General features: G+C 31.7%; 1 protein-coding gene and 1 long non-coding RNA gene across 3 annotated transcripts; both read left to right on the top strand.

The window, feature by feature from the left end:
* The first annotated feature begins 1713 nt into the window (after nt 1-1713).
* LOC127710484 (uncharacterized) lies at nt 1714-22980 on the top strand. Of its 2 annotated transcripts, none has more exons than XM_052216363.1 (3): nt 1714-1802; nt 19759-20193; nt 21615-22980. In XM_052216363.1, the coding sequence occupies exons 2-3, from the start codon at nt 19780-19782 to the stop codon at nt 22866-22868; spliced, it is 1668 nt and encodes a 555-aa protein (XP_052072323.1). In that variant the 5' UTR covers nt 1714-1802; nt 19759-19779; the 3' UTR covers nt 22869-22980. The 2 variants fall into 2 exon arrangements, with proteins under 2 accessions (XP_052072323.1, XP_052072324.1); XM_052216364.1 differs by lacking the exon at nt 1714-1802 and adding an exon at nt 14532-14624.
* Nucleotides 22981-38089: 15109 nt separating this feature from the next.
* On the top strand, nt 38090-43755 carry LOC127710492 (uncharacterized). Its single transcript, XR_007986207.1, has 2 exons — nt 38090-38873; nt 42551-43755. It is a non-coding gene; the product is annotated as an uncharacterized LOC127710492 (long non-coding RNA).
* Nucleotides 43756-60948: the final 17193 nt, after the last annotated feature.

The raw sequence follows: 60948 nt of genomic DNA, 5'->3' as shown, positions 1-60948 counted from the left end.
CAATTTAGATCCACTTTTATTTTGAGATGATACACGCTAACAACCGACAATTCTAATGCAATTATTGTGTATCAATGGTTCTGATTGGATGACAGTAAGCGTAAAATTCTTTATCTCTTTGTCTGTAACTAAGGAAGCCGACATTTTGAATTGCGGAATGTATTGACATGTAATTTCTACAATGATAAGCAAAAAACTCACATGTTGCACCTAGTCTGTCTAGAAATCTTCTTTTTATCAAATTTTATTACATTCTGAAGCGGTCAAGAAGCCAGAAAACGCCCGGTGTTTACGTTTAATGCCGGTAGCATACCTATGCCGTCACTTAGTTTTGGCGCCAAAAAAGATAACATCATTTCGCGGAATTTTCGTTTAATGAAATTTTACACTGAAATAATGACTGAAATTGAATGATTTATTTATTTTGCATTAGAATAGAGATAACTGTACTGTATTTGAAGCTTTGCGGACGTCCATCGGTAGTTTTACTGTCGCAAATATCCGTTTACCTGTCTCCGCTACGCGTCGCCAGGTAAACTAAATTTGCGACAGTAAAACTACCGATGGACGTCCGCAAATCTTCAAATACAATACAGTTATCTCTTAATTCTAATGCTATTATTTTGTATCAATATTTCTGATTGGATGACAATAAGCGTAAAATTCTCTATCTCCCTGTCTGTAACTAAGGAAGCCGACATTTTGAATATCGGAATGTATTGACATGTAATTTCTCCAATAATAAGAAAAAAACTCACATTTTGCACCAAAAAATCTTTTTTTTATCAAATTTTATTACTTTCTGAAGCGGACAAGAAGCCAGAAAACGCCCGGTGTTTACGTTTGACGCCGGAAGCATACCTATGACGTCACCTAGTTTAGGGGCCAAAGAAGATAACTACTTTATATAATTTCATGTGTCCGAAGTACTTTTTTGGATTAATCATAAAATAAAATAATTAAGAACAAATGTTAAATTATACAAGAAAAACAATCGTTTGCAACGCACATCCATTTGATTGAAAACTCTGACATAAACTCGTCAAAGATACAAGGCTTATAATTTGTGTACGCCATACACGCGTTTCGTCACTGCCCAAGTTATATGTTTCGGAAACGATATGCTTACACTTTTACATTATCATATGAATAAATTGCTAGTCTAAAAGTATATTGGTAGTATATTGACAGATAAGTCTTGTGTGTCAATGTGCTCTCAATCACTTAAAAATTAAACGACACAAACGTAATGAATGCTGGTATCAACATTACATCTTCATGTTTTTGGGTGTTCACAGAACAAAACATGTTTTCGTTTTTATATTTGCAACACGCAATGTATATATTAGAAGCTATAATTACCAATTTAAAATTATGCTAATTCAAATCCTAGTATTCATTTGGGTAAAATATATTTCAGCTATTGTTTTGTGAATTTCTTTTTAATTGTTTTCTTCAGTTGACTAGATATATATTTTTTTAAGAGGATACTTTTTATTGGAACTCCTGTTAAAAAGCTGTTTTATTTAAGAATATTCAAAGTTTGCATGTTTATTGACAGTTTATCATTCATCAAAGGTATAGTAAACATGCAAAAATATTTAATACTATGTTTATCGCTCAAATATTAGTAGTTAACCTTTACATGGGCCTCATTCAGTAGTTCTTCAATATTCATAATCCTCTGGGTATTTAAACATCTAATTTAAAAAATCCATTCAATATTCACCCGTTACACTCACCAGATAACGACTGCCTCGAACAAAACCACAAATTTGTCAAGGAAGTATATATGCTTAAAGGTAGGCATTTTAGTATACAAAACGGAGAGAGAGAGAGAGAACTATGATTCCCATAATATTCATTCATGATATGGTTCATTGATTTAATTACTTTTTAAAGTTCAATTCATGTAATAATCGTTATATACTATATCATTGTATTGATACATGTATTATTTCTAAAAAGGTTAATGACATATATAGTTGTAAGACATATTGGATCCGCCATATGATGTTTTCAGCAGTAATATAAAAAATGCAAATCAGACGACAGTGTAAACACTTTTGGTTTACAATGTGCCTGATGAAGTATGTTCCAGTATCACATGTCTTTTGCACTGAAATTGGTAGCAAACGATAATTTTACTTCTACCAATTGGCATTGCCTTCATTAAATTTTTTGATTCGAGCGTCCCTGATGTAGACGAAATGCGTGTCTGGTGTACAAAATTTTAATCCTGGTATTTATGATGAGTTTATTATTATGGACGATGGTTCGCGTAAGTGTCATCTTTCAAGCAGCAAGTGCTTCAGTAATAACAGAAAACTGTGATGCACTTTCCAGTTTATAAATTTTGTAATTGTAATAAAACCGTGGTTACAAATTCCTCAGTCAGACGATGATTATTAGACCGGTTTGGCTGATTGGTTATCTAATAGTTTCGATGTTCCTCAACGGTTTATGTATTTGACTTTCTAAAATTCAGGCCTGGAGCATGTCGGCCTAAAGGTGCTAAAGAGACTTTTAACGTGTACAATGGAACGATAACATAGTAGATTTACTTAGATTTACATTGAATAGGTTGTTCTATAGGTAAACTATTTGTTTTTGTTATTTTGTAATTGGACATTCTCACTAAACAATTATAACTCAAACTATATCACCAGATAATACATTTTTTTGGAGAAAAATGTTTGGAAGATTTCACAAATAAAATAATTTCAATTCTGACATTATCTGGTCGTACGAATAAAGACCATAGGATTTTCAAAAGGCCATGATACAATAACAAAAATGTGAACATATGGTTAAATTGTTATCATAGAACATTCAAATACTCCTACTATAAACATTAAAGGTTAGTGGGTTTTCCGGCATATTTTAGGAATTTTATGATAAAAGTATTTCTACGATTAGCATACAGTGATCTACATATATCCTTTATTTGCTATAAAAGGAAGAGGACACTGATCAAAGTTTGTAAAAAGGGAAACTTAAATAATAGAAAAAATATGAAAAGAAATATACGTGCAAAACATAATAAAACAGGTGTTAGAGTTAAGAAAAATAAAACAACAACAAGCTAATGCTATGATTTCAGTAAGAACAATACGTGCTTCTGGAATATACCTCACCTGGTAAGTTCGTGTCCAAAGGTTTGGAAAGACGATAATATGAAATGATTTAGATCATTAAACTAAAAAGCCCTAAATAGAAAAGCGAACACTGTATAAGATAAGTTTGGTAAGAGAGAGCAACACTAGTTTAGCTGAACTACATTACTTGACTAATTCCGAACAAGGCACCATCAACAAACGAATTCATTGAGGATTTAAACAAAAAAAAGCTCAGTTTCAACTGCAAGATAAAGAGATGACCTATAGCACCATTTTGTGTTAATTCTGTGTTTGATTAATGTGGATCAGGCTACCTGAAATGGTAGCAATCCTATAAGTTTGCGTTTGAAACAAATAAAATATTCGCATTCCTCCAAATAAGGAAAACATCAAGGTATGACACACAACTACTAACGACTTTTCTGACAGGCATATGAAAATGCTAAAATGTTTCATTGAATATTTGTTTATTAATTGAAAAAGTTTTTACACTTTTATATGAATTTTACAAATGTTAACTATTCATCTGTATTATTGTAAAGAAGTTATAAACTATTAAACTTTTGCATATCAATTTCGGATCTACTAAATTTAAATTTATTTACTTTTAAAGTCTTAATGTTGTTGTTTGGAATATTAAACACATTTATCGGTAGCTGAACAATGCTATCGCATATATATTAACTATAAACTATAAATATATACAATGAAACGCTACAAATATACCACAACATCAAACATATTTTGCTGATAGACTTATCATAATAATAACGTAAAGAAGGACAGATTAAATATATTTAATAAAATTATATACAGAACAACGAAAAAAGAGAGAAATAGAGTTATAACTACATCTGAATACTGAATTTTCCTTTTACTCGTTTTACAAGCCCTATATATATATATACATGTATATACTTTGAATCGAATATTTTCGTTGATAATTGGATGCAAGAAAATGAAGGAAAGCTAGGCATTTCACTAGCTCACAACAAGTAAATTATTATACGTTAATTAGTCTTATTCTGTTATTTCTCATAAACTAGAAAAAGAGGACGGGAGTTCCTCAATCAAAGTTGACTTAACATGATAATTGCTAATCTTTGTCTATGGTCAGTTTTTAAGGACTTCCCCTTTTTGAATTTCCTTTGGTACAGTATTTTTGTTATACTTTTTTCGGTCATATAGCTAGCTCCTCACATATTCAATTATTTTCTAAATCCTTGACTTTCATTTTGCCTTTAAGAGTACCCGATGAAAGCAATTCCAGAAAAACGGTTCGGACGCACCAAATTTATAAAGTCGTCATTTTGCCTTCTCTTTCACAATTTTAATGCCTATGTTAGTGGACTGTTAGTTCCGATGGTTGAATGTTATTTTTATTTTAAGAAACATGCTAAAAACCCGAAATTAAAACGACCGCCAATGCAATTACACAGGTACATGTAAATAAACCTAGTATCTCTATTTTCTATTTTGGTCATTAGCCAGATATTTACAATTGACATAATGTGTCAAAAATATTTCAGGTATTAATATGAAATATAAACATTCTCAGGTGGATTTAGATCGAATTAAAATTTAAACCATGTCGAAACATTTTTCACGTATTATTTATTTACTGACTGTGACCTTGATTCAAAATCTTTTTTTATTTTCATTTTTAAATGATTTTATTTGAACACAATGCACACATTTCTTTTACTATCAATTCATATCAAAACTAAGAATGAGGGTCAAATAACATTAACGGTAGTTAATAGTTAATAAAAGAATGAACGAATACCTTCCTGTGTTTAACCTTACGTTCTTCGGGTTGTTAATTTGAGATAATGCTGGGCCAAATGAAAATATTTTGAATATTTACAATCACCCCCAATTCATAATATATATTGCTAGAGTATTCCCAAGTTATACAACTTTCTAAAGGAACCTTCATTTAATAGTCTAGCTTTTGACTTATAATCACGACATGTATGTTGTCATCATAATACGATTAACATTGGAATTTAGTCAAGTTGTATCCCTGCTAGTCCTTGAATATGGAAATTAGTCTAGGCAAAGTAATATAAACCTAAAAGTTAAAACACAATTCAATTATTTTTTTTTTTTATTTTATTCTCTCAATAACATATAATACCACATAACATTTAGTGTATACTATAGATCTACAATAAAGAGCCATTATAGACAAAATTAGAAGAGACTATAACGTAAAATACATTACAGCAAATTCGTCTATTATAAAGTATATATTTATATGTACATTATCTACAGTATAAAATATGTCTACGTCTACATAAAATAAGATAACAGGAGTTATCACAGCTATAAATCATATTAGTATCTGTGAATAAAAACAATTATTTTTGTGTATGACTAAAAGACATAAAATCACTATTAAAATGCTTTGCCTCGTCAAACAAATTTGACTAAAATCGTCATATAATGAACATCTGAAAATTACATGGGGTAAATTATGCTTTCTATTACTGATTTGTATTTAATATTGTTATATGTACCCTATGTTGTTCAATTGAACTAGATTAAAAGCTAGTTTAACATCGCTACATGCTCACGAGCTTGACTCAAGTCAAAACATTAAAAGGATATAGTATACAAATTAAGATAAAGAGCAAAGTGTGCTGATTTTGAAAAAAACTGAATATGTAAATATAGAAAACAAACGAAAACAAAACATACGATGACAACACAGGACACTTAATGCGAATTCATAAAAAGGTCAATACGATAATCATGCTCCGTGTGACCCGTGTGCTATAGTTGGATCATACAGATAGAACCGACTTTCATTTAGGCTAATGGACAGTGTGACCCGTGTGCTATAGTTGGATCATACAAATAGAACCGACTTTCATTTAGGCTAATGGACAGTGTGACCCGTGTGCTATAGTTGGATCATACAAATAGAACCGACTTTCATTTAGGCTAATGGACAATTCTTACTGGATAAAGTCCTGAAAAGATATAGTTAAACGTTAAAATGTTTAAAAACATTCTTCGGATATATATTGAAACAAGGCATTGCATTCTAAGAAAACGACAGAAATGCAGAACAAGACAGTAAATGACCATTGATATAGCCATATTGATGATAATAAATGTTGAACTCTTTTCTCATGATGTTTTTTTGGTTAATTTGCTTTCCGATTGACAATTACTGACACATCAAATTAATTTAGACGTTCACTGATATAAACATTATAGTTTCGTTCAAATAGGTAAAACGTAAATGAAACAAGGTCCATTATTGTATGCACTAGTAAATGAGTTTTAGTCTTAAACGATCATTTTGATCTTAACATCATCTGAAAAGTCTGGACAATAAGTTATTAAGTCGTGTTCAGTCTTTCAGTCAATTTTCAGACTGCGCTAAAGTCAATCTGTTCAGACCTACGGTGTTACAGCAAACAAACATTAAAATAGCCTTTCTAAACGTCATAATTATTTGGACAAGTTCAGAACATGCGTTTGCTTTAAATTCAGTACTGTTCCGTAGCTTTCCTACAAATTCCGTTTGATTTTGATGTGAACAGATAAATAATAACTACTGAAAAGTCTGAACAGAGACTGAACAGATCTTAATTGACTGCAAGCGAAATGTCCAAACAGTACTGAATTCGGTGCTTTAACTTTTCGCTCAAGGGTTACACATCATTGTTCAGTCTTTTAAGAGCGGTTCAGATCAAAATTTGTTTACTAGTGATGTTATATGCTGTTATTGGAAGAACGGATGTAAGACATTTTATTTTTTTATGTTGGAGGCATGAAGCTATCTAAAAACAAAATCTAAAGGTCTGAACATTAATGATCTTTAAACATGTGAAGACCAGGAGATGTTTACATCCTTGTCTTTCGGTCTAGATGTTGTTCCATTGGCAATCATACCACTTATCCAGAATTGTGTATTTGTGCAAAATATCCCCACATGAATTTTTTGTAGAATGCAATACTATTGGTGTGAAGGGTGAACTCAATCGTTGATGTGCGAATGTAACCCTTGTTTCGCACCGAAATCGCAAAATAGAAAAAAAAAAAAACGCGAAAAAATCCATGTTGACATTAGTGACCCTTATTATTATTATTTCATTGGACTACTTATAGGTGTCTTTCCTATTTACAAGTTCAATAGGGTCTGCGGTGTAAAACGTAATACTAGTTAAGTTTCAATAATCTAAATGAATAGTTGGATGTATTCGTACTTCCAACTATATTTGTTGAACTTAACATGTCGTTGAATAAATGAGATTTGTGAATTATGTCCCTGTTGACATTGCATTTGATGTGTTCGAACCATGTCTACATTTTATATAGTTTTTAAATGCAAAATATTCTTTAAATTTTAAAATGTCAAATGTTAAAGGATGTAGAATGTCATTTAACTTTTTCTTTGATATTTATTTTCATTTGTGTACTAGACGGATATGTATGTTTAACATCAAAATGACCTCATTAAATTTTCAATGAAATGTTTGGTTGGTGATTTTATTGGGAAAAAATATTCGATTTTGTACGTTGTTACTATTCAAAATAAGAAAAAAATTATCTTTTCCTGAAGTACATTTCAATTAAAAATTGTTTATATTGAAAAACTGAAATACAATATGCAATGATAAATTATGGTGTTTGGGTTTTGTAAATGCGTGTAATGTGCATTTTAAAATTTGTATCGATGATGTTTTCTAAACCGTTTTATTTAACTTTTTACCGAAGTCAATCACAAGCAAGTTAAGGGTTTAGATTAACATTCATCAGGAGAGTTTGGAACACCATAAAATGCATTTTAAGTGCAATGTACAAAAATATGTAAATACATTCATTTATATCTATTCATATCAAGTCAGTACAAGTATATATCTAATAAAGGAAACCTTATAAACGGCACTGTAAATCAGTATAAGGGGGAATTTTAAAAGCATTTTTTCATAAATTGTTTTATTTTATATTTCAATCAATATCAAGCATACTAGATAGATATAGGAAGATGTGGTATGAGTGCCAATGAGACAACTCTCCATCCAAGTTACAATTTAGATGCTTGTTTTAAGATCTTTTCTAGTTTTGACCGTTTCGAAAGACATCAACAATGAACCGTTATTTTCAGTTTTACAAAAAATGTTTGAACAACGTACCTTTCATATAATTATTAGGGAAATGAATGCCAAACATTAATGTCAAACTTAGACTTTCTTTAAAAAAAATACCCGAAAATATCCATTCAGGTTGTAAATTTGATCACGAACAGAATTGAATTATAGGTCTTAGTCGGCACTTGATATTACCAGCTGTTTACCTTGGATAACCCTTTACTATGGTACTTATCGCTATTTTGATATATAAGTATAACCCTGTAATCTTTGATATATGTTGTAGTGTTAATATATAGCCCTTTAGTCTCCTATATAATTTAACAAACAACTTTTGATGCAAGAAACTACGCAACGACGAAGTATTCAAATCTAAACAATAAGCTTATCGTGTTGCTGTTTCTTTAGTTTATGTGAAGTGTTTTCTGGACTTTTGTGTGTCTTTTCATTCTTTTTTCTTTTGATCATGGTATAGACTGTCAATCTTCGATATGCATTGTCCCTTGTTATCTTCACAGTGTACTTGTTACATGGGAAAGTTTGTATTGGTATTGGATATTTTTTTAGACTGGAAAAGGGGATAATATAATCGTTGAAAAAGTTTTCCATTCGGCTAATATCTATAAAATCAAAATTCCATATAACATTTTATCAACTAAAATTAACATAAAAGCATTGCAGTAAACAGCTTAATTATGAAATTTGAATTAATGGGATTCATTCCTTCAAAAGAGACATTGCGACGAGTTGGTCGCTGGATAGGTATTGAATATCTAACGACAGAAGCTAAACGGAACAAATCAATCAAGAATAAATCTTAAAGAAACTTGTTTTAATCTGAAGACCAATGTCGGTGTTTTTCTATTGTTCGTTTTATTTTGTATGGTTGCTATCTTATTGAAATATACTGAAAATAGCCAATTACCAAATTAAGAAAAAGATTAAACGAAGAAGTAAAGCGTTTCGGAATAAAACAAAATAACAATTATACAAAGCTGACAGCAAAACTGCATAATAGCGACAGTTAAAGCCAATCCATGGACTAAATTCTGAATTGAAGGAAGTTATTTTCTGCCGTCAAATGTGACCGGGAAGACTTTTCTTTCATTGTAGGTGCAGAAAACTTAAACTTTTCTAAAAAAAAAAGGTTTAAAATTGAAAGAAAAGAAAGACAGACAGACAAAACGATGACAAAAAAGAAAACTAACATGCAAACAAAATTCCCAAAACTCTAAGCAAAAAAATTAAATAAATATAGGGTAACACAAGTCCCACCAAAAACCTGAAGTGAACCCATGTGCTCTAGAAGGGCTTTCTTCATGTTCTTGATGAGAGTGTTTCATTTAGTATAACGTACTGGCAATCACTATATGAACTAAAATTTCACAGAAGAAATATGGAACTGGAAATTTGGAGTATACATCAATAAGACGGCAATTCAACGCCAAAATATAAAGACACGTTGAGGTGAACTAAAGACAGGTAGCTATAGACAATAAGCTATTTCATTTAGACATTTAAACTCTATTCAGCATAAATCGAATATCTGGTGTGCGTTATGTCATACATTATTAGATAACAAATGTATAAGAAGTTTGATACAAAGGCTGCATTATCCGATTTTGCGTGGGGTGAAAGACAACTTTCATTCCCTTTCGTCGTTGTGTCCTCATTCACTACTTACATACAATCTATAATATGGCGCTTGTTTGTTTTTTCTATTTTGAGGTACTGGATTTTGTATGCATAACTTATTATCAATGGCTTTTTTAAATGTTTAGATATAAACGTTCGATGAGGGTAAATCTAGAAAATCGCTTCGGACGTACGAAATCCATGTCGGATAGAAATCGACCTTATGCAAGAACACGTATACATGTACATGTATATTTTTTAAGATTTTGATTGATTTTTGAACATTCAAATACGAAATAAAAGTAGAATTTTGGTCTGTTTTGTAGGGTTCTTATATCAACTAAATTCAAACAGTTACAGACATTGTATAGAGATTTTTTCAACCCGAAATAAGTTTACAGATGTATTGATATTCATTTGCATAAGGTCGATTTCTATCCGACGCAGCTCAAGTGTCATTTTAGATATGCTTTCTGCCTATGGTTTTAGATAGATTATATGTTGTTTGCTTTTAAATTGCATTATCAGTTATTTTCTACTTTATGATGAGTAAACAATAGATAACAAGAATAAGTACCAATGAAATTAAATACAGTAAACCTATTAATTGATTGTGCTTCAGTATATTGTGGATTGATTGTCTAACTATGTATGTTTTATCGCGTCGACGTTAAACTTGTAGACTACAGAAGCGTTTGGAAGCTTTTCTTACGATAATTTAAAAAATTGTGCTTATCGATAGTTTGATATAAATGAATAACATTGCTATCTTTGATGTATGTTTTAGTGTTAAGGTGAAACCCAACTGTCTCCTCTTTTTATCGCATATACAGACTGAGTGTTGCTTCAGAAATTTTGTGTATAAAGAGTACAAAGTAAAGGAAATATAGGACAATTGCTGCCTTTACGATTTTAAATGTGGTTTAAAATAAGTATAACCGATTTATTTGATAAATGAACATAAGACAATGATAAACTACTCTTTAGGATTTTTACTATAGTTGATTCGCAACCAGCATTTAGTTACAAGTTCTTTTAAACTTAGTGTAATTCGGCTTATTTCGGAAATAACATTTTAATATGGTACGGATATCTAACGTTTATTTTAAATATCATTAGTTCTACACGTAAAAAGTGAATATTATATGTTGAGGAAGGTTTAAAAAAGTTTGAAGATTTTAGATCTAAAATTCGTACATAATTTACGTAAAATTAGATTTATATTTTATCTATGGTGTCCGTACTGAGGGAAGACATGTCAATTGTTTAAAGGGGATTAAAAGATAAAATCATAACGAGGCACTTGATTGTCCAAAAGGCGAGGGCCCACACCTTTTTTTTGTACTTTTTTATGATTTCTAACTACCGGGTTTCCATATTTTCGGACCCCCTTCGGTCCCATTTGACATCTTCGATTCGTCTCTCTGTGCCGTGGACATGTGGTTTTGAATTAAGATTGTTTATTTTAATTCTTTGTCATCGACATTCCCCGACTGTCTAAAAACCTTTAAAAAGCTTATTGACATACTCAACATCTTAAGTCTCTAACATTGATCGTATATTACCTAATTATGACAATTTTGACTTCAAAATGAAAGATTGTTCCTAATCTCAGCTTTAAAAACTTCTAATAACAATGAGATGTTAGATTGCAAATGAACTATCAACCCCATAATGAAATGCATTGTCATCAAACAGTTTTAAAACATAATGGAACAATGAAATATGAAAACACGTGTATCCTTTAATTTGAACTACTGTTTCAGTCACGAATCCTGTTGTTTCGTTTCATACTTTGTCTAAATAAACTCATCTATGTATTACTCGTAAATTATTAAGTCAGCGATTTCGTTACCCGAATTAGTTAAAACTTTAACATGAGGTGTAAGATTTGGTTTGGAAATTTGGCTGCACCTGTAGAACACTTATTTCAAACGGAATAGCACATCCTAAATGTTACGGTGATGTTGTTAACCGAGCCCGGAAATTTAGATACGATTCGGGTAAACTTGTCAATCCTTTCAATTAACTTCTCCTAAAAGGTTACCAATTCAACACTGTAATTAGATTTTTGAATGTTATTTTCATTGGTATAAATATTTATTTTGTTATCAGTTAACTAAAACCATACTAAATATTGGCATTATACACATATGCACATTCAAGGTACTGTGATCTGTCGATGCCCATATTTTGGCATTGCACAAGGTCATGTTTTTCTCTGACTGTTAATGACGTCTTTAAACTAAATCAATTGGATGTTGGATGTGTACTGATTGATATTTTAGTTTTTAAAAAACACATGAACTTATTATTAGTTGTTATTGGCTTTGAACTAGCTGTCAGTAACTGGAAGTACTCTCAGATCTGTACTTTTGTCTTTTCTGTTTTCAGGGATGTATAAATATCCTGCCACGTCCGGTCTGTGTTTTTGTTAGATTTTTTTTCTGTTTTATAACGATGTAATGAGTTAAGCCATTTTCAACAGATTTTTATAGTTTGTTCTTATATTGTCCTGTTATAACAACTGTCCAATCTTAGGGGTTGGCGCCTTCAAATATTTTTATTTTTTGTAATAAATTTGGCCGTTGGTTTTCTTAGTTTAATCGTTTAATATTTTTCATGTAGATGCCTTTAATAGCCGACTATACCTTATGGTTTTTTCTCATTGTTGAAGGCCGTATGGTTGCCTATAATTGCTTACATCCACTTCATTTGAACTTTGGTGGATAGTTGTCTCATTGGCAACCATACCACATCTCCTTATTTTCAAATATATATCAGGATTAATATTTTGTACACGAGACGCGCGTTTCGTCTTAAATAGACTCATCAGTGACGTTCGAATCAAAATATTTAAAAAGGCCAAATGAAGTACGAAGTTGAAGATTATTGAGGATCCAAATTTTCGAAATATTAGTAAAATACAAGTAAGGTAATCTATTTCTGGGGTAGAAAGTTCTTAGTTGCTTTATGTAGATATGACCATGTCAATGATAATTTATATCAACACAAAAGTGGTGACGACTGGGCTGGTGATAAATTTGCCTCTTAACATACCTCCACCTTTACACCTCATGTTAAAAGAGCACAATATTTTCAAAATTTATAGTCTGTTTGCATGGAGAAGGTCAAACTGAGCATAATGAAGTTTGCTATAATAAAATTTATCTCTTACATTAAAATTGAGAATGGAAGCGGGGAATGCGTCAAAGAGACAAAAACCCGACTAAAGAGCAGAAAACAGCCCAAGGCCACCAACATGTTTGATGTTATTGCCCAAAACTCAAAACCAACCAATTAAGAACAAATGAGTTTGATGTGTTGATATATAATGAGGGTCTGGATGGGGGTCCTTCATTTCTGTATTCTTTCTTTAAGGTAGTTTTTCTCTATTTTTTGTATTTGTTCTTACTATTCTCTATTCTTTATTTTTTTATCCATTTTTCTCTACTCTTAACTTTTTTTGCCCATTTTTCTGTAGATTTGCCCCATTATTCTCTATTCTGTAAAAACCATTCAGGCCCTCAAATTATGAGAATTGAGGAGGGGCCCCTAAATAAAAATGTGTACTAGTTCAGAGAAAATGTACGTCACACTAATTTCCGAAACATATAGAAGAACCAAAATTAAAAAAACATACAAGACTAACGAAGGCCAGAGGTTCCTGACTTGGGACAGGCGCAAAAATAGGTCGGGGTTAAACATGTTTCGTGAGATCTCAACCCTCCATCTATACCTCTAGCCAAAATGACAATGATAACATAAATCAACAAAGGACTACTAGCAGTAACTGACATGCCAGCTCCAGACCTAAATTAAACTGATTGAAAGATTTTGTCTTCATCATGTACACATATTGTTTTTATCCTGCATTTTTTACCAGGCACTTTAAGGTTAAAGTTGTTAAAATCCAAATAGTATCTGATCGCCATAGTTTAAACGCACACCGCGAAGAGGACCCCAAAATGAACTGTCACGCAACAAGAAATACATGTATTCACATTACCGTTTTCTCAATATGAAGGGAAGTAACAGGAAACTAAACCCAAAAATTATTTCATACCTGTTATTTGTACAAAAGTTGGCTGATTGCATAATATCATACATTGTTATGCATTGTACCCTTTTCTCTTCCATAAAGATTACATTTTAAACATATTGGTAATATAATATTTCTATAAGCAGCTGCAATATTTATCCTTATCAGAAGGTGCCACTTTAAACTAGTCTCACCGCTTCGTAAGCTAATTATGATTTATGTACTTCACGGTGTTGATGCATGAGATCTTCATTTCTGAGTTTTGGGTCTTTTTTCTTTATTCTTTATATGCTTGACTCATTTATCTCTATTGTTTTTATTTATAGCGCCCATTATCTTCTATGCTTTATTTTTTTGACTCATTATTCCCGATTCTATTAACCCACCCAGACCCTCATACATATTTATTATTATTATGTTACAACATGTATAAATCATGATCACATTTTGCACTATTTGGTAAATTGTTCTATTACGCATTATAAGCACTTATAAGAATTGATCTCCATTGATTTGTCAGGAAATCAGACCATGAACTCCACTTGAAACTGTCAATTAGCACAATACTAAAATTACCTTTTTCAATAACAAGTTAAGCACAAGTTTTTCAATATCAAATGTTGTTATCGATATTATGCAATATTTACGTAACTTATTATAAAATACTCCACATACTCCCTGGTGTTATGTAGAATTATAATATTGAGAAACTTCTTCTTGGTAAGTTTAGTTAATATTTTGCTAATATATTATGAGTTTTATAAAGATAGTCATAAAATTGCATTGTCGGTAAGTGTTTTATTTAATTTTTATATAGAATGTGGTCTTCGATAGTTTGCAATACTCGTTAACTCAACACGACTGATTGAGTAATCATTTAGTGATATGTTTTTCTTTCTTGTTCCATTTTGTTCGAAAAGGGCGAGGGTGAGAGCGGAGCTCTTTCATTGATGACTTGCACATTAATAGCAGTCTAATTTAATGTATTAATTGGTATATTCATATAGAAAAAAGTGTATCGACTGTACATGAAATCGATATAAGAATGAGGTTAAAAAAAGGGCAAAATGCAAAACATTTTTAATCATTTTCTTCTTTTCGATCCAAATCCTTCTAACCTTCTGCATTTTCATTTCAATCCAATGCACTATTATTGTTTTAGTTCTACAGTCTATGATTCATTTTTATACCGTAGGTGTTAAAATGAAGGATTACATATTTTATGACTGCCATTGAAAGAACGTTTGTTCTCCACTTAAAAGCTTCCTACCTTCCGAGGAGGACAATAAAACGTACCAAAAAGTTATTTCTACGACGAAGTACTTGTTTGTATTTATTTGTATTGTGTTTTGTTACACTGTAAAAACAAGAAAGATACGTTTGGTCAAAAAAGAAATTGTCCAAAAAGGTAAACGTCTAGCATATGACGGTTTCTGCAAAACGTATATGAGATTGACAATGTAGACGGACAATCCTTTAGGATTTGTAATTTATGCCTAGACTTTACATTAATGCATGGTAATAGCTGTTAGAAGTGAATACTTCGTAAAATTTCTTTTATTCCTTCCAAATTGTAACAATGTAATATTTGAATTAAAGAATAAGATGATTGGTCACTTTAGAGCAGACATGTCACATCATAGTCATATTATAACTGACAATGTCCTTTTTGAAAACTAAAATGACCAATACATATACCGATTTTTTTAATATTAGATAAGCAACAACCTCACCCAAGAGATATATCATCACTGACATCAATATCCTGATAGTAAGACACTGTTGCAAAATACTTTTAAAGAAAGGCTTCTGATGATAACAAAATCTCAAAAAAATTGTTTTTACTTTTTCTATAGTAAGAAGTCTAAAGATTCTAACCAAATATGAAAGGGGAAAAATCAAGTGTGTTATTACTAATAACTGAGAGATTAATGACAATCATATTCATAAATGTCTTTTTGGTTTTTTTTTGTCGTTCGGTTGCTGTCTCTTTAAGGTGTACCCCACATTTCCTTTAATTCATACTGTCTCTTGAACCTATGAAGGACATTGAAATTTAATATATGAATAATACTGTATTTTTTTTTTCTAACTCAAAGGGCCGATCAGTGGCGTATCATACCTTTTCCTTTAAATAGTCAACGCTATTTACGGCTTAAATAGAGTGTGTATGGTGAAAACTCCGTTTTTCTTTATTATTCATAATATACTAGTTTTACCTGATTGATTGATTGATTGGTGTTTAACGCCACTTTCAACACTTTTGTGCTATTTCGTGGCGTCAGTTTTTATTGGTGGATAAAACCAGAGTGCACGGAGAAAACCATCGACCTTTTAAGGAAAACTAACAATCCTAGTCAATTAAGATTGGAGTCGAACGCACCTGCCACATGCCGTACTGACAGCGTCTGTGTTAACAGGATAGTGGTACAGTAAATTCAATACTTAGACCACTCGGCCATCGATGCCCTTAGTTTTACTTGACAAGATGATCATTTTCATTAAAGTACATGTACGTCGAGTGCTAAACAGTTAATATCAGAACTAATTAATCATTTATGCAAACATTGATACTGTTCAAAATCCATTATTTTATAAATAATAAATGAAATATAAAGATATTATCAACTTCTTATTGCTCTTAATATTATATGTTTACTAATGGACATATATTATATTGTCATTGTATTCACTTGCACTACAAGAAAGGTCTTGAGCTTTTGCACAAAAAACTAATGGCATTTTAATGATTGCTAATGAATTTGGCTTGCTATGATTTCATCGGTCAAATAATTTTGATGTCGAAGATTATACTGGTACAACATATGAAATATCTTAACTAATAACAGATTGTGAATATGATTGAGTATTTTATGCCAAACATGGTCACGTGTACAAAGTTGATTCAATACGCTTTACCTTGTGATGTAATTATATATAATATCAGAAGTCCATCTAACAATGTAGTAAGAACTTCTTACATATAGATAAGAAGATGTGGTATGAGTGCCAATGAGACAACTCTCCATCCAAGTCACAATGTATAAAAAGTAAACAATAATAGGTCAAAGTACGGTCTTCAGCACAGAGCCTTGGCTCACACCGAACAGCAAGCTATAAAGGGCCCCAAAATGCCTAGTGTAAAACAATTCAAACAGGAAAACCAACGGTCTAATCTATATAAAAAACGAGAAACGAGAAACAATTCTGAACCACATCAACAAACGACAACCACTGAAAAACAAGCTCTTGACTTAGGACAGGTGCATATCTATAATATAGATAATAACTTGTACATTCTGAGGCTTATCGCAAAGAAAGTTTTGTGTATAGAAGGGGGCTCACGGCTGTCATATAATTTGTTTTATTGAATTTTGACTATATCAAAATCGAATATTATTTTCGTTTTTATTTGTCCTGTGATCTAATTCTGTCTCTATACATATAATGTTCTTTTGTTTAGTCCGTGATTATAAGAAATGTAACCAAACAAAAAGAGTTTATGATAATACGATATTAAGATATTAAGATTAAGCTTTTAAGCCTCAAATGAAATTTGTTTATCTCTGACATCAAAATGAAAACAAATTATATAGAATATAATTTTTTATGGTAAAATTTGTTAGAAAATTTTATGTCAAAAATGGGGTTGATTATATACAAATATTTGAAGGATTTATACTTTAAAACTTTAAGTATTTTGCTAAAATAAAGATGAAAATGAACCAAAATAAACAAATTTATATGCAATAGTTGTTTTAATAAAAATATAACAAATACATGGAAGACTTAAAGACTTGTGGTGGTTAGAAAGATATATACTTTTTCATACCGACACTATAGAGTAGAATAGAATATACTTCATTCCATATTGATGGACCAACAAGGGGCAAGAGGATATATACTTTAAAGTTTTAAATTTTAAAATAGTATGACACATTACATACATATCAAAATACAATTCATAGAAATATAAATATAATAAAATTTGAGAATGGAAACTGGGAATGTGTCAAAGAGACAATTTTAACAACCCGACCAATGGCCTCCAATACAGCGAGAAAAATCCCGCACCCGGAGGCGGGCTTCAGCTGGCCCTTAAAACATATACAAAATAAAACAACTTAGTGCACGTTATTGTTTAACGTGTTTAATATAAATGCACTTTTTATTGTGTTTTTATATATCTATATCCTTGTTTTACATAATTGAATAGATAAGATCTACATCCTTTGAAAACTTTTGAATAAGTATTTGAATAAATTTGAATACTGTTTATTTATGCTTCCATTGAGCTGTAAAGATAAGAGATACAAAGTGGTTTTTCATTAAATTCAAAAATATAATTTCATTCAATACACACATTAATTTTCTGCTTAAAAGACTAAGTCTACCTGCACAAATTTTGATAACTGTTTCTTGCATGTTAATAAACTTTCACCTGTAATTTACTAGAACATATAATGTAGCCGCTCAAGGAATAAATCCGGTCTTTCTGTGTTCAGAAAACATTTTCATTTATATCTGATTTTGATTTCTTAATATTAAGCATCTATTCTGTATAAATGTTAATTTCACTTCTTATCGCCAGCCTTTAGATAATGTAAATCATAAGGTAAATGGATAAAAATGAAAGTTAGTAAAAATTGACAACCTACGTGAGGGCTTTATGGGGTTTAAAGTATAGAGAAGAATAGATCAAGTGTACAGAAAATAAAGAATAGTGAAAAGTAGGTAAAATTAGTGTTGATAATAATGGGGTGCTAAATTTTAGCGAATGATAGGCAAAAAATATAAAGAATAGCGAATCATAGGCAAAATATATAGAGAATAGAGAAAAATTACCTTAAAATTTAAAGAATACAGAAATGAAAAACCCCCATCCAGACCCTCCTACATGTGTTTTGTATGATTAAGTGACACGCAGATTTTCTCATTAAAAACATTTCTAACCTTTATGAACTAGTAGACTACCAAATGTATATGATATAAAGGAAAGCTTTCGGAATGCCACAGTTGTCATACCAGCATATTAGAATACAGAAGTATAAATGAAACATTTTAAATGGGCAAGAAAGGATTATTAATCTATAATAATGGGATTGTAGAGTTGTGATTGGTTTTTAAATGGAGGTAAAATAAATTATATTTCAACAATGCTTATAACTACCATGGACTGACCTTGATTTTTAACACTCATTCATACATGTATAGATGAAAAGAGACGAAGAGTATACATCAATAAGACAGGAATCATTCAACACAAAAAACATCTAATCATTTACTGTTCTTATACAAAAAGCTTAACCAATCAGTCAAAATGTTTACTGGAAATACAGGAATTTTTGCGTGCATTCATAATTGCGATTTTTGAAGAATGGACAACAATGCAAGTACAAATAATGCTACCAAAATTTGAAATGCAAGTTTGCCTTTTGCGATTCTTATTCTGTCGCAATTTTCGTAAAAATGACTACAACTCAGAATTTTGCGATGTAAACGTTTACAGTTACACTATATAATCTGGACTGATAACTGAATTTTGATGGTGGTAACGGTAGTGGAAAATGGGGGAAAATATTCCAAGGTGATTATACAAAACAAAAAGAAAGAAAGACGTACAACAGTCTCACAAAACTACACAGAACTTAAAAATAAGTGTTGGAACTAGAACAAAGAGGACTTCACACTTCTACTTGTGTCAACATGTACTGAATATTCCGGATTTTATTAAAACATAGAATTTGATCAAACTTATTTGAAAAATGTACAATGCACTCTATCAATGTTCGGCTTATCTTTTCTTAACAGACAATGTTCGCAATAATATTTAATATATATTTTTTTATTTCAGTCTGAGTGAAAATACCTGACGATGTCAACACTGAATGGAAACAGTGATATACAAAAGACAATTGAACATTTTATTGATGCAGTAAAAGGACGTGCACCGCCTGACAGATTGCGTCACTATTTAGGAGAATCTAAACCTCGACACATCGTCGGTTGGACTGATCACAATGACCTTGACCTTTTACATCATTGTATTATTCTGAACAGCTCAGAAGCAGTGGAGTTTCTTTTGTCACATCGATATTTTAATGAATCTCATCAACCAAAATACAACCCGTATCTACACTTGGCCGCGAAACTGGGGTCTAGGACTATTCTTGGAGTAATTCTTACGCATCGTCCAAACGATAATCGACCGATGACAAATCTAATCTATCCTGATGTGATGAACAAAGATGACAAAAATCTGTGTATAAAGTTAGAAAATCAATCAAAGGTAAAATTAATATCAATAGCTACCATTTGATTTTTATGGGGGGACAGGCAAAAAAAAAAGGCAGGATGAGCAACTTGGCAAAACAAAAAGGCAGGATGACAATTTATGTACAAAAAATCAGGATAAACTAATGAAAAAAGAAGGCAGGACAGAATAAAGTGAAAAATAAAAAGGCAGGACAGAGATTACAATTAAAAAAAAAATGCAGGACAAAATTTTTCATCCTAGCCCCCCCCCCTCCCCCCAATAAAAATCAAATTGTAGCTGCCTAAAACAATACTAGGGAACCTACAAGGCCTGCTTTGTTTCTAAAGAAGAAAACACGATTAACACTATCAGTAGTTTAATTTTAAAAAGTCAAGCTAAGATAACTTGTACCAAGAGGGCGCCATTTTACAATTATAAAAATCATATAAATTCAAGGAAGTGTGCACTAAGCGTTAATGAGACAGCAATCCAACAAGAAAAGTAACTCAAATAGACATCTAGAGGGCAACATATAGTCTTATCACAATTTATATTCGGCATTTTTAAATCATTCTAAAGGTATCAAATGAGTAAATTGTTGATACCCAACATTTAAATTAACCCGAAAATTATATGTTAACTTACAATCGGCAGAGAAAGTACTGAACATTATATCTTTTTGAATATAGGTTGAGTATTTTATATCATATTAGTACTTGTTTTTTTATCTATTGATGAAGGTGGGTGTTACAAGACATACATAAAAAAAACCAATTTAACATTCCTCTTTAAGTTGCAAGTTCCTTTTCTCTAATCACTCGCCCATCATCCCCGTCGACCAACTTTACAGAATTCACCTTCAGAATTTATTGTTAACCTGTTCATGTCTTGAACATGCATGACATATACACTACTGGACGTCAAGTAAAGAAAAACCAAATACCCAATTAGTAGTATCAAGCATTGCCTGCATCAAGTTAAACTGCAGACGTACAGAAGCATACATACGAATGTTTTGGCAGCAATCTTAGACATTAACTTTTGACTTGATAAGAAACACACATAGATATTTACTTGAACAGTATTAAAATTTCGTTTACGCTACTCATTTGAGCTTCATCTTCGTAGGTTTCATACATAATGATATTGAATTTTATCATGGTCGTTCAACCAACTTGACCGCCATTTTGATATGAGAAATTTTGCGAGAATTATGAGACCTTCAGTCAGTTGTTTATTGCAATTTAATGCCGCTCTGAGAATCATTGTTTTTCTTTTAACTCTTCAAATTGTCTGATAGTTATTTGACCATTTAGTCTTTCAAATGAAGTATAACAGTATTCACCCCTTGTTTTGAAAATGTAAATAATATCCTATATACTATACGTTAGAAAGTTTCCTTCACTTTAATGATATTTACGATTTCTTTCTTTTTTTATTGGATATATTTTCAGGTTACACCTTTAGATGTTGCCGCATTGCACAAGCATATGGACTGTGTTCACCAGATTTTAAATATATGCGTTCTGAAAAAAAATCCAGAACACACTAACAGCGGCTATGTTGCCTTAGCGACTTTAGATGGATCAGAAAAAGCTTTACGGTACTTGCTCACACATGAATATCAAAGTGATGATGCACGAGAAGCTATCGAAATAGCTGTAAGATGCGCCAGAGCTTCCTGTCTTGATCTTCTTCTTGAAACAAATGTAAAGACTGGTGACCTGTTTGAAGGCAAAAACCCATTCCATATGCTTTATACATTCAGTTCAGGGAAGGAATTCGGCCGTGGTGGGTATGCAAGCTTACCTGCTGTAACAACCGTTCTAGTCAAAAACAAATTTGACTTCTGCGTAAAAAATCCAACAAATACGTATCCGTTGTATAGTTTATTATCTAATTCTCTATGCATGCACGACTCAATCAATACGCAATACTATATCGAATGTGTACGCATTTTACTGAACGCGGGTGCTAACGCAAACTTTGATGAATGCAAATATGAACAGACTATGAATTCAAAAGGAAAGAAATCTCTTGTTGGAAGACGATCTTTTTCATCAGCAATGCACTGCCTTTTAGAAACAGTAGAGACATACGTAGAGTTTTTGGAATCGGGTTCATTGGCAGTAAAATTTGTTCTAGAATGTGGCGAAGCATTGCTTTCTCATGCTGCAAAAACTAACAAAAACGCGCGTTCATCAAAACATAGGAATAGTATTTTAGGACCGATTCTTCACCAATATGGTAAAACGAGCGTCGCGATAGGAGTTGATGAAACTGTTTTCCGGTTCCTACTGCGTTATGGAGCTGACGCTAATCACAAATTGAATGACAAATATGTAATCAATACATATTTAGACGCACTTTTAGATAAACTTTGCCAGATAGCTCCTTACATAAGACAGCCCGATCACGTGAATGACGTTGAGATTATGCTTAAAATGTGCAAGTACATGTCGAGGAAATCCGTAAAAGATGCCCTTCGACTGTTCAAAAACAGACATTACAGGCCAATCGAACAGACCGCAAAGTACATTACCATGGTACAGAAAGAACTAGAACGACAAAGTAACACAATTCAACCGTTGAAACATCTAGCTGCAAAGTCTGTCTGGGAAATTTGTGACAGAAATGCTAGTTCCGTCCATAAGCTGAAAGTAAGCTCGGAACTCAAGACATGTATTCTTCCTATTGTGAACTGGTAAAGTTCAATTCTTCTCCGGTATTTTCACACATAGAGTCAAGATGGGTTATTGAAACCCATATACATTGTATTGTTAAAGAGTCTGAATTATCTATAAATTTGTATTCCGAAAATTTACATTATTCATTAATCTAAAAGTTATTCAGTGCTATACATTGGCTATCTTTATAAAAATAAGGAGATGTTTTATGGTTGCCAATGAGACAACTATCTAACAAAGTTCAAATAAAGTGGATATAAGCAATTATAGGTAACCGTACCACCTTGAAAAAGTATTGCAAGCATTACACATTATCTAAAAAAAACGTTTGCATCGAAGGGCATGCGTAACTGAAATAAATTAATGTTGTTGGCATGACACGGGTTATGTTATTCTCATATATTTTATGATGGTATAATACTAAACCCCTAACAGGAGGGATTGTGCCTGATATTCATATGATGAAGACATGATCTTTCAATCAGTTTAATTGAGGTCTGGAGCTGGCATGTCAGTAACTGCTAGTAATCTGTTGTTATTTATGTCTTATTGTCATTTTGTTTATTTTCTTTTGTTTCCTATTCTGACATCCGACTCGGACTTCTCTTAAACTGAGTTTTACTGTGCGTACTGTTGTGCGTTTGTTTTTCTACATTGGCTAGAGGTATAGGGGGAGGGTTGATATCTCAAAAAACATGTTTAACCCCGCCGCATTTTTGCGCCTGTCCCAAGTCAGGAGCCTCTGGTCTTTGTTAGTCTTGTATCATTTTTAATTTTAGTTTCTTGTGTATAATTTGGAGTTTAATATGACATCCATTATCGCTGAACTAGTATACATATTTATTTAGGGGCCAGCTGAAAGACGCCTCCGGGTGCGGGAGTTTCTCGCTGCATTGAAGACTCATTGGTGGCCTTCGGCTGTTGTCTGCTCTATGGTCGGGTTGTTGTCTCTTTGACACATTCCCCATTTCCATTCTCAATTTTATTATGTAAAATATATTTGAAAATGGCTCTTGTTCGAAATAAACTAAGGGAATATGATATGGTCAATCTACTATGACTTTCAATTAATATGGTTATTCTGGTTTTGAGAAATGATTAGTATCTTAAAACAGTATCACTGTTGAAATGTTTTTGCTTCATCGTAGTATTTTTCTTATAATAGTGCAAACTCTCAAGTGTATTGACAGATCCAAAATAAATATTTTCGAGTGTATAAAATCGCTATTTTAAATTTGATTATCGTCAATGATTTCCAATCTTTATTGTTAAAGAATTAAAAAGATTTATTTTCATGTTTAAAAAAGGTATTAAAAATATAGAACTCAAAGGTAAATTCAAAAAGTTGGAAGTCTATAAAACCTGACAAATCAAACGCTTATGTAGAACAGCTATCATACAAGATCTGATAACTTAATACGGAAGTACACTTTCCAATCACAAATGTTTAATATGAATACAAACATTTCGGTTAAGTCGCATGGGCAAGTAAGCGTAGGCATAGACAATGTCGCAATTTATAGTTATATTTTTTTCAGCATTACACCGATTGAGCTTTGACTTTGATCTTATAAAAAATATTTAAATATATGCATATAAAACGCATACCTTGATTACTGAACCAACACCCGTGGGTACTTTTTTGCTGTACAGAATGTTTGAAAACTGGAGGGATTGATTTGCAATATATGTAAAAAGTTGTAACTATAGCAGGAAAAATATAATTTTGCTTTGAATCCTTTTCGGATTTAATGCCGTTGATGTCTCAAAGAGATCCAGAATATACCAAAGAGATAGTCAAACTCATAAGTCGAAAACGAACTGACAATTCCTTGGCAAATACAAAAAAAACAACACCAAAAAACAAACAACAGTCTACAAACACAACATAGAAAACTAAAGACAGCGCATCACGATCGAACCCCAGCAAAAAGAACGGGGTGAGCTCAGGTTCTCAGGTTGAGCAGACACTTCTCCACATACCACAAGTGCCGTTTCATCTAACTGTGCGAAAGCTTGGTCTGTAGAGTACCTGATGAAGTACAAATGACTAAGACATGAATGATCCCGTCAATATATCAGAAGGTGATTATCTGTATTCAAATAACAGAAAAGGACTAAAATAGATATCTAGCGGTCATGGAAACTGACCATTATAATTGGTTAGCTGCCAATGACTTACATGTATAGCATTACAACATGTGGAAACAGCACTATTCTCAATAGACAAGAAATCTGAAGAAAAAAAAATTGCAATCCACTGACGATGTTTCTGAAAAACAATAGTAAATAAATTTTGAACTGCAAACGGTCATTGTGATTTTAACCGGTATTTATCCTGCAATCAGCCAACTATTGTACAAATAACAGGTACAAAAATAAAATTTTGCTTTATTTGTACTTGTAGAAATAAAGTCTCCTGTTACCCCTCTTCCATGTTGAGCAAGCGGTAATGTGGATATTTCTTTTTGCGTACCAGTTCATTTTGGGGTCCTCTTCGCGGTCCGCGTTTACACAATGTCAATTTCTTTGAAAAATAAGAGACAATGATTTAGATTTTAACAACTAAAGTTTCAAGTGTTGGGTGTAAATTTCTGGATAAAAATTTATTTGTACTCGCTGCGAAATAGGAGAAAAGCTCGGCGAGCCTCGCTTTTCGTCCTGTTTCTAAAGCTCATACAAATAAATTTTATATTTTCCGACAATGTACATATATTGTATATTTAAATGCTTAACAATAGATTCATAAGCTTTGTACAGTCCATCAGTCAATTTTCAGACTTATCATCTGTGGTAAATTCAGTACTGTGCAGTCAATTAAGTTGTCGTCATTCTATTTACAGATTGGTCAGTAGCTTTTATGAACCTGTACGAAACAACAGGACTCTGAAAATCTGAAAATCTCAACAGTACTAGATTGTATACAGGCGAAATTCATGAATCGTACTGAATTATCAAAAAAACAATACTTTAGTATCTGAAAATTACTTTAACTCTGAACAGGACTTAACGTGTTTAGGTTCAGACTTTTCAGATAAGGTTAAGATCAAAATGGCCATTTAAGACTAAAATGCATTTACTAGTGAAAAATACAGACAAAATAAAGATGTGGTTGGGAAAATCTTGTTTTGTGAGTACTAAATATTTCCCCTCTGTATCTTAGCGAGTTGGTCAAAGGGTACATCTGGGAATAGAAATATGTAAAAACTTTTGGTCTTCTTCCGACCGACAGTAAACCCCTTGCCAAAGCGTGGCATTCGTTTGGCTGTGCGAGATGTATAAATTCGCAGCCACGTCCGATCAGTATAGGGACGTTAAATCCTTGTGTAGAGAATGCATATTCAAAATCCTTGCTAATCTTTTTGAGGGGTCCGTAAGTGGCCTGTTGCAAGGCTTGTTTTGTTTTTCCCTATCCAATATACCCTTATTTCTCAGTGGCAGTCAAAATTTGCCGCCTTTTATCTTGGTCGACACCGTAGAGCAGGATCTACTTATTATATTAATTGTTAATTTGGTCTCAGCCTGAACATGAATGAAATATTTGCCACTGGACGTAAAGCAAACAACGGTCAATAAATTAATCATATAGATTTTTGGCAAAGTTAAACCTATATAAAACCGTATGCTAAAAATAAAGTAAGAACATTTAGTTCACTCAATTACATAAGCATATCAAAATACCAAAGCATAACAATGATTTCTCGTAACTAAGATTTATGGAATCTACATGTTTATACAAAAATGTTTGGTAATACCAAAAGCACATTATGAGCAATGTATCGATAGCGAACTCAAAGTGATTTCTTTATTAAATTTATTAAATTTGAAATTATCCTTCTCATACTCAAACACCAACTGTTCCTTTTAATGATTATTTTCTTAATTTCCCAGTCTTCGATTGACTGTAAAGAATTCGAAGTAAAAGGATTAAATGCTTTACCAGCTAATATGAAAAAAGGTGAAAGTATACCAAAGGTAGAATCAACACTCATAAGACTGGCAACATCATGCCAAAAAAAAAAAAAAATAAAAAACGGAAAACTACGATCAGACAGACAACACTCAAGAAAACGCTGAATCAAAACTAAGGTTGTTAGACCATATATGGATACAGTAAGAAAGTTTAAAATTAGGATTAAAATACTGCTGAAAGTTACATTTTTTACAAACAAGGCGTCATAACTTTAGAATCACATTCTAAAAATTTTAAATTCAACACAAAATTTGACTGTTGAATATAATAGAAATAATGAAACATATCACTATACGAAATCAAATTATTGGGATTAAATTAGATTTAGACCTAAGATAATTATAGAAAGTGTTAGCAATCAAAACATTTCTTTTTAATCGAAAATAACACTTTTATAAAATGCGTGCGTCCGAGACGGGTTTCTGGATTAACATCGCCATGAAGGCTCAAACTAAACATTTGAAAGTCAGGTATGTATAAATATGAATTCAAAACAACTGCTTTTTTGTGGTAACATTTAGAAACATTTTTACATTTATAGTATTCCTTACGTTAGATTTGTGTGAATTGCAGTACAACTAAATCGTTCAAGGCAGATGTAAAAAACTTTCTTAAGAAATGACTTTTATTTAGGCCTAAACATGGACTTCAGCAATTATATCTAAGTTCGTAATCAGAGTCAAACATGAGCTAAATTCCTGCATCAAATCTTCACATTGTATTGCATTTTTATGTAAGGTTAGTTCAAAAGTAAGATTAAACTGAAAAAATTATGATGAATCAACCAAACAAGATTGATTGCATCTAATTCTTCGCATTTTATCCCATTGCTACACAAGGGTTTTAGCGAACCTTAGACAGCGGATAGAAATCTCATCGGTTAATATATCGATTGTGTACTATTTTCTAATGTGTACATGTCCTGTGACAGATGATGCATGCATATCAGGAGACGTTTACCCTGTCAACCCATCCGTTATAGCTTCTGTAGCTGTTAACGCAGTTCTCTCATAATTTGTTTTTTCAATGCTAAATGGGTTTTGAACATCGATCTACTATTGTTGGCACTTATAAAATTGAGCATGGAAATTGGGAATGTGTCAAAGAGTCAACAACCCGACCAAAGAGCAGAAAAAAGTCGAAGGTCACCAATGGGTCTTCAACACAGCGAGAAAATCCCGCACCCGGAGGCGGGCTTCAGCTGGCCCCTAAACAAAATTGTGTACTAGTTCAATGAAAATGGACGTCCACTAAACTCCGAAACATATAAATGAACTAAAATTAAAAAAACATACAAGACTAACAAAGGGACAGGCGCAAAAATGCGGCGGGGTTAAACATGCTCAACCTTCCCACTATACCTCTTGAATGTTTTCCTTTTCGCATGTTCTTCTATTATTGTTATCGATTTTTGAAGATATGAAATTCATTCGATATGAAATAATTTTTAATAATATTGTAGACTTGTATTATCAAAAAAAACATTTTGAGCAATATAAATTACAAAAAAATATATGATTTGTTCGTGATACCTTCTAAAACACTATTTAAAAAACTAGCATTAAAGTTGAATAAAGTGCATAAACTACAACTACTATTAGACATGATTAATTCCAATTAGGAAAATGGAATATCTGAAAAGTTCTTAAATTAGCATTTGATTAATTGAAAATACTGGTTTTTCTAACAATGTCATAATAACAGTTGAGAAAAGATCATTTTTAAGGATAACGGAGAAGTCGTGACAGTAATTATGTTCCTATTATAGCATCAACCCAGGGAATAAGTGAGCACACGTGTTCTCTGGAAAGTCCGTATTATATAACGCTGAAAGTCCGAGGTTATGTCGGAAAATCAATTATAATGCAACAATATATGCATTGGAGTAACAATCAGCCTGTTAATCGTTTAAGGATAACAGTTTTTACGCATTTGTTCTTTACAATAAACGTCTGGGTAGTAATTAATAGTTATGAAAATGATACATTTTTGAAAGGATATACTTAAGTTTTGTAAAGGGGATGGGTTTTATTCAATATAAGATTGATTAATTAACGGAAAGTTAAATTGTATTTAATTTTATTAGAATTTCTTTTCACTGATCCATAAGATATTACAATTTCCCTTGTTTCTTTACTGAGTTTAAATCTACAGTCCCAAAAACATCAGCAAAGCAAAATATTAAAACAATATATGTTTTCTTATTTTTTGTATGATATAAAAAAATGCATTTTGTACATGTATGAAACACAATACTAAGGAATGTTGAATCCACCCATGGCTTATAAAACTGACAGATATAAGCAGTACGTGCTTATTAAATAACCGTGTGCAACTTTTTGTTCCAATTTTAATGTTTTTTTTATTATTAATTCACAAGTTAATAAATATTCTGATATTAAAAATTTAATTACGTAAAAGGAAAATCAACTCAAACAACATCCAACTTATAATTGAAAAAATAATAAATAGTAATTCATACCAAAAACCATGTCATAGGTATTCTTTTATATTTTTGTAAAAAACTGGATTTTCCAAAATTGTCTATTAAGAGTATCGTGGCGTTCATTTAAGACAAAAACTTAATGCCAAATAATATTATGTGAATCGAACTATTACTTAGCCATAAACTAAACCCATCCAATACATCATACAGACAGTTCCCTGATTAATAAAATGCATGAAAAAAGCCATGCATATCAATTATCTTCTTCATGAATAATAATCACATATATCCAAAAAATGGTGAATGCCATGCATCGAAATTTTTCTGAAGGCGCTGTAAAGCTATGGTGTTGCTTGCTGGTGATTTCAAACTATTATACAGAAATAAACTCATTCGCAATACACTGTTCAAATTGATAATTGAGATGGATCTAATGCAATTTTCGACATTCTTATATAGGATGGCACTATTAGAGCAGGAACTACTAACCATTGGTAACCACCAGATTTTAATGACATTTAAGGTCTTCAAGCCGCAGTTCTTCAGGTTACCCTGTGATTTATCTCTTCGTTGTTTGCCGTTTCGTTTTTTTTTTTAATAATGGCTATGGTCTGTATTCCTTTAACTGGTACTTTGGGTCATATAGCTCTTCAACTGTTTTGGTTCTTATACATCTTTGGAGTTAAACATTCGTCGTTTAGCGTTCATGATGAAGGTTAATCCAGAAAAATACTTCTGACGAATGCAATTTATAAAGTGTTGTTTTCATTTTGTACGTTTTATGGTGCCCTTGCTATATTCTTACTTTTTATACATTTGTTGTTGCTCAGGTAGTGCATTGTGTACAGTTGTGTATTTCTTTGGACATGGTATTGTTTGATTTTCTTAAATATAATTTCTGAGGTCCCATAGATATCCTCTGCCACCTTCGTAGTAACATTAGAAAATCTTTCAAGACTAAGCTAGTTGTGTTGTAATTTTGAAATCGCGATGGATATGAGATTACAATTTTTGGTTGAATGATATCTATTACTTATAAACAAAGGCATGGTCAAATTATTTACTTTTGAAATGTTGCAGCCGTATGATCGGTCACAAAAGACATCAGGTTGTTTACAAGTCTTTCCTTTCTTGCTTCTTGTAATCTAATATGGCCGGTAATACCCATATTAATTTTACAAATTTTAAGCGTTGTTGTTTCTTTTCATCTCTCTTTTATTATCTATTGTCAACTAGTTTTACTGTCTAAAATTTTGAGAATTCTAAGTTCTTTCTTGTCACTGTACAAAGAAAAATAACTCTTGTCATACTATTATATACACGTTAATTATATCATATTAATATGACGACGATTGATGGATGAAGTGTTTTTGTACTATAAAATTCGGTGCTTAGTATCAGCAAGTGGTTATTATCCATATTTAATGAAGCAGTCCTTGACACAATCTTGATGTAAAGAATACTTATGTTTATAATAGCAATAAAACAAACTATCCTTGAATTTGTTTTGATACTAAGGAAACACCTTAACTATTGTAACTAAAACAACAAAGTTTGCATAATTAATAATATAGTAAATCTATATTAGGTGTGAAAACGGCTCACGTCCGTGCTGGAGGGAAAATCAGATATGAAGGCTCTAATGCTCTCTACAATAGTACGTTGATATCATAGGGTGTAAAATCAATGAATAAACAGCTGCGCCATGAGCGCATGATACGCCCGTCGTCTTGTGTGTGAATTTTTATGCAATATCATAAATAGTTTCTGACATACGGCGTGACATGCGAAAACCCCCCCCCCTTTTTTTTTTACAAAAAACTCAATATCTCTAAAATAAAATTTTGAATCAAAACCAAAAAGTATACAGATCTTTAGATTATTATAACTAAGAAGTGTGTAAAATTTTAAGCAATAATCATAAATGGTTTTTGAGTACGGCGCGACATGTGAAAACCCCCCTTTTAAAAAAAAAAATCAAAATCTCAAAAATAAAATTTTGAATCAAAACCAAAAAGTATACAGATCTTTAGATTAATATAACTAAGAAGTGTGTAAAATTTTAAGCAATAATCATAAATCGTTTTTGAGATACGGCGCGACATGTGAAAAACCCCTCCCCCTTTTTTTACAAAATACTCAATAACTCAAAAATAAAATTTTGAATCATCACCAAAAAGTATACAGATCTTAAGATTAATATAACTAAGAAGTGTGTAAAGTTTTAAGTAATAATCATAAACTGTTTTTGAGATACGGCGCGACATGTGAAAACCCCCCCCCCTTTTTTAACAAAATACTCAATATCTCTAAAATAAAATTTTGAATCATCACCAAAAAGTATACAGATCTTAAGATTAATATAACTAAGAAGTGTGTAAAGTTTTAAGCAATAATCATAAATTGTTTTTGAGATACGGCGCGACATGTGAAAAAAAACACACACCTGTTTTAGTTACTAAGTCCCGTAACTCAAAAAGTTTTAATCTTATTTTCACCAAAAAGTATACAGATCGTTTGACCATCATAAAAAACAACTATGTTAAGTTTCATGAAATTTGGATAAGTCATTCTCAAGTTACGGTGCGACATGTTTACGCTGGACAGACAGACGGACAGACGGACAGACAGACGGACAGACAGACGGACAGACGGACGGACAACGGACATTTTTGACGGGCATATAAAAACTAATGCATTGACATTTTAATGAAATGCAAAATTATTAAAAAATTGATATGTTTGATCTACAGAAATTATAATAATAACTATATTTTAAATCAGACAACACCATTCTTTGAAAATAAATCCCTATGCAAAACAAGTCATCAGATCCATGGACAGGACTCTTGTTGAATTGACTAGCTTTTAGTTTAACTCTTTACTATAACCGTAAAATGCATTTTTGTTTGTTTTTTATTTGCCATCAATCCCAAAGATTTGACTAGAGTATAGAAAATGGCCATCATTTTACTTTTCCTGATCCGCCCGTAAAACCCTTGCTGTATTGTGTCATCCGTTTGGCTGAGTCTGTAGGTGGCCTGTTGCAAGGAAATGTCTGCCCATATAAACATATCTTCATTTTCATGTTGCAGTCAGACAATCCTCCACCCGGTCATTCTACCGTACAAAATCTATCTATCGTATTCATTGTAAATTTGTTCCCGTTCTGAATATGCATTATACATTGACCAATGGACATTAAACAAGGGATGGCTAATCAAATAAATTATAGTGTATTTTATTTAGTAAAGTTAAATGTCAATAAAGGTTTGAATTGATATTAATGTGAAGGTAAAACTAATGTCTTTTAGATATAATAATTCCGGGTATAAACAGACTAGTTGTTTGTAAAAAAGAAGAGTTGTTTTAATTTGCAGGTACAATGCATGCATGATAAAAGTGTGTTTTGCACTTTTCTTTTAAAATTCATAGCACAAGAGCTATATATCCAGCAAGTCGAATATATATATAATGACTTGAAAAGCAAACAGATTGTGATGTAAGCAAAGCTATAGTTTAATAGCATGCCCAACTCTGAAAGGTATTATCAGCAGTAATCAGTGCTGCATGATTTATAACATGCGTTTCTTAAATTCTCAAAAATCAAAGTTCTACTATATAAACATATTGTGGCATTAGTAAAGTCTGCATTTTCGTCGATTCAAATATTTGAATCAAGAAGTTATCATTAAGTATCTGTATAATGTGACATCCCATAGAGCTTTTTTAAAATCAATAATTAAAAAAAAATGTTTTAAAAAAAGTAATACTAGCGAAACTGTTATAGTTTACTTTTCCCTTTAAATTTAAATTTGTGCACAGTGGTATCTTTAGTTTTTCACTTCTGTAACAAAGGCTGTTTTGTATTGAGAATATTTGACTACTGAAGCCATAATCATCTTTTGTTCTGTATATTAATCAAACATTTGTCTTGCTTATATTACTGTTTTATAAAATTATTATACAGCATATTGAGACTTTGTATGATTTAAAGCTCAATGATCGCTTCTGAACATTTCCTGTGCTAAAATCTCAAGAAGGAAATACTCTTTATAGAGATCTTCGTTATTCAATATTCATCGTTATTCTTACAGTATGCTTGTTTGTTTAGTGTCTTGTGATTGACATTTTCGTTTACAAAGGTATATTGAAATCGCAGAAGGATATTGCAACATTTTGTTATATTGAATTTATTGATAGCGGACTTTATGACAGGTTAAATGAAAATAATATTTATATATTTCGTGCTTTCGAAGAGCTTTTCTAGTTTTGACATCTTCAGGAACGCTCAAACCTAAACATGGGAAAGCCAAGGATGTATTGATACGAAGAGAGGCGAGGAGCTATTTGACCAAGACGGACCTAAACAGAATACTAGTAGCCAAATTCATCTACGTTCAACTTTGCATTAGGGAGTTTCTTAAAACAAATTAATCTATCAACGGGAAATTACAAATGAGTAAGTTATAAAAGATGTCAGTTCCGACTTCTGAGCTGTTGATATCATCGGGAACTATCAGTCAAATAGTGGCAGTATCGACCCAATGCTAGAAAATTTAAATAAACATTTTATAAATTTCGAGCAACCCAAGCACTTTTCTGGATGTACCTTAATAATAAACTTCCTGAAAAATAGGTATTCGATCATAACATTTTAAAGTTATTTTTCAAGTTTGGAATGCTAGTACGAAAAACATAATTACCGATTGCCTCTCTGAAAAAAAAACACAAAATGGGATGTATCTCTTCTTTACGTTTATGAGATGTTTTTCCTTGTTAAGTTATGAAAGAAGTAGGCAGTATCAAAACCGGTACCATAAAACATAACTAAAAAGGAGGTGTTATTATTTTTACAGGCTATTTGTTACTTTCTTAATTTAGAATTATTATTGATAGCATTATACGGTATTATTTTAAGTACTTTCGGGAAAAGAAAGGGGATATAACAAAACTGTCTTTTGACCAGTTATGAGTTACTTACACAATTTAACCATGTAAGCGACCGGTTTCATTCCGTTTGGAGTTCATGCAATTCCCCCAGTATTTTAGGATGTTTTTTGTTTGTTTGTTTGGGTTTTTTTTGGAGGTGTGGGGGGGGGGGGGGGGAGGGGGTATTTGAAATTAATTGAAGAGTTTTGAACATCGGTAAACTTCTTTTGCTTATTATTTACAAAGTATCTACTGTTTATCTTGTAATTCAAGACAAGTTATATCAATTAATTATTAACATATCAAGTGACCTCATTTCAAAGAGAAAAAAACCCTTATATATGACAAAATCAGGTCACATGTTTATTAATTATTATTAAGAAATAAATATGAAATTATGTTTCCAACACTTTCGAGTGGTTGACCGTAGAGAAAAAAATTCTATCTGTAGAACTTTTTTGTCCTATTTCATTAAGTTTCTACTTATTTATACATCCCTGGCTTTCAAATGTTAAGGTTTGACAGTTACTGGTGAAGGTCAATCCAGAATAGCGCTTTGGCTGAAATTAATGAAGTGTTATTTTCATTTTTTTTTTTTCGAAAATCCATACCTTTAATTGCATTTTGACAACTTGCAAATTTTTTTTTAGAAAGTATCCAAAATATTTAGTATACCATTTTTATGTCTTGTTACATTTTGTTGAATTACCTAAAAACTATGCGTACAAACACCAGAACAATTTTCAGCTCCGAGCCGATCAGAACTGATGTTATGCGGCGAATTTTCAAAATATAAAACTTAATGGAGGTTTATAATAGTTCGATAAACTGAAGCTTCTAAATATTCACGTTTCATAAATAAAAGAAATGTATAACGACGTTGTTTTAGTATAAGTCTTTCAACATAACTTTAGAAGTTCCTGCTGCAAAGGACACAAATAGTAAACTTCATAGTTATTTTAAGAAGTGTCTTTAAATTGATTCCCGTTCAGCGCGTATTCTTCGGTTTATTGGGAAATAATAGTAATTGAAATTGTTTTGTTGTTTTTGTTTTTTATTGCAAGGTAAGCAAATTTCTAACGTACTATGAATTCCCAAGAATATATTCGTTCAATTGGCACGATCACTGTAACAGACAATTTATTACATGCCTTGAATAGATTTGTCTGTTGTGTCTAGCTTGACTCGATAACATTCGTTAACCTAGCACAAAAAAGAACCAAACATCAGTGAGATAGCCCTAAAGACAACTAACACAACGGAGCAAAACATATCAATTACACGAAATTCTATCTATAAAGTAGAAGGATTGACGAAATCAGGTAAAAGGAAAACCAGAACATTGTTACCACACTGCGTCTAATCATACGATCACATTCCACGTATCAGCTGAGCAACTGAATGTCGGACTGGGAATAAAAGTTCATCAAAATCGATAAGAATATAAGAAGAGCATTACAAACCAAACATTCTACAAAAAATATTCCAAATACGGCTAAAGAAATATATGACTTGGGTAGCAAAACCTTAGAGTTGCGAAAAAAATATTAGTATTTACAGAAAAGGAACAAAACAAAAGTGCTAACTATTGGGATGGTGAACAGTGGCGTCGACCCAGCGGCTATAAGATAAAAAAATAGTTAGGCAAACCAGAAACTAGGTTTTTTTCGTAACTACGGTCGACTCGTGGTTCTGGAAAATAACCGTCGTAAGGTATAGTCGAGACCATAACGTTATAAATCCTAAAATATTATACTTTTGCCAAAAGACCAAAACAATAGAGCGTTTGAGGGCATAATAATCAAAAGAACCTAAGAGAATACCAAACATGTTTAAGGTCAATTTACCTCCCGAAATTAGTTTTTAGTTCAGTGTTATAAACTTAAAATCTCAAACAGAGCATGACCAGTGCGTAGATAGAGAGTGACATGATTTAATTGATAACCTACTTTTCTAGATTCTCCGTAATTATTAAAAGAAAAAAGAAAACAATTACAAGGATTTAATCTCCTAAGGCATAGTTGATCATATATGATTTGGGGTATTTTTATGTCTCTTTTGGTCATACAGCTCCTCCAACTTCCAAGCAAGGACCCAAGCTCATAAACTCGGCAATATACGCAGGACTTCGGGAAAGTTCGGAGAGTCGACAACCTTGCTTCGAAAAATGACAGCTCATGATGTATTCAAGTGTTTATAAATCCTTGGCTCTCAATTTATTGAGTTTGAACGCTCTGGTGAAAGTAAATCTAGAAAAGCGCTTCAGTCGCATGCAATTTATGAAGTTTTATTTTCATATTTTAGGAATATCCTGCCGTCATACGATTCTAATGTTATATCCAGTGGCAGGCGTCTGAACTAAGAAGACGACATCATATATGATATACCCGTTTATGTAACATTATTTTTATTATATTTTCTTGAGGCAACTCTGCGTTTATACATTATGATGATTTTACAGGCTACGTTTTACTTCGCTGTAATTAGATTTCCAAAAAGATGTGTCAAATTTCACCAGTGTGGTTTTCACTAATTGGATAAAAAAAAGTCGATAATGAAACATGGTGGAAAGTCTTATACAAATGTATTCTCAAAAGATTTTGCAATACATCTTTGAATCAATTACTAGTATAATTCAATACAAACTACAATTTGACAGCTTCTGGAGAAAAAAAAACATATTTGAAAGACTTTCATTATATTTTGTTTTGTTTTGTCTAGAATGTTTTTGGTTGAATTTTTTAGATTTTCAGCAACAAAAAAATTACTTATAGACATGCGGGTTTGAGGCATCTTTAGGCATTTATAATTTGCTGACTAGACGTTAAAAAACGCCTTTATGTTTCATAAATATCTAAGGACATATGCACGATGCAGTGATACCTTTAGTTTGATAGACAATTGGTAGATTTCTGTTTAAAAACAAATATATTAAAAGTTTTATATTAATTCATGGTCTTAGATTTAAAATAGGGTTTATGTTTCCTCTCATTCTTAACATAGCTCAAACTGCAGTTTTAATAGATTATGAACGACAAGCAAATTAGTTAATTAATCGGTTTGCGTATACTTGAAAGTCATCTTCCCTCTCAAAACTAACTGAATTTCCTTTTGGTCTCGGATGTTATTTCAAAAGCAGGTGTCGTGGGTACGGAAATTGTATGCGGGTTATTTTATCAATGTCATCATGTTGTCTGCCAACATTGATTTAATCGTACTAGTAGTGTACCTATGGAAGGGGTGGACGTTTAGATATATCAAAATAAACATCAATTACCATGCGTACGGGCATGTTTTAAATTAATTATTTGGTCTTAATTTTTATCTAAAAGATAATTTGTTTCGGAAGGAAAGTAAATAAAATAGTCTATTTCCATTGAAAGTAAGGAAAAATTTGAATCAATATTGAGTTTAAAAATAAATTTCTTGTTTCTATATAGTATTTTTATGTCGGAGAAAAATGTTCGTCCTGAGAAGAAACCCCCTCCCCTCCAAAGATGAATAGTTGGTACAATGTATCAAGTATAATTTATTGTACGGGTGTTTAATTTCAAATTGATTTAATTTTTCTAAATGTACCACGTGTTGATATGGCATATCAAATATTTCAATGTAAAGCTGACTTGTGATGAAAATTCAATTAAGTTGAAACAAATTAAAATAATTATGTAACCGGAAATTTTCAGCTTGATTTTCCACAAGGAATTATGATATAAAATTTTGATAAAAAAAAATCATCGGTATTTTTATTAACAAAGCAAAATCGAAAACGATCAATCTCACCTTAGCTGGGCCTCATTATCATATCTTAAGAATTAATCTAATATATCTTCAGTCTCCACCTATCTATTATGACAAACACGATAAGTAAAATTGTGAAGTACTTTGCGGTTTTGACAGAAGCCCTGTCATTTATTTGACATATTGAGTCTGGTGACAAATTGGCTCACTTCCAAACACATCGTAAACATGTAGCGAATAGGTGTAATAATTTTGACCTATGATTTCTATTTATATATTTTTTTTAAACACGAACAAAGTAAATTTCTTAATGCCTTTTGTGAGTCATCTCATGTAATATTAAAACTTATTGATCTAACTGCATATCAATTAAATGCAACGATGAAAATATAGAACAAGGTCACTTCGGAAAACTTAAACCAAACTCTATTAAAAATTTAACATTGCATCATGGTCTAATGTTGTAAAAATAGTCTCGACATGCGACACACTTTCTTGTTAGAAGCTTGTTACGGCTTATCACTATGGTTACGACAATGACGAATCAGTATATATAGAAAAAGAAATGACGCATATTGTTAAATTTCTCTCCCATGCACGTGGCTTTGTTTGTTTTTATATGCAAATGATGTTTTGGTTTTGACACGCGGGAAGTTGGAAATGTGACAGAAGCAGACATAGAAACAAATGTTGACGAATGTATAATGGCTGAAAACAATGGAAGATAGTTCTCAACAAATATATCCCGAATATGTTGGAAGATCTTTACGAGTTATTGGCGATGAAATGAACGATTATTACTTAACTGCGCAAAATGGGGGTCGTTCGCCATGGATAGTCAATGAAAATGTGCGGGATAAAATTGTGAATATACTGTATTTTTGTATTCATATTATACATGTTGTTTGGTTGGAAATTTGAAGAAACATTCCAGGTAAATCATATCTTGATCTCTCAATTATTGTAAAACAAACAAAATCCACTTAAAAACGAAGATGCTCCTGCTTTGTTCTATGTGTATACACGTTTCTAACATGCATTATTATAGGGGAAAACAGGGCAATGATCATAATAAGATGCAGTGCACTAAATTTAAGCTGGATATTAAACGGGGTAAACATTTTGAACATAAACATTGTTATATATTTACATTTTAACAATACTGAAAAATCCTAGCTGAATGCATATGAAAATCAAAAAATCTGCTTTTTCTATGTTTATGATTTAAAGGCTTTAGATAAATGTATCAATGTCCGTCAATTTTAAAATGTCTTTGTCACGTTCTTGTATACAAATAATAATCACTTCAGATAAAGTACTTAAGTATAACAGTTTTAGTGTCAAACTCTTGACTAAATGTCAATAACATATTATTTCTTTGTTGTCGTAAATTTAAAATTGATGGTTCAAAGTCTATTTATGAAGTGCACCACGGTTGAGTTTGATGATCTTTCATGCACATTATTTCTGCATCAAGTAGTTATTTGTTGTTCAAATATTTGTGTCAATTGCATACAATAAACGAGAGAAATTGATTGTTGAAACTTAATAAAAGTAAATTGACAAATTATGAAGCATATAATTGGTAATGATTGAGAATGATGTTTTTATTACGCAACATAAATAAAGCAATTGGTATCAAATTAATGCGTTTATCAATATGAAAATTAATACGCTATAATAATAATAAAAAAAGGTGCACAACACAATTACGAAATAGGCATGAAAAGTGTGTTTTATATATATATATATATATATATAGCAAATGAATGATGTTGACAGGCCAATTCATGTGTTAAAAGACGCAAGTTCAAAGTTCACGATATTGGGGTATACCTTTTTATACCTATTACTCATTTGAATATTACAATCTGTATTATTCTGTACTATTTACATTATATAAGCATTATGATAGGTCAGTTTCTCAGGTATGGTGATTCACTTTGACATAGAGGCAATGTAACAACGGTTCTAAATATTGCTTTCTTTGTTGTTTACAAATGCACGTGCGTGTTTTGAAGACACGTGAATAAGAATACATATCTATGACCTTGATCTGCCATCGAACCAATTCTTTCCCACGATACGTAATCACTTAAAATGAAATATACGCAACTTAGTATGTTTTTCCCAACTTAAAACAAAGAAAGGCAATTAAATTTTCATTAGTAAAGATTTTATTTTATGATTTAAAAATGCTATGATAAATTGCTGAACTAACTAACCAACTGTAAGAATAATTCTAGGCTTTTGATTAAAAGGGGGCTCCCTCCCTTCAGGAGCTACATATATGGTTAATGTTTAGACTTTTCCACTCCTACCCGAGCTCCTACCATTGCCTTGTTGGTACCCACTCCCTCCCCCCCCCAAAAAAAAAATCCCCTACCCCCCTTTTTAAAATCCATGATCCGTATTTGTCATATTATTTGTTTTAAACTACACTAATCTGTGATCATGAAAGAAATCTTTTAGTAAAACCAATTTTCGTTCTAAGTGAACGGTGACTAGAAATAACTTATTTTGTTGCGATGGTATTTGTATCGATAAGCGAATGATTTTTTTGGACTAACGGGTCGGATGTCACACTTTTACTGAAATATGTATTTTATTTATTTTTTTTTTTTATTTTGCTCAACATTCATGAACGCTATTAAATTTTGCAATTGGAGTTGTTTTTTTAAAGACTTTAGCAGTAGGTCAAACGCATTTTTTCATAGAATTTCCAAACTATAAGGGACTAATAGAGTTAAAATCGCGTTTTTACATCATGCAAAGAGTTTTTATTTATCATCTAATCTGGAAGTTTTTTTTCTCTTGCATGTAATATTAAAATCGAAATTTATACCCGCCATATAACTGTTTTCAATTTGATTTAAAGATACACCGCGACAAACATATTAAATGGGACAGAGTGAAAGATCTGATTTTAATGATATTGTACTGTATTCAGCACGTTACCGTACGGTATCCACTTTTGTTTGTGATATAGACTTCCTTATAGACGCAACTTTCTTTTGTCGACGTGTTGTGGTCCTGTTATGTTGATCACAGTCTGACCCTTTACATCTCAAGCAATCATTTTCAACTTCTAATAACAAAAACACTTTGTTTCGAAAAGAACTTTCTTAGTAATGTATGTCAATAAGTGTTTGTCTAGACAACAGCAAAGCTATATCGAACTGAAAATTACCTGAACAATATAGATGCTATATAGGTGTATTGCAAACAGGTGTTAGGAAGAAAATATTAAGTGTTTTGTTATCAGACATTTACCCTTTATCTAACTTCATGTCATTTCAATGCAACTTATTGATGGCGAATAGACCTATGAAAACTGTTATGACTGCGTTCTCCCCCCCCCCCCCCCCATACCCACAAGAAAGGCTTTGCAGGACCGGATCAACTGGTACACTTCGGCTATGCTTAAATTTGGTTAAATGCACACTGGTCTACAAATCCATGCAAAATGCTATGTGGCAACTCTTGTGTGTAATGAAAACGCTACCTGTTGTAATATAAAAAGTTCCTTTTTTTCTCACTAAGCGCGGATACGGTTCATTTCGACGCTAACTGAATTAAAACGCTAATAAGGGCATGGGAGATACAATACTTAACTCGTATAGTATTATTTAGATCGGTTATGCGAACAGTATACTTTGTAGAATATTCATAAAACTATTTGAATGACCGTAAAAAAGAAGGTTCATGTATTCAATCATATTCTGAAATACATTTTAAAAACCAAACGATATATGATCGGAATTGCATTCTTTAATGCAGTAACAGAACTAAAAGGTTCAATAGAGCAACACTTGTCTCTGAAAACATTTACATATATATATGTCTTAAAATGTGTAATTTTTTCAGGGACAAGTACTTGTATTGTTAAATTAAAAAAAAAAACAGTAAAAATTATTATTGAACATGTCTCAATATTTATATTGTGAATTATATCATTTGTAAAATCGTTGTAATCATTGAAGAAAGCGTATGATATGTGTAATTATTGATTTGTTTTTACAGATCTGTGATTCGCATCAGAAAAAAATGTTAAGTATCTGCTACATCATTTTCTACTTCTTATTCTTCGGTGTACAATGTCAAAAGGGTAACAATTATCGACGTTCATTTTCGCAATCTAAGCAAATATATCTATTCCTATCTTTCCCCCTTTTCGAGACCGAAAAGCAGAGAGAGAGAAAAAAAAATGATAAACAGAAAATAAACAAATTTGAAAAACAAAATCCACCCTTAAGTTAGCACTGAACTTTGAAAATATTGTTTAGCGCTCTTTCCATTTTTAACTTTTCATTATTTATTTTTTTTATTCGAATTTCTTTGTCTTTTTTTTAAAGCCTTTCGTTCGCCTTTGTCACCTTTCAACTTTTCTCTTGAAGCCATTAAATCTGTTGACAAATTACATGAATATATTAATAAACACCTCTTCGACGTATTTGTAATGCCGTGAATAGAACAAGCTTTCTAAGGTTACAAAAACACTTAAGGACATTTTTTTATTGACCCTGAAATATCAAATGCACTTTTATAATTAAAATTACACTGATGCTGTAAGGAAGTTTGAGATATCAACGATATTTCTTTTCATTTCAGATTTTACATCTGTTACCCGAAGTTCAATAATCGGTAAACATTGACATTATATAAGTAAAACTTTATATACATTGGGAAAAGGATTGATTCAGAGCATCACCTGACATGAGTAATGTGTACCGGAAATTCCAATGCGCTTGGGTATATTGTGATTTTGGAAAGACCGGAAGTAGTGGATTCCATGACAATCAGATATATATCATCAATGGAAATGGTGCAGGTAAAAGGTTTTTCCAAGTCCACTGTGTGTAGGATTTTCCCATGTATATGGACCTGGAAAGGGGTTTTCCCTAACAGAGTATTGACATCGTTATCGACCAATTGATTTTTTCTTTGTTACACGATCCACAATCTCTGGATGCATTCCTTAGTTTAACATCGTTTCGTTCATCTCATTCACAAGAGAGATACCGCAAGCTGTGTTGGAAAAAGGCGTAAAATAGTTTTAATTAGAATGTCATGAACATTATTTCATTTTTCCAAAGGAATGCGTCTGTCCGATGTGCCGTTGATTTATGCAATATCTATTTTCATGAAGCAATACAAAAGATTTTATTTCTTATTCTAAGAACAAATCTCTATTTATTATGTAAATGTCTGTCGTTTAAGTGCCTATTTGTTGGTTCATATTTATGAAACAATAGAAACTTTGATTTTATAACATTTCTTTGTCTTATTGTTACATGTCTACGATTTTTTAAATATAAAATTTACTCTTCCTAAACCACAATTCAAGAGATAATACTGTTTATATAAATGAAGCGTACATAATTCTATACTTTAATTGGATTTATGTATCTATGTTTAGACAAAGTTGAACTAGATTTTGTACAATGGTATTGATTAATTAAACTGCGACACTTTTCATGAATATAAACATTTCCAAATATCATTTACACATAATTTTGTCAGCTGATCTCAACAAATTGAATTTGCTCATTTCAATTTATTATATGTAATTATTTTTATGCAAATCGTACTTTTTAATTTACTTCTTTGTACTGTTCATCATATAAATAGACATTTTTCAGTCCTGTAAATGCACCTAATGGCATGCCTTTATGACTTTGATATTTGTGATTTTGGATAAGATCCAAGCTATTTTTGTAAAAATGTATTTCGTAAATATATACACCTTTGTTATTGATTTTTAAAAATAGAAAAATGCGTTTAAAACGAGACATTAAATATGTAAGAAAAGCCCACCTCGATGTTGTTTTTCATCATTATAATGCCAAATTGGCTCTTTCATCTCATTAGTGTAAGTGATAATGATATGCCTGTTGAATTAGTAATCCCGAATGTGACACAGTTACGTACTATCTGTATTTGTTCTAAAGGAAAAAAAAATTGATAAAAATAGAGAATTTTTGATTAAAATATACCGGTATTGCGGTAATGAGAAAGTGATGAATTAGCAACGGAAGCCTCGTTGCACTTTTAATAAGTCCTGAGTTAACTCAGAAATGATATTTGAGGCGAGATTTTTTTCATCCAAAGGGATGTAGCTCGTTTTAAAATAGCTTTTGAGTAAATTAAGTATAAAGGGAAAGAAATATCAAACTAAATAGGCTGTTACTCTTGTTTTAAACGTTAATTTCAAACCTAATAAAGAGGCGTGTAAATAATTTAACGAAGGCAGGGAAATAAATAGCTTATTACTGGAAAACATTGAAGGAAACAATAAACATTTCTCACAGTAAAGGCAGCGTGTACATATTTTACATGGAGGTAATTCATCAAATTACGTATTATACAATGAATAAATACAAGTAAATGAATTAATCAGCCTGTCAAAATGTTCGTTTTAATTTGTGGTGATATTGAGTTGTTACGTTACATTAATTTTTATTCCATTTTCAAAGAATTAATCGACTGACAAGAGTTTCCTTCAAACTTTCGAATTGTTTTGCTAAATAGAGTTATCTTTCTTTAAATGTTTTGTAAATTAGCTTGACTTCACTGTTGAAGTGTTGCTTGTTATACTGGTTGAATTTTTAGAGTTTCAAGTATTTGTTAGGCTTGTAATTCATTTCAGGTTCGTGTTTTGACTTGGGATGGACAAGAAAAACTTATTTAAAGAGAAAATAATATGATAAATGGTTAAATTAATTTGCCGTTTCACAATCTTAAGGACTAAGGGTAATTCATGGTTCGTACCCGAATGGAAATAACGTCACGTTATTGACTGAATTTACATTGTTTTGGACGCTTTTAACCAATCACAACGTTTTGAAGTACGCCTTTGAAAATATTACCCAAAATGCTTTAGATTCTGAAACGACCAATTCCTTATCCATTTCCTGTTTATTAACAAGCAATATTTCACGAAGCAGTGATACGCATGTGTTTAGAATATAGTATATGCATGGTATGGTATGGTAGAATATATGTTTATTTTACGATTGTTCAGGGTATCAAAGATATATCTAGTGTAGACTGAATTTGAAAATTAAAACTACCAAGATGGTTACAAAATGTATGAAACAATGGATTAGTTGAAATGTTTGAGGATTTTGTTCAGAGATATTATCTTCATAACATTAGCCACTTTCCATTTCCAATATATTACGGTAGTTTGATATTAAATACATATGTTTTTCCAAATTATAGAAAACAATTATGTATTAATCATTATGGCTAGAGATAAACATGTCATAAAGTGCATATGTATGATAAGGCCAAATAAAAAGTATGTGCGTTTAGGGTTCCCTCCGTATATTAAAGGATAGGTAGGCAGGTGTTAGAATGATTTCTATTTTAATAATTTTTTTACCTTGAGTTTATTAGTAGACTTAAAATTTTGTCAAAATTCACTATCAAAAGAGCCAATAAAAACTTCAGAGTAGGAATTTAGAGGTATATGAATGGGATAAGTAGGATATCTAAACGCATATATTTTTATTTTTATTTTGGCCTAAAACTGTTTAAATACGTTTGAGTAGTCATTATATTTTCATGAAATCAGCTATTTTGTCGAGTTCAATCATATGCGAGCATTATAGTAAAGAATGCAACATCATAAAACCCGATTCACATAGTAGCATAGAAAAAACACAGAAAAATTGGGTGTATAATAAATTGTTATGAAAGATTCGTGAAATACTTGAACTTTGAAATTCTCTAAGGGGAAAGAATCTTTGATGATATTCAGGTTTCTAATTTCAAAAAGAGAGAATAGAACGAAACTTAAACACCAACTTAATATTTAAATCAAGAGATTAACTTTGTGGTCCACCGTTTAGATTATTTTAATAATGTTTTGTACTTGTGAACATATTTTTGCCATACAAATTTCAAGTGTTTGACGAATTTTTCACTTTGTAAATCTTTAAGTAACATTATGCAAAAGCATAACAACTGGACAGATGCCAGCATTGTTTATGTCCATGAAGACATTAAAATTGTTATAAATGTACTAAAATTTAGGCATGGCAAATCCTGATAGCAAATCATTTGGTGCAATCAAGCATTCAGTTTTATTTTCAAGTGCTATTGATTTAAAGTACTAGTATCAGTATTAAGATTTGTTTTGAACTATTTTTGGGCGGATTTGTCAAGCCTTGTGATTGAGCGAAGAGTGAGACCCACAGGGACCGTCTTAAAATATCCCCTTTCCGTTGATTTTATAAAATTATAAGATAGTAGTCATCACTTTCACATTTGAACAAAGCAACCCAGTACGTTGCGTTTTCATACTTTTATTCCTTTTATTTGAGCTTGTCGGTGCTAAATTTCAGATCGAAGTTATCGCCCATTAACCATCACTATGTTAAAATTCCTGACATTATGATTATATCGTCTGTTCAAAAAGGTCATATTTTGAGACGGTTCCTAAATGATGTTGTATTTAGTAGAATTACGGGTCGGAACTCGACACATTTTTTCTTGTCATGCGTTGAATATGGTGCCAATGTTTTTTTGACTTATTTATGCGTTATTTAATTTTTTATTTTAATTTTTGTTGCAAATCAGATATTTATAGAAGTGAGAGAATGACTTTTGTAAAATTAATAAAACAATTAAAACAATTTATTGTGTATATTATTTATTTGGTTATACGATCTCCAAGGAATCTATGTGAATGGGACAAAGGCACTGAACAAAGGTCAATGACCTCCAGAAAAAAACCATCCAGAATGAATAGATGGTGGACTACCGTATGTTGATCTCTTGGTGTCTTTGCTTTGTTTGTTGCATGACGTATATCCCACATGTCCTTTTATTCATATTCAGATTTCAACACACACCCTTTATCTGTAGATCCCGGAAATCAGTGACCTGTTCAATAGCGATATATATATTATAAATGAACATCGTTCTGAATATGCATGAAATTTTTGCTACTGAACGTTAAGCAAACAACAATAAATGAATGATGTAAAATGTTCTCTTATTCTCATTCGATTTATACTTTTCCCGATCTATTGATTATTTATTTTTTTAAACAACGTGTGGTTCGTTTGATCCCAGTTCTCCATTGGATACACTATATAGTTGTATAATGCCTAAAAGAGAGAAAAAATGCCTAGGGCAACCAAAATCGTAAGTCTAATAAAAACAGACAAGTGCACGACCAAATACAAAAATAAACTGCTGGCATAATTAGGAATCCTTTACTATGAACGGTTACAAGTGTTTCTAAGTGTTTCCGATGGCGATTTTTGTTTGGCAAGTCATTTCAGTTTTATACTATATATGTAAGTGACTCTTGTTAAAATATGTGAACAACTTGTCTTCTTGAGTAGCCGTCTCCTTCCGATGTTAATTGTTAAACTTATGATAAAGCATGAGTAATTCATTTCTCTTATTAAAACAAGAACTATGATAGGGAGGAAAATACCTGCTCATTGGTAGAATAACACACTTGTTTCCCGAACAACCCAAATCAGTTTCGCTCTTGTTCCGGAAATAACCATCATTCAGTTCGCTCAATTGCACACATCTAATTATGAAAGATTAAGTCTTAAAAATTGATGATAGTACATGTCTCAAAATGGTAACGTTGACCTTTTTGTCACAGTCTTATGTACATGGCATATTCTTTTGCCAATGATATAAAATGAGGATCTACTGTACGTATCTCGAAGTAAAAGATACAATTCATGCTGCTTCAGTTAGATGCTGGTTTAACTGATTCGACCCCAAGAGATTTCTGGAAAATCAGGCATTTTCGAAAATTTGCAAACATATGCAAATTATATGCAAATTAGTTGACTTTTGATGCTGTAACTGATGCTGACCTAGTAAACTATGTATTGGGATTTTGGGGCAGATGGCATGGGAGGGGGTGGGGTTGTAGGCGGTATATTTTCTGGTGGGTTTGAACCCACCCCAGCTATAAAATGGTAATTTTCAGTCTATTTTTCGATTTGAATACCACCTTGACAGGTGAACATTGGCCAACCTGTGTTTCTTTGTCATTCAAATATTACCGTGTTGCTACATCAGTCCATCCATGCTGACTGGAAGTAAATGTGACTTGAGTGTCTCGATGGGGAATTATCATTGGCAAGCCAGGTCTGCCTAAATGTCCGTTTTTACAGATTTCTGACAAAACAGTGACCTAGGTTTTACAGACCAGATTTGTTTGGGCCAAATTATACCTTCTTGTGTTCTTGTACTACTTATGCATGTATTTAGGGTAATAGTTAATACCTACACCCCATACTATTAACGAAGTGGCCATAAAATGACTCCCACCCTATCTGATTTTGGCTATTTTTCACATTTCTCCAATTTTGAACTCTAAGAAGTACATTAAGGTTGTCATATTTTCATAAAAACAAATCTTGGAAGAGTTTATGAACCATGAATTGCATTGTTGAACTCCCTACTGTCAACACAGTTCAGCTGGGGCAATTCTAAAAAAAGTATCGAGGGTCATACGGGACATCAAAGAATGGCGGTTGCAATCACGACTACAGGCGGTAGTTGGGGGAAGGGGTTTTCTTATACTATGGAATCCAAAATCTTGAAAGCGTATTATTCAGAGCATATACAACCAAAAAAGCATTGTTTTGTACTTCGTTTTTATAAGAATAACCAAAACCATCTTTGATAAAGTTTTACTGAGATGAAAATAAAAAAGCCAGAAATGGTATAGTAATCAATCTACCGCCTTCCTTCTAAAAAACATATTCACACTTATGGGTATGCATTGCCTTCGAAAATCAACACAAGACTACCTTGTAAACTCGAAACTATTAACATGTTCAAAGGGAATGACCAATTACTACTAAATGTCTTCGAAAGGCGTTTAAAGTACAAGTTATGTATTTCTTAGATTTACAGGAAACTTAATTTCCATAGAAGAAATAGATTTAAATAAACGAAAAGAATCGTCGCATTTATGCTAGCAGTAAACGATTCTCGATTCAAACATTTTTGAAAGAGGAAGACCGACTAGAAAGACGTTCCTGCATTGTAGCCATATCAATTAAAAATATTAATGTCTGAAATATAAATAAAAGATAGCCTATTGGGTAATTAAGTTATGAAATTATTGATTTAATATTAAGGATGTATTAAGGTCAGGTTTGGGAATTTTTATCAGATGTTCGGACTCCTTGTTTTTTTTTGTACGATACAGGGTAAAATAGTTTACCCCATAACACCCATTTTCTTTTCATATAAAACTTCAATAGCTCATAAAAGGTCATTTACCGAAATTTAAGCATATTCTAGATTTCTTTTCTTTCGATTTGATACCCAAATAATACCAATGCAAATATAAGGTAAAAGTCCGAGTCAGCCTTTTCCCGCAATTTAAAAAAAAAAATAAATATCTCGAAAAGGAGCTAACCTATCAATATTTTTTTTAGCTTATTTTGTTCCTTAACTAATGTTCCGACTTATAGCATCAATTTTAAATTCTAGATTTGTTTAATTTCACCTAAGTACATTCTAAAGCACCAATCTATATTTTAACAAAATAGGAGGATACATAGTAGTGACATGTGTGACTAATAAATATGGCTCAACAAAATATACTTTATATATCCAAAGGGAATCACCTGTTATTGTTCAGAATTAGATATCATGCATTTCTTTTTTTTAATGCTAATTCTGTGAATATAATCCGCGCTTCATAAAAAAAAATGTGCTTCGGTCAACGCTTTTCACATCCCAATAAAATTATAAAAAAAAAAGCTTTCAATTCTTAAATAATTGATCTAAAACTATTATGATAGAGGATTCTAAAACATGTATTTAGAACAGATAAGAGACTAACACGGTCAGTAATGTACGATTATTCTCTGAGTCATACAATAGTCCTACAGACACACTTAGATAATACAGGTTCAAGTACAAAGATTTCATATGGACCATGAAACGATTGAGACGTTACTTCTATCTTATCCTGTAATTACAGAACAACGCACTGACATTTCAATGACTTGAAAGTGTTGCACTTTATAAATCAATTTGCTCAAATGTCTATATATTTTAATCACTTTGCGTCTATCGTTGTTGTCGCTTACCTTCTTCACATAGTGAATTTTTTAAAACTTTCTGTTTTACATATTGATCTTATACATGTCATTGGCACAGATGGAGGTTCAGTACAAATGACTAACGTGACGATTTCATTTTTCTGTTGTCAGTTTCCAAATCTTGGGTAGTACCGTACATTGTAACATCTATCCAGTCTTATAATGCACTATTTTTTGTCGCGTAAAGACATATTTTTAACAGTTTCTGTTAGTGTTACCTCTATGCACCTTTCAGCGTAACTATTATCCGTGTGCGGATTTTTTTTCCATGCAGGTGCGCTTTTTTAATTCATAACTGTTATGAGGATGAAAGACTGAAATCATCTATTGTCGTTACACCGTCTATTGTCGCCACACCGTCTATTGTCGCCACACCATCTATTGTTACACCGTCTATTGTCGCCACAACGTCTATTGTCGCCACACCATCTATTGTTACACCGTCTATTGTCGCCACACCGTCTATTGTCGCAACACCATCTATTGTCGTTACACCGTCTGTTGTCGCCACACCGTCTATTGTCGCCACACTATCTATTGTCGTTACACCGTCTATTGTCGCCACACCGTCTACTGTCGCCACACCATCTATTGTCGTTACACCGTCTATCGTTGTAGAGGGATCTGGATGGGGTTTGTAGGATGAAGAATAATGGGCAAACGTATAAATAATATAGAAAAAAAGACAAAAAAGTTGAAGCTTGATTCCTCAGGCAAAGTTGACTTTCAAGTTGGACAATTTTGCATATTTTTTTATGACCTGTTTATTTATATAATTCGCCTTGTCTTTCATGTTTAGCTTTAAATTGACCATGAATCATCCCGATGAGCAAAATCCAGCATGTTACTTCAACATAAAATTTTCTGTGTTTTTCAATTTTGTCTTAGATCAGGTGTAAAATAACCATAAAATGTATATAAAAAGCCTGTGTGTTACCACCTTGTATAAGTTGAATAAAAAAAAAAAAATTGATGTCTAGTAAATGATCCTAAAGAAAGAGGTAGGGCCATTTTGCGCTTTATTGATTTTACAGCAGAGCCATTTTCAAAAAGTCTTTCAATTTTCACTTTCATTCATAGTTTCACAGCTCCATGTCTATAATACTTAAAGGTTCTAACAATAAATTATTATGGTTTATTTCGAAACAGATCATCAAATTATAAATGCCTGAAAATACCTCTCAGTTATGACAGAAATTTGCCAATTTTGAGTTTTATCGAAAAAATAAAACGTTCTTAAATATTAGACATTAAGTTGGAAGTAAGTTGGAAGTAAAGTAAAACGTTCTTATATTAGGAGACCTGACATGAAATCGGGTTTTTGCTTTATTTTCTATAATTTGGCTCGAAAGATGTTTGTGTAAAGGTTTTTTCAACTACCTGTATCCAGTTTCGTATATATAGGTCAATTTGATTGACATCTCGTTGACCTGTGAAATATGCAAAGATTCATTGCGAAAACGAGGCTCTCGAGCCTGTGACGTCACAGGCACTTTACGACCATTCTGACTGACAGCATCAATCACTTATCTTATCATTAGCAAAAATAATCAAAATACGTTTTCGTGCAACACTGACATCAATGCAAACCAGCCATGGTGTATTGTGCAGCTTATGGGTGCAACAATGAAGCGAAGAAAGGCACTGGGATCAGTTTTTTTCGTTTCCCAGCTGATGTTCAACTCCGGAAAGCGTGGACACATTATTGCAGAAGGTGGAACTTTGTACCTGGACCAAACCACAGATTATGTTCGGCGCATTTCTCCAAACAGAGTTTTACAAAAGATCCAGATTTGATGTTACAACTTAAAATGGCATACAAGGTAACTCTACGTCCCTACGCAAAGCCCGATGTACCTGTACCTCACACCGGTATCAAAGATTAAACATTAAGTTGGAAGTAAAGCTATATTGTATTTCGGATATAAGTCAATGAAATTTGACAAGCAATGTCCCTCGATGCAAAATTTTAGAAAAAAAAACAAGTAAGATTTTATGGAAACGTGTAAAATTGGTGAAAAATGTTTAAAAGATTTGATAAAGAAAGTCAATAGTCGATCTCCTATAGGATTTGACAACTTTTATATCTTGACCCTTTGAGTGAAACAGACAAATTCGCCCCGTCTCTTTATGGTAAAAAATGCTTTTGGTGATTGCATGTTTATAAGTGACTGATTCAACCTCCTTGGAACTTCCAATACATATTAACATGATACTGTCCATTTCTTAAAGGGGTACCTCAGATTTTTTTGTGAAAAAATCAAGAGACATACAATGTACCTTCATTATATACTAACATTTTCATTGAAATCAATTAATCTTTTTATTATTTGTAGATAAAATTTACAATTATTGGAACAATAGACGTGCTTCAAAAAACTTAATAACCTTTACACATGTATAGAAAATAAGTTCAAATATTTGGGATGATTTATATAGTGTATCACGTCACGTATGACAAAAAAATCACATTTAAAAGAATTCTATAAAACTCGAAATATCTACTTTTCATATCTTCTGACAAAAAGGAATCTAAAGGAAATACAATGATATTGATTACACATGCTATTGATATAATATACAAATATTCTAACGGAATTAGAAACTGAAAATTTTCAGGGCCGTGGTTTGAAAAACCAATTGCAATTAAATGTTATCAATATATATATAGTTTTGATCGCGTAAGGAATTATTTTTAGGTTTTACTGAGTCATTTAATGGATGTATGGGACATTTACAACTGTATTTGTGTAAACTTCCAAAGATATACGAAATATTTTCTGAAAATATGTAAAACGAAAAACTTGAGTTTTCCAATTACATGTAAATGACAGCAAATCATTATAATCGGGTTATGTATAATTATTGTTTCCATCATGATATAAAAAATAAAATAACAAAAATACCGAACTCCAAGGAAAATTCAAAACGGAAAATCCTTTATCAAATGAAAAAAATCAAAAGCTCAAATACATGTATTAGCATCCAAGTTTTTAAGACAAATACAAATGCATATTATATAATTTGGTAAGAGCAGTTAGCATTGGAACAAAATTTATATGTTTTAAACTTAATTAAAAGGAGAGAAAAGATATAAGTGGGCAATCATAAGTCGAAAATAACAGACAACACCATGGTAACAAAATATAGGTCCTCAAAACATTACACAGAAAACTAATTATTGAGCAACAAGAACCCCGCCAAAAATGGGCGTTTTAGATGTCAAAGCTGATACAGAATATTGAATGTTAACCGCTATCGTGTTAATGTATTTTAGCCATTTTGGTCCATTTAGTGAATATAGCGTGCCATTTCAGACAAACATTTTTATTTTTTTTTATTTCATTCAATATGAGTAATGTTCTTACCGATTGAAATTAAACTGATATTTATAAATATAGTCAAACAATGGAACTGACTATATGCACTCTATTACAACTTGAAATGACAAAGTTCGCTCATAATCAAAAAGCACTATAAGGAAGGATGGAATCCTCTGTAATGGACAACTTTTAGTGTCCCTGTTATTAATCAGTTAAGAATTAACAGCGAAAGAAAGGCGAAAGATACCAATGGGATATTTAAACTCGTATGTCGATAACTAGCCGACAATGCCATAGCAAAACAAACCAAAAAATGTCAAAAGTCAAACTACAGTCTACAAAACACACAATAGAATCTAAAAACTGAGCAACACGAACCCCACCAATAACCAGGAATGATCTCAGGTGCTCCTGAAGGGTTAGCAGATTCTGCTCCACATGTGACACCCATCGTGTCAAATGTATTATCCAAATCATACCAGTTCTGAAGTACGGCATACTATGCGCATGGTATCACCATCAGTGATATAATAAGCATTAACGCCAAATGTTACCTTGAAGGCCGTATTTCTAAAGTAATACAATTCTTATCTGTATCAACGCAAAGCGCAACCTTTAAGAACATATATTCCTACAGTAGTGTCATGCTTATCTGTATCAACGCAAGGTGCAACCTTTAGACCGTATTCCTAAAGTAATGCCATTCTTATCTATATATAACAACGCGAAGCGCAACCTTTAAGGTCATGTTTCTTTAGTCATGTCATTCTTATCTTAAAATAGTGTTCATCAAATGTTAGTACTCCACGATTAAGCAAAGAAATCCGACTTATCTATTTACCTATTACATAAACATTTGCAGTTTATTCCGTGCATGTTCAATCCTACGGTTAATTAACAGTTGGCAAATGTGTTTGGGTACGTTGGGATGACGTCCTTCCTTATTTGTAAAACTACAATATTCTTTTGATCAGCTATCAACGCAAAGTGCATCCTTTAAGACCATAGTTCTACATTAGTGTCGTTCTCATATGTATCAACGCAAAGCGCAACCTGTATGGTCATGTTCCTACAATAATGCTATTCTTATCTATAAATAGTCTTCTTCAAATGTTAGTACTCCACGATTAAACAAAGAAATCCAACTTATATATTTATCTATTACATACACACTTATATACAGTTTATTCCGTACATGTTCAATCCATCGATAAATTAACGTTGCATTATGTCTACATTTATCTATCAATGTTTTGGAGCTTTAAATGAACCATGAAATATTCATGAATTTAATCATTTAAAATCGAATGTACGTCTTTTGTAAAACTAAAATCTACTTATAATTGAATCATGCATTTCAAACATTTGAGGTTAATGAGAAGAAAAAAAAAAGAAAAAAAGCAAGATAATTGATTCAAAATAAGTTCCTTAGCATTTTATTGTATTGCTTTTATATGAGCAGTTACCATAACTACACATGTTATATAGCCAAGGGGTTGCAAAACCACAATTGTTTGGACGTTATGTGGCAATCCCAACCGAGATATGCTGTCTAAACTCCATACCACAGCGGCAATTTATGCAATATAACTTCCGAAATTAGTAAAGGAATTCCGACTGATTGATCGATTTGTGGCTTACATTTTGCGATATAAATTAGATTTAGTGCAAAATAAATAAACAAAAAACATGTAGTATTCAACTTGTTAATTATCCTTTACAATACCGTCTGGCGATCAAACAGCATCGACACTACTAATCGTTATTGTTTGCTTTTTAAAAGTTTTTTCTAAATTTGATTTCGATTTTAATTGTCTGTTTTATGTGTAAAGAGTTTAGAAGGAAAGGGAGTTTACACTTAGTAAGTTAACACGTAGTAAGTTTACACTTATTAAGTTAGCACCTAATAAGTTTACACTTTGTAAGTTTGCACATAGTCAGTTTAACCTAGTAAGTTTACATCTAGTAAGTTTATCCTTGACATATATTTTGTTAGGGATAACTTTGATTTCTACAATATTGTTTAATTTGATTCTTACTAAAATCAATATTTTTCATAATATGACTGCTGGTGAGATTTTACTCCTTCATTTAAAAATGAGGAGATTTGATATGATTGCCAATTGGACAACTATCCACCAAAGTCCATATACATACATGTTTAAATCTAGGTTTGTATGTCGAATCTTATTTACTTTAAATTACGGAATACTAGTATATCATAATTCTCTAAAGGAAATATCATTATAAACAACTTGTTGGAGAAATGTTACAATGATATTTGTTATCGGCTGATATTTGTTATCGGCTGATATTTGTTATAAGTGAAATTAATGCTATTGATTTCAACAAATAAGTGTTATAACAAGGAAGTAACTGAATGCTCTATTGGTGGATTGTTTGATATCAACTTATATACTGTTTTTCTGTATTCATTCATACTCAATATTTTTCAGTTCCGGCTTTTACTGTTTTTGATTATAATGGGTTTTTTTTTCTACAACATTAAGAAAAATATAGAGTTTAATTCTATTTTTTTTAATCCATAACGAAGTGGAAACAAGTGACCTTCACATTTTGCATGAAACGCAGAAACAATCACATAATTGAAAGGAACAAGAGTCAAAAGCTATTTTTTTTTATCTTGGTAATGATAATGACAACTAACTAAGACTAATTGCACTCGTGGGATTGGACAAGATGATATTTTTCATTTCCAATGTCGTATAATTATTTCTAATTTTTAATTTTTTTAAATGAGGATTGAGTGCAATGCATTAATATCAAGATAATTCAGCATTGCGTTGCCTTGGAATTATACTGTTTAAATCTGGCAATAATCAAAACTAAAGGAAAGAAAAATATGTGAACATTTGTCCACCTTTTATGGTGAAAGTAGTTATGACTCTATGTTCAAATATGAAGATAAAAGTTTGATCAGCTTTTAAACGTTTGTATGATGTTTTGGATTTTCAAACATCACTGAAGATACATTTATTGTCGAAATGCGTATCTGATGTAGTAATATTGGCACGGTTAATGTTATTCCTAAATCTAGGATTGGCTAATTTCTTTCATACAGACCATTTTTGATATTTATGATCCAAATTCTTTAATTGTATATTTTAATTCAAGTGTAGTGGATGGAGTGTGTCGAAGGAAGAAAATAAAAGAAACATATTAGGTTAATAGTTGGTTGGTGCTATTGGTAGGACATTGTTGGTATACAACAGCTAGTTTTATTTATAGAGATGTGCTGTCCGTATAAGAATAAGGAGATGTGGTATAATTGCCAATGAGACAATTATCCGCCAAAGTTCAAATGAAGTGGATGTAAGCAGTTATAGGCAATCATAGAAAATAAAAGGATATGGGGTATCCATCCATGACATAAATTCAGTAGATGCATGTAGCAAAAAAAAAAAAAAAAACACGCAAAAGGCAAAGAAACTGCGCTTTTATTGCTGTTCTTCATCTCAAAGTCACAGTGAGGCCTTCATTTTCAAGGTTTGTGATCTTATAGTTTGTGAAGGTTTCCGTATAAGGATCCGGATAAGCCAAACCTTCAGGTCGCCTGATATAATTCACAATTCGCATTGTCCTGGCTATAATTTAGTGTGTTATATGGTCGAAATGATTATGAAGGTCTTTGTAGAGAATTGTGTTACGTTCTAATCATGTGGGAATTTTTCAGGAAAATGCGTGGCTTGAATTAAACGATAAATAATTTAGATTGTACATGTCGTACTCGCAATTGTTAAGTAACTTTAACATGAATTGTATTTCTTTGCGTAAATTTGAAAATGCACTTTTTACGCACGGAGGAATGCAAAATTCTCTCAATAGTAGAATATTTTTGAACTCTGTCAAGTCACAAATATACATACTAGGTAAATAGATTCAATTATGTATGCCATTGTCGTGAATGAATAAATAAAGATATTAATATTATAGTAATATGCATACGTAGCATAATAAATTCTATTATAGATACAAAAATAAGAAACGAGTATCTGGTTAGTTAAAAATGGAAATATTTTATAGAACAGTTTTGACGCTACCCAAATATTTTATATTCATTTGCTACATCTGTATCTTTATCTGTATATATTCTTCACCTTCAATATAGAAGATCGAGGATATACCCAGATAAAATCACCAGTTATAGAACTGCTACAATATGGGATACAAATTTTTACTTTATCTTATTTATCAACATGGAAAAATATCTCTCGACAGACAAATTATATTCAGATCATAAGAAACACTATTCCATTGTAAGATAATTATATTAAACAGCCAGCATCAAAACAAAACATCTTGTGATGGAAATTATGGTAAACCGATTCTATTTATATTGAATACACGGTGACATATAGTTGCTAACATCTTCGTTCTTTGGTCTTTGGTGGATAGTTGTCTCATTGGCAAATCATACCACGTTTCCTTATTTCATATCGTTGTGAACAAAAAACTGTCTACGGTCTTCTTTTATGTAATAAACCAAACATGCAAATCAACACAATATCCTTATTGTTTCGCCTAAAATCCAGCTCGTTCCCAGGTTTGATTCGCCATATGTCTGGTTTGCCCTGATTCTTGTTCGCCCTTGTCCTTTAGTAAAAAACACATTATGGTATTTGTAGAATGTCTATTGAGATTACGTCGTCTTATGGAAATAGAAATAGGATATTTAAAGCAAATAATGATCTAGATCATGTTAACTATTGACAACAGACAACAAAGGCAATTCAGTCTGATTCAAATAGAGAAGAAAAACGTTATAAGCAACTTACAGTGAATGAATGCTCGGCTTTACCTAACTCAGTAATTTCAGATACTTACTATAACAACAATTTTTTTTTTAAATGAAGATCAAGGGTTTTCTACAACAACATTCTGCAAATCCAAATTCTTTTGTTTTATTTAACTAGCGCTTGCGGAGATATTGGTTAACTCCCTTCGTCCTTTAATCTGGTATACAGTTTTTTGTCTCGTCTCAAGATAATTCAAACGAAAACCTGTTTAAAAACCCTATAGTTATTATGAAATACCTTCCATTTAAGTGAGGTTCGGGTTGCCTTTACTTCAGTTTTTTTTTTATATTTTTTGTGATTTCGTTATGTGTTCTATTGACCACATTCATCACTAGTTTTGGTGGGGTTTGCGTTGATCTATTGTTTTAAGTGTTTTGTGGACCGTTGTTTTACTTATTCAATATTTGTGTTTATGGTACTTGGTTGTCCCGTTGCCTTGGTATCGACTAACCTTTTACGAAATTTATGATCCTCGTCATTATTTTCCAAGATTAAAATGTAAAAACATAAAATATTTTATCAATTAAAATGTAGCAGTATCTTAAACAACAGATTAACCCTACGGAACTCTGACTCTGTATAAAGTATTAAACTATTTCGTAGCACTTTCCCGGTATGTTTATGTTACACAAGAAACCGTATATATTCGATGCTTTTATTTCAACAAACACTTAAAATTCATAATAATGAATTATAAGACAAAACAGAAAGTCTCGTAAAATATTTATACCAGTGCAATTAAATTTAACTTTAATTTCACTAAGGTATATGATAATGACAACTAATCTAGACTAATTTCACTCTTAGGATTGGACAACATCATCAATTTCATGTACAATCTCGTATACCTATTTTTCATATTTTATTTTTTTTATCAAATATTGAGTGTAATGAGTTAAAATAATTCAGCATTGCGTTGCTTTTAAATCGTACTGTGTAATTCTGGCAATGATCAAAATTATAAGAAAGAAAAATATGTTGCACATTTGTCCACCTTTAATGTTGAAAGTAGTTATGACTATATTCAAATATAAAGATAAAAGTTTGATCAGCTCTTCAACGTTTGTATTAGGTTTTGGATCTTCAAATATTTTACTTTCATCACTAAAGACACATTTATTGTCGAAATGCGCATCTGGTGCAGTAAAATTGATACAGTTTATGTTATTCCAAAATCTAGGATTGCTTTATTTTCTTTTCTTTTATATAACCATAGTTTATTTTTATGATCCAAATTCCTTAATTGAATAGCTTATTTCAAGCAAAAAGTATCGAGTGTATCGAAAGAAGAAAATAAACTAAACGTGTTAGGTTCGTTGTTGTTGACATTGGTAGGAAATTGTTGGTTTACAAAATGTTTTATTTAAAGAGATGTGCTGTCCATTTCAATATTCGAGGTTTGTGATCTTATAGTTTGTTACTGTGGCCGTATGAGGAGTTGGATAAGCCAACACTTCTGGTCGCCTGATATCATTCACGATTCTCATTGCCCTAGCAATAATTCGGTGCTGTATGTTCGAAATGTTTTTGGGGTCTTTGTGGAGAACCGCTTTACAGTCTAATCATATGAGAATTGCCTTTTTCAGAAAAAAACGTGGCTTAATTTAAAAGATAAATAATTCATATTGTACATGTCGTACTCGCATTTGTTGATTAACTTTTACATTAATTGTTTTTCTTTGCTTACATTTACAAAAGCACTTTCTATGCACTTTTGAATGCAAAATTCTCTCAATAGTAGAATATTCTAGAATTTTAATTAATTTGTAAAGCCACAAATATTCATACTACGTACATAAATCCAATTGTGTGTGAATAAGTTAATACCGATATTAATATAGTAATATCGAATGTTACATACTAAATTCTGTTATAGATACCAATATAGGAAACAACTATCTGGTTATTCTGAGTTAAAAAGGAAATGTTATATAGTTTTAACGCTACCTGCTACATCTGTATCTGTATCTGTATGTTTTCTTCGCCTCCAATATAAGGGGATCGAGGATATACTCATTTGACACATAACCCACATAAAATCACCTTTTACAGAATTGCAATTGAATAATTCGAACTCGTTGAATCCGTATTTATGCGACCTTTAATTTAACCCCTCAGCTGGAGATGGGTTACGCATGTATTCAGCCATTTAAAGGAAAAGAATGTTAATATTGAAAGTGAAACAAGGTTGAATCATTTGGTGACTGATCCACAAAAGAATTATTCTAACACAAGTAAAACCGATGATAAACACACTTTTTAACCTACGATATGAAATAAAACAGACCTAAAACAATCCAATTGCACGTGGTCGCTATCAGTTCATGTTTATATTTAAGTTTATGTCGGGTTATCTGACCGTCGGCAGTCTTCGGAGGTGATCTCGATGGTTAATTAGATGACGTCTAGACAAAAATACACTGGAAATGTTGATACATATTATCGAGTCCATGCATTGTTAATTGTTGATTTTAGACTTTTTATAAAATTTATATACGTCTGAGTATGTTATAAATCAAATATGAGAATTTGACAGCTAATGCCCTTTTAACCCATGAAAAAATATCTCTCGACAGAGAAGTTACATTCAAATCGCAAGAAACACTAGTCTATTGTAGATAATTATATTAAACAGCCAGCAGCAAAACGATATTTCTTGTGATGGAAATAATATTAAACAGATTTTATTTATATTGAATGCACGGTGACCTCTAGTTGTTTACATCTACTTCATTTGGTCTCTGGTGAGTAGTTGTCTCATT

Source organism: Mytilus californianus, unplaced genomic scaffold (assembly GCF_021869535.1).
Source record: "Mytilus californianus isolate M0D057914Y unplaced genomic scaffold, xbMytCali1.0.p SCAF_8, whole genome shotgun sequence".
NCBI lineage: Eukaryota > Metazoa > Mollusca > Bivalvia > Mytilida > Mytilidae > Mytilus > Mytilus californianus.
The sequence above is the reverse complement of the archived record's forward strand: the minus strand, read 5'-3'. Positions and strand labels throughout refer to the sequence as shown.

Bases quoted from the DNA above. Each gene is read 5' to 3' on its own strand.
- LOC127710484 (XM_052216363.1), top strand. From the start codon at position 19,780: ATGTCAACACTGAATGGAAACAGTGATATACAAAAGACAATTGAACAT. The intron at 20,194-21,614 runs GTAAAATTAATA...ATATATTTTCAG, and splicing joins AGTTAGAAAATCAATCAAAG to GTTACACCTTTAGATGTTGC.